The sequence below is a fragment of the Solenopsis invicta genome, chromosome 13 (genome assembly GCF_016802725.1).
Source record: "Solenopsis invicta isolate M01_SB chromosome 13, UNIL_Sinv_3.0, whole genome shotgun sequence".
Taxonomy (NCBI): Eukaryota; Metazoa; Arthropoda; class Insecta; order Hymenoptera; family Formicidae; genus Solenopsis; species Solenopsis invicta.
The window spans coordinates 15,060,021-15,128,482 of NC_052676.1; the positions used below are offsets into that span (position 1 = coordinate 15,060,021).

Sequence of the window (68,462 nt, forward strand, 5' to 3'; positions counted from 1 at the left end):
TTATTACTTGAATTCACATTCCCTTCAAATTAAATTTAAATTGAAGTTTAGAAAATGATATTAAATTAAATTTTCTATTTTAGAAATTTGCATACTATATTAATATCATCAAGATAAATAAATATATTTATTAAAAAAGAAAAAAGAAAAAAAAATATTGCACACATCCGGGAGCGAACCCGGATCTTACGATTGTGAAGCAAGCACCTAACACACGGAGCCGACTGCACTGGTTGCGAGAACACTTACCGGGAAGGCTCATATGGCGCCCCGCGGTATGGCCAATTTTCACAAATTTATTATTTCGAAACTAAGGCCTATTCGATGAAACGCCGGGAGACGTAAACTTTTTTTTCGTCTCCAGAATAACTAAAAAAATTGGGATCAAAATCCCAGGGTCTCTCACCTGGTCCTCCCCTTGTTAGATTTAAATCGATCGTTCGATAAACAGATCGATTGCTTTGTCCGACTTAAACACTGCCATCTCTCAAAATACGGGGCAACTAATTGTCTGCTTTCTTCTGCTGCGATCAGCTGTGGTATGTCGAGATCAGACGTATGTGTGCTCACAAATTTTCTGTCAAAGAAATCTTTTATATTAGACTTCTAAGCCAAATTTCGAAAATTCTACGTTGTTCTGGTGTCTAATCTGCACCTCACTGCACATTCATTTTAGGAAAAGACCGTCAAATATTTGTACAAAGCGAATATTTCCATCCGTTGACAGCTCTGGATGCCATGCTAGATTATAATTAGATAAAAAGGATATAAATTTAAATTTTTGGCATAAAGTGGCGTGCTGTGAAGTACATTAAAATTTATACTTTAATTGTGGAGAAGGATTTTGAAATCTAATAATTTGTTAAGAGAAATCTGAGATAGTTTTAGCAAATTAGAGATAAGCAAAAGAAAACACAGAATTGCGAGAGAGAACAAAAGCACTGTATTTATTAAATACGTTTGCAAGTGTACAAAAGCGTACTGAGATGCGATAGATAGAGGAACTTTCACACTGACCGAAATCAAGTAATTGTCTGCCCGCCGAATAGCGTTAGACTGCCGCGCTCCGGAATGCGAGCAGCGAGGATGAGCGATTTTGGCGGCCGGCAGCGGCGCGCGGAACCTGCTGATTGGCTCCGTTCGAAGCAGATCACGCGAACATGAGCGTATTTGCGTTTGATGTTTTCGTAAAGCAACGCGGCAGACAGGAATGCTCCGAGTCAATATATTCTAAATGATAATGCATGCTGAAATAGATAAAATTCCAATTTTGCTCTGAACATAATTGCAATTAAAAGAAAAGTTTGACAAAAAATTAATCATTTTCTGTCGGTAAAAAAGGACCATGTTAAATATCCCCTTGAGCGTACGATCTAATGATGCGAACTAACACAGAACTCAAAAGATAAACCGATGCGCGCGAATATTACATGCACAAAGAAACGGACTCGGATACACGAGCAACGCAGAGCAATAAACGGTCTCGGATGCACGGGTAATACAGACGAATTTGTATAATACTGGAAAATTAAACGGACGGACTTGTATTATTTACAATATGCTCAGAGGCAGTGATCGGAGTTGCTGCAAGACGGCGAACTTAAGGAACGGTGACACGGGCCGTGATTGGCCCGTGCGACGACCGGTTGCGGTCGCGGAATCGACGGTTCGCGGCGCGGCGGACGGTTCCGCGCTACGCAAGAATAGTCGACTGTGACGGCCTGAGCGGCATCATCCTGCGGGAGTAAACACCCCGCTGGGTACGGTTTACGGGTGAGCCGGACACGAGGAACGATGTCGGCGGGATTGGCCCCGAGAATACCCGGAGACGTGCGGTATAGACGGTTGCAATTGGCTGAGAATGCCCGTCGCGGTAGGCGGATCGGATTGGCCGAGCATACCCGGCCGCGGGAACGACGAGAAGCCGTACGAGAATGTCTGGAACGAGGATACCGTTCTCGAGGAGGTGCTCGAGAACGCCCGAACGGGGAAGCGTCGAGTATGCCCGGCGCTGAAGAGGATCCGGTGTGAGATCGGTAGTTTGGAGCGATCTGATCTCGGCTGCCCACTGCTGGCTTATATAATGGTCCGCGCGGCTGGACGCACCAATCAGCGCGCGTGGCCGGGCCGGCCGGAGTGGAAATGCTTGCCGAATGCGGCGCGTGGCGCGCTGGGCGCGCGTAGTGGCACGTGGTTGCGGCGAGGTTAGGCGGGCGCATGCACGTGCTCGGCTTGCGTACGTTTGGGTACGTTCGGACTGGAGTGGCGGTATGGTGGAGGGGCGTAATGTTACAAATAAATGTTTAATAAATATTTCTATAATAAATTGTACAATGAAATATTAATATTAAATAAATATTAAAAAAACATTTAAAAAATATTGTGTCTTATGTAAGATAACTCGTTCGAGAAAAGTATTCTTTTTCTGGAATGGCGTGACTCCGCCTTTTAACCTAGCTCCGTCCTTCCTGACCTCTCGGCTCGTGCACGCCATGTGCTCTATGGCACAATATAAGAAAGAACAGTAGGTCGACTCGGTGTCGGCACCTTAGATATGATGACTACAAAATCGCCATGTTGCTGGTTGTGCATGGATCCAATAGCGTTTGCGAGCGCAGTGGTTTAACTTAACCTGAGTCGGGTTAATGATGCCATATGCTGGAATCGTCCAATCAAAACTTAATCGCCATATTGCTGGTTGTGCGATTTGATCATGCGCGAAGGACAACTTTCGCCGTGCTTTATGACGGAGTCGACCTACTGTTCTTTCTTATACTGTGTCTATGGCGCCGCTCGGAGCGCCTAGTGACTGCTAAGATTTGGTTTAAGGAGGCGGGCAGGTTTGCACTGATTCGACACTGTGTATGATAGATAACGGTACGATTTTATTAACGGTTACGTACAAGAGATCGGATCGGGTTAATACTATGATTACGGTTTAGTTCGACGGACTCGCGCTCCGGTGTTAGTCGGATGCCGGCTCGATAGAGAGTGTGTTGCTCCACTCCGGTTACATTCCTTCTTTTCCGGAAACGGAGACTCGCACCTGCGCGGTGCTCCAGAGGGAGCGATCGCTTTCTTCCAAATCGCACGTGGTCGGCGCTCCGATTTTCTGAACGATTTCTGCCACTGCTAAGTGGTGCCCTCTCGTTCGCTCAGGGCCGCCTCCTTACAGCTCGACCGTCCTGCATACGCTTAGTCCCTAAGCGCTTTCTTTATTGCGTACGAACAGGTTTATGCGTATATCTCATTCTCCGGTACTTGTTACATTTATAGTATGTGCGATGATGCGCCTTTAGCATAGCGTGAGCCCTTACGACTAATTTTGCACGTATCGACGGTTCGGACGGACACATAATAGGACTATCTTTACACAGGCATGGTCACAATTTTTTTTTTTTTTTGAGGGACTTACATAAAGGCTCGAGTGGATTATTGTTTTGTAAAAATAAAAAATCTATATTATTATATTCACTCTCCGTGTCCGCGGACGCTATTCGCCCGCCGGTGAGGGTACTTTGATCCATCGCTTCAACCGGTCAGATGAGAGGATCGTGTTCAGGGGTCATGAGGTTATATTGAACCCCGGGATGTTGACGACGTACCTGTTATTCCCGAATTCCTTCTCGATTACGTACGGCCCTTTGTATTTGGCCTTCAGTTTACTATTCTCACCGGGTTTTGTCCTATCGTCGCGGATTAGGACGTATTTGCCAACACGATATATCGAGGGCTTGCGTGACCTACTGTCTCGGTACATCTTGTTGTAGTTTCTAAGTTTCTCCGTTGCTTTAAGCTGCGAATTCATGCAGCGATAAATCGCTGGCGACTTGGAAGAAGTGGGGGAAAAGTAACGCCAGCGTCAAGTATCTGTCGCTTTTCTCCTAGTACATATTCATGTGGCGACAAATCGCTAGCGACTAAAAGTACAATAAATATAAAAAAAAGTATTAAAAAAGTATAAAATAAAATAAGTATTATTTTTATTAAAAATAATACTTATTAATCTGTAATTATTAATTAATAATTTACTGAGTTGATTGCAAAAGGCGCAATAGGCGTTTAGTGTCCCCTCTCGATGTGACCCACCTCATCGTGGTGAGAGGGTGAACTCCATCCCCGAATGTCTTCGGGGATGGGGGCCAAGAGGTCACGAGAAGGGCATATGCCTTCAAACTGAAGACAAATGCCCTGCCCAAGGCGCCTCCGGGCGCGGCGGGCACGAGGAGAAGAGGGGCTGGCAATCCCTGTGTCTGGGGACGGTGCCGTTTTCACGGCTCGCGTTCTAGCACGGGGAGAACCAGTCCCTCCGGGAAGGACGGGCCGGCGGTTTTTGGCGCTGCCAATTCCGTCGGGCTGGGCCGTCTCCGGGCCGCCTGGAATTACTCCAGGGCAGGGTCGGAGCGGCGGTGGTGTCCCGGCGCGTGCATCGTGGGAAACTCTCCCCGATGCATCGAACCGGGGCGGCCCTCGGGCCGCTCGGACTTTTCCGAGGCAGGGCCGAGGGCGCGTGCAGACAACGGCGAGGGGCTACTGTGAAGGGACTTGTCCCGGAACGGAACTCCTCGCCGCCCCCCCAAATCGGACGAGACGGGCCGCTGGGACCCCGGCTTACCGGACCCAGCGGGCTGGGCCGTCTCCGGACCGCCCGGAATTACTCCGGGGTCAGGGTCGGAGCGGTGGAGGACGGTCCAGCGCGTTCCTCGTGGGATACCTCCCCGAGGCTACGGGCTGGACTGGCCCCAGGGCCGCTCGGAAGTATTCCGAGGCGGGGCCTGGGGCGGTGTTGGCTGGCCCGGCATTCCGCGACGGCGTCCCTTCCGAAGCGGGTGCCGGGCCGGAGTCTTGTCCCCCCAGGGGATTGTTTTCACCCTGGGAGGACGTGCTGGTCACCACGGCGGTTAGGGTGCGGAAGGGGCGTCGCTTCCGTGGCCCGACCCGTCCGTGGGGCCCCCCGGGTGGCTCCACCCGTGACGGTGCCCCCGCTGTCGGAGGCGGGGGACTCCTGAAAGCCCATACGGGGCGAGCCCTTGATGGCTCCTCTGTATGTGGTGAGTAGGGGGCTGGAGGCCCGTGCCCCGGATGTAACATCCCCGGGGCCTGTGCCATAGGCCGACCCCCCTGGAGTACCGGGGGCACCCGTACCGGTCACGTTTCGGCGGGGTGGGAGATACGCCGGTCGGTCCAGCCGTCACGGGGCGTGGGATAAACCAAATAATGAATCCTACAAAAAATGTAAGCGATGGAAAGAGCGATGTGCCCTCCGGCACTCGTTCAGGAGAAGGGATGGGGAGGACAAAATCTTTGTCCTCTCCACATATAAGCGCCGACCTCGAGGACGTCTCACCCGCTGAGGGGAGAGACGCCTCGGCTTACAGGAAGGGGCCGAGCGCAGGAACCGGGGGACTCGAGCTCTTCAGCTCGAGCGACCCCCTGGTTTCTCTGCACGACATAGGCCGAGACCCAAAGGTCGGAAAGGCCTTGCCCACCCTTGGGGATTTCCTCCCCACTAAGGTGGACAAACCCGCCGGTGCCGCGAGTACGAGGCCTGGCCCTGCCTCGAGCAAAGTGCCAAAGCCCCAGAAGAGTAGGCCAGGCACGAGCTCGTCGGCCAAAGGAGATACACCTGAACCTTCTGGTTCGGAGCACGAGAGGGACGTCTCCCTGCCGCCCCCTCCCGAGCACCGCCCCAACAGCGACCGGGGCCGAAATGGATGTCGATTCGGATGCGGGGTCCATAGGGCTAGGGAAAAAGAGGGCAGCTACCTTTTACCTGTCCTCTTCTTCTGAAGACAACAAAGGCCCAACCAAAAAGGGACGCGGGAGGCCGGCCAAAGACCCCTCCCACGAAGGGCAATTCACTGCTGAGGCCCTTAAGAGAAAGGCCGAGGCAGAGAAGGCCAAACAAGTTAGGAGGGATCACAGGGCTATCCTCAATCCAGACGTGAGGACCACCTCTGAGCGCGCTACGAGGGCGCAGAACGAAGCCCTCGAGCGAGCTGAGGAGCTGGAAGCACAGCCCCTGGCGGCTATCATGTCCAATGGCTTGGGCATAATAGCCAAGTCCGTGGAGCGGTCCGGTAACCTTCAAGGCACCGTCAGGAGGGACCTTTGGGCCGCGTACACGGAACTAACGGCTGGCCTGACCGCCATCGTGGCCCGGCAGGGCGAAAGCGACGAGGCCCGGCTTCGTAGGGAAGAGAGCGCGGCATTATCCAAAGCCAGGGCCAAATGGGCCAAAGAAAGGGCAAAACTGGAGGCTAAGCTCGGCCTATTGAGAGCCCGGGTCGAGCGGCTCCAGAGCCCTTTCCCAGCCCAAACCGGGGAAACCACAGATGTGGAGGTCCAGACGGACCTCGACGAGGAGATCTCATGGACCCTGGAGGGGCCACCCTCCCACATGACAGGCCCAACTGTGGACCTGGGCATGCGAGTGGAGGGGCCCCCCGCCTCGGAGCCCCCTCAATCGATGAGCGGTGCGACCATGCGACCCAAAACAGGGCCGATGGTCGTCTCCGTGGAGACTTTAAAAGAGCCCCTGGTCATAACGGCCAGGGACTTTAAAAAGCCCTACTACCGTCCGCCGCTGCAGGGGATCAGCAAACAGCTGAACCCCCTGTCAAAAGCGGCTGACCGGGTAGCGGCCCCCGCTTCCCGCTCCTCCTTCCTTGCACTTCCCCCCCCCCTCCAGTTCCCTGGAGACAACGGGATGGGCCAAGGTCGGGGAGGGCGGGAGAAAGGAGAAGAAGAGGGCAAAAGCCCTGACCGAGGACGGCCTCAAGGAGGCTCTTTCCAGAGTCCTCCCGGCCGTCCTTGCCGAGATGGGGCTCCTCCCCGCCCCTAGGGTGGCAGAGAGGCCCAGGGCGCCCCCGACTGCGGGCAAGACTGCCAGGCAGTCCGGGGTCGCCCCCCAGAAGGGAGCGGGCAACGCGGTAGCAACGGCCGCGAGGCCCGCTCCGACGCAGAAGGAGGCCACCCCGTCCATACTAGAGTTATGGACGGAGGTGGTATCCAAAAAGTCGAAGAGGAAGGCCGCCAAAGCCGTCGAGGAGGCGGCAAAGACGGCACCAACGACGAAGAGGCCGGCTAGAATCCTCCCAGTCGCGTCCCAAAAAACCCCCCCCAACAATCTTCTTCCTCGAAGAAGAGGAAGAAAAGGGGCGGGCGTGGAGGAGGTCAGGGGGGACCAGGGGTACAAACCCAGGGCGGTGCTGGCTCCCCGGGTCCGGCCAGGTCCACCAAAATAAGGCCGCCGACAACGGCGGCTGTTACGGTGACCTGCGCGGACCCAGCAGCATACGCGCAGGTCCTCAGGACCGCGAGGGAGAGGGTGGATCTCTCCTCCCTCGGGATTGAGGACCTGCGCCCCCGCAGGGCTGTAACTGGCGCCCTAATTCTCGAAGTCAGGGGTGCCGACAACAGTGCCAAGGCCGACGCCCTGGCCGAGGGGATTAGGGCAGCCCTCGGAGAAACCGACGAGATCAAGGTAGCCCGACCGTGCAAGACGGTCGAGCTACGCATAAACGGCCTGGACGACTCGGTCACCTCGAGTGAGGTGGCCGAGACCTTGGGAGCCATAGGAGGATGCTCCCCCCACGACGTCAAGGTGGGGGAGATCCGAATGGCTCCCAACGGGCTAGGCACTTGCTGGGTGCGAATCCCAGCTAAGGCTGGCAAGGCAGCTTTGGCCGCCCCCCGCGTCAGGGTGGGCTGGTCGAGCTGCCGAGTGGCGCTGCTTCCCCCCCGGGGGCTGCAGTGCCACAAGTGCCTGGCCCAAGGCCACGTCCAGGCCAAATGCAGCAGTCGGATCGACAGAACCGGCTGCTGCTATAGGTGTTACTTCCCCCCTAGACTCAATGGGGGGGAGTACGAGGCGGCCCTAGATGTCATGGAGAGCGAGATTATAGCTCGCTCTCCTAGGCCGGTTGTCGTGGGGGGGGACCTCAACGCCCACGCCGTGGCTTGGGGCTCCCCTCGCACAGACCTTAGGGGCCGCCTCGCCCTGGAGTTTGCGGCGGGGTTCGGCCTGGTCCTGTTGAACAGGGGCCGGGTCAGCACCTTCGTGGGGGCAAGGGGGGAGTCCATCGTTGACGTGACGTGGGCTTCCCCCAACGCCCTTAACAGGGTGAAGGGATGGAGAGTGGAGACGGGCTCCCTGGGGGAATTGTCTGACCACAGACTGATCTCCATGGAGCTCGTCTCCCCCCCCGCGGAGGTGCGCGAGTTACGCCGCCGCGAACGTGATGGACGTCGATGGGTCCTGAGTAAGCTCGACCCAGAAGCCCTCGAGGTCAGCCTCCTGGCATCTACCTGGCCGGGAGGAGAGGCTGACCTCGGAGCTGAGGAGGAGGCGGAGCGCTTATGTGAGATAATGTCGCGCGCATGCGACGCCTCCATGCCCCGCAGCCGACCAATGGCGCGCCGCGCCGCCTATTGGTGGTCCGCGGAGCTCGCGGAACTCAGGCGAGCCACCGTGGCCGCTAGGCGGGCGCACACGCGCGCCAGGCGGCGGGGCATGGAGGAAGCGTTGATCAATGCCGCGGCGGTCCTCAGGGATGCCAGAAAGGCCCTGAGGATCGCCGTGGCTCGGGCTAAGGCCGCGACCTGGGAGGAAATGATCTCCGAGCTGGATCGCGACCCGTGGGGCAGGCCTTATCGTATTGTGATGAAAAGGCTTCGCCCATGGGCGCCTCCAGTCTCGGAGACGCTGGACCCCCAGTTGCTCCAAAGTGTGGTGAACACACTGTTCCCCACCCGGGGGAGGGACATCCCGAAAAAATCCGGCCCTCCCCCAGGATGGTCGGAGGAACTGGAAGTGTCCAGGCACGAAATGGTCGCGGCCTTCGCCCGTATCAGAGGCAAGAAGGCGAAGGCGCCCGGGCCGGATGGCATTCACGCCAAGATCTGGGCCCGGGCGTCGCCCATCGTAGGGGAGGTACTTCGTGCCATATACACGAAGTGCCTCCGAGAAGGTACCTTCCCCAGGAGGTGGAAGAGGGCCCGGCTTGTCCTCCTTAAAAAGGAGGGCAGGCCCGCGGAGAGTTCCTCCGCGTACAGGCCCCTCTGTATGCTGGATGATGCGGGCAAGATTTTTGAGCGAATAATCGCTAACCGCATTATCCGGCATATGGCTCGGAATGGTCCTGAGCTGTCCCCCGAACAATACGGGTTCCGAGAGGCGCGATCGACAATTGACGCAATACGTCAAGTCCGGTCCCTCTCGGAGTCCCTGACGGGGGACGGGATGGTGGCGTTGGCGATATCCTTGGATATCGCCAACGCATTCAATAGTCTCCCATGGGGCGAGGTGGTGGCGGCGCTGAGTGAGCATTTTTGCTTGCCGCCCTACCTCGTCGCCATCGTTCGGGACTATTTCCGAGAGAGGGAGCTGGAGTTCCGCGATAAAGACGGACTCCAGCAGCGGAGGGACGTGTCCTGTGGCGTTCCGCAGGGGTCCGTGTTGGGCCCCCTGCTATGGAACGCCGCGTATGACAAAGTGCTCCGCACGGCCCTCCCACCCCGCTGCTATGTCATAGGCTACGCCGACGACACGTTCATAGTAGCGGGGGGACCTCCTGGGGAAGAGCAGTCGCGAGTGGCGACTGGGCTGTGGCCTGTGTCGTCGGTGCCATTAAAGGCCTGGGCCTGAGGGTGGCCCCGGAGAAGACAGAGGCCATCTTCTTTCATGATGGCTCCTCCGGGGTACCGCCCCAGGCCTTCGTCCTGGTGGACAACACCCGTGTTCAGGTAGGTGCAACCCTGAAGTATCTTGGGTTGCACCTGGACGGTCGCTGGGCCTTCGCTGGTCACTTTGACCAGCTGGACCAGCGGTTGGGCAGGAGGGTGGATGCCCTCAACGGGTTGATGCCCAACCTCCGGGGTCCGAGGGTAGGTGCTAGACGCGCGTATGCCCTCGCGGTCATGTCCGGGGCTCTGTATGGAGCCAGGGCAAAAGCCATCCGCCTCGAGGGGGTAGTTACCCCCAGGGCCGCTGCGTTGCTACGGGAGAGGGCCCGTCGGCGGGTGATGAGGGCATGGAAGAGGAGCCTCATCGACAACCCGCCGGCGGCCGGATCTCGGATCTTGGAGGCCGTCCTACCACACCTGGACGAGTGGGTGGGCCGCCCGTTTGGCGGCCTGTCCTACAGGACGACACAGGTGCTCATCGGGCATGGCTGCTTCGGTGAGTACCTGTGCAGGATAAGGAAGGAACCGACGACACGGTGCCATCACTGTGGCGCCGCCCGGGACTCAGCACACGTTGGAAGAGTGTCCAGCGTGGGAAGGGCTGCGCGGAGTCCTGAGGGCCGAAGTGGGAGATGACCTCTCCCTGCCGGCCATCATTGGTCAGATGGTCGGCAGGGAGAGTGCCTGGAAAGCGGTCTCCTCCTTCTGCGAGCAAGTAATGCTGCAGAAGGAGGAGGCCGAGAAGGTGAGAGAGAGGCGGCCGGGGGGACGAATGCCTCCTGGCAGCGCCAACAGTGGCAGGGGCGGCAGGGACGAGAGCCATGACCCAACTTGGCTCCCGCCCCGGCCGCCCAGGCGAAGAAGAACTGCCCCCCGTCCTCCGGGCCCTAGTGGCCCTGCTGTACGGAGGCGGAGGGGCAGAAGAGCCGTGGCGGTCGCCCCCACCCTCCCCACCATCGTGGAGGAGAGGGACGATGGCGACCGCCGCGGAAATGTCGAAAGGGAGCGACCCTCCTCCCCTGCGGCTGCCGGCCCGGCTTTCGGAACGCGCAGCCGCGGGAGGAGGGCCCCCCGTGCTGCCATTGAGCCCGGCGAGGCGGATCTGACCTAACGGTCCGGGGGGGCGATCGCGCGTCACAACGTGCCATCGCTCCCCCGCAAGCGCCTCGCCGGGGTGAGGGGGGAGAGAGGAGGCAATCCTCCCCCCCTCACGTGGGTGAAAACGCCCGCCGCGCCTGACAGGTCAGGGGCGAAGGGGCCCGGGATGTCCGGCCGGGGGGCCGGACTCCCGGGCTTTACCCTCCCGTAAACATTCCAAGGGGAAGAGGCGGGGGAGGGCTGGTGTCCCTCTCCCCCGACCTGAGACCGGCTTGGTCTCACGGCCCTGCCGGGGGAACCCTCATCAGGGTGCCTCCGGCGTGCTGAGTCGGCCTCGACCGACTCGGTCCGGGGGGGCTCCGGAAGTATGCTGCACGCGTTCCTGGAGCCCCCCCAGTCAAGGACCAGGGCAGGACACCCGGAGAGGTTTTAGTGGGTATGTCCCCGTCGACACGTTAGTCGGCAGGGAAGAGCCCCACATAACCACCAGGCCTCCCCCGGGGCCTGGGGTATGCGGTAACGCATTTCCTCTCTGTAAACAAAAAAAAAAAAAGGCGTTTAGTGTCAATAGGCGCAATCAACTCAGTAAATTATTAGTTAATAATTACAGAGTAATAAGTATTATTTTTAATAGAAATTGAAGAGTGAAGAAAAATAAAAGTGACAATACGTTCAAATAAGATGTATTCTGCTGAATGCGCAAATATTTTGGGAACAGCAGTAGCAAGAGCAATTAAAAAGAGACGATTAGTGATTACAACTGCTATAATGTTGGAATTGCAAAAAACACAAGAGAAACGGCATTACAAAAAGAAACAGTATTGGGTAGCTCCATATTTAAAAGACCGTCAAGATCATAGCTTTTTTTACGTATCCGTTCCTAAACTGGTATTTGAAGATTCCATACTGCTCACGATTGTGTCAACTTGTCGCTGAAGTTCAACCAAGTTGAACTTCTGACGATTTGTCGACGGATTCCAACGGATTCGGCACAAGTATGTGTAGAAGGGGAAAATCGAGGTAGAAGGGGAAAGTCGCCAGCGATTTATCGCTGCATGAATTCGCGCCTTTATGGGCAGTTTCGTGTGCTCTGTTCTTTTCGCTTTCGAGATCGGAGTCAATTGACGCCCAGTGCCTGGTGAACTGCGCCAAGGGGTAATCAGAATGATTACGCTAATCATAACCGAATACAATTTTAGATGGGGTGGTTTCGATTCCCGCGTGAAATATGTTGTTAACGAGGTATTGGAGGACCGGCAGTTTGTCGCTCCATTGGTTGGGTTCATCTAACAAGGAAACACAGGGAAGTGTTCGCCTCAGATTAAAACGAGTTTTTAATATGTTGTAGTACAGATAAAAATAAGGGACACGTATTTTTTTATACGTGCCCATACGCACTTTAAGGGGGTGAAACACCCTTTTGAAGAAAATCGGTTTTTTTCTTTCGAAGCGTATGCCGTCGAAACTATAAGAGATAGAAAAAAATGTTTTAAATAAAAGTTGAATGGCTTGAAGAGTAATTTATAACAGCGGAAATAAAATTAAAAAAAAATTTTTTTTAATACTTTTCCCCACCAGTTACCTATTTTTTTTCAAAATTTTTATTTTTTTTATAAGCAAAATGAAGCTTATTTTATTACGAATTCAACGGTATATGATAAAGTTACGATACAACATTCCCATTTTCCAAAAATAATTTTTTCTCTCTATACGCACGGTACGCGCACCCGTCCGCGCGTTCGTGCGCTACGGAAGTGACTCCCTCCGATTTCGACGTGCTTTTAATATGTTGTACAGATTAAAATAAGGGACACGTATTTTTTACACGTGTCCTAATACACTTTTAAGGGTGAAACACCCCTTTGAAGAAAATCGGGTTTTTTCTTTCGAAGCGTGTATCGTCGAAACTATAAGAGATAAAGAAAAATATTTTCAATGAAAGTTGAATGCATGTTTGTCGCATAAGATGACAAAAACATTTCGAGGACAGTCTGTGTCTAATATGAAAACGCAGACATTGAGAAAAACATTTACTACAAAATAAAACGACACTACACTAAAGAATAACAACAATTACGGTGTTGTAAGACATTAATTTCTTGTTTAGAAAATAATATGTAATTAATATAAGTTAAACATTTATTTACTGGTCTACATGATTCGACTAGAATAGTCGTTTTCTTCAACATTTTACAGATAAGGAGACTTGGATTACAAAAAATTATTACTCACACATTCCATATCTTTACTATCTAACGCCAGCTCATCAAATAACAATAAGAGAACTAACATAAAACTAATTAAAAAATTAGTTAAAAATTTCATCTTTTATACTGTATTTATACAATTCAATTAAAGTGTTTATTAAATTCCATTAGTGTAAAAATATGCATAACCACGCTACTGGTGCATGCACTTTGGGTCATTTCCTTACATACGTAATTCTTGAATCTATACATGTCAATACTGCCGAGACGTAAACATTCTATTTCAAGATAGGAATTATAGAGCGCTAACGCGGGCGCTCTGGTGAGTTCGTCCTTTAAGGACTCGAACGACTCAATGCACGAACTGTCGAGTTTGAGCGCAACGTTCTTCTTGAGAAGGTCATACAGTGGTCTTGCTTTTAACGAGAAGTCCTGTATGAATTTTCGAAAATAACTGACTAATCCCAGAAACCGTTGCAATTCGTGCACGTTTCCCGGTATTTTGAACAAACGTATCGCATCTGTGTGTCTTGGACTCAGAGTGATTCCGTCTTGCGAGACGATGTACCCTAGGAATTCTATATTTTTTTTCAAAAACTGACACTTTCTTAAATTCAATTCAAACGTTATGTTTTCAATCTGATCATTATCTCTTTAAGGATTTTCAGATTTTCCCTCACCGATTCGGTGGCGACAAGGATATTGTCCATATAGACGACAATTCTACCCCCCCCCGAACGAGCGGGTCGAGAATCTATAGGATTCTCCTCTGAAATTCGGCCGAGGTTTCCGAGTACCCAAACGGCAGATAGTTATATTCGAATTGCCCATCTGGCGTTGCAAAAGCGAAATACTGTGTATGGTCAGTGTGAACTCTGATTTGGTGAAAGCCGTCTTTCAGGTCTAGTAAGGTGAATACTGTTTTGCCGCATAAACGCGATAAACAATCCTCTATGAGGGGAAAGGGGTATTTCTGTTTCGCAGCTCGGCTATTTAGTCGTCTCAGGTCGACACACAGCCTGAATTTCCCGGTTTTTCTTTTGACCGGAATCACTCTCGCGCAATAAGACGACCTGCTCTGTTTCATTATACCTCACGCCAATAAATCGTCTATTATCTTTCTAATTTCCAGCCGCTCGACGTGCGCAAAGCGGAGCGGCGCGTACGCGTACACCAAATTATCTTTAAGGGAAACTTTTACGCAGTAGTCGTCAACTATCGGCTTGACTGTGGTATTTTCGACATCGACGATTATTTGGATCAATTGTTGTTTCGCCTCGGCATCGTAATCTATTTCAACGTTGTGGATCGCTTGCTCGTTGGTCTCTGACACGGCTTCGCATTCCATTGGCTCGAACAAATTTACCGAATTCGCAATCTTCGACAACATATAACTTTACAGCGAATTTCCTGTCTCCGAGCTTCTGCAGCTTTAGATTAACTGGGGCTACCCCCAGCACCCTGAGGATTTCGTTCAATATACTTTTTAATTTTTTGGTCGGGGACAGCAAACTCGTCTGATACGGTTCGACGTACTCTTTGTACTTAGAGTATTTTATAATTGACACCGGGCTCCCGGTATCGATTAATGCCTCGATATTACAAGTTTGGTCGCAAAGGTTACTCAACTTTACGCATGCTGCTGACAGTTTCAGTTGCGCTTCCTCCCCGATCACTGCCGCTATTACTGCTTCTTCCTCTTCGTCATCTGTTGGCTGCTCCACGGCGGCGGCGGCCACCGCGGTAGCCTTCGGTCGGCTGGGCTGGACTCAGCTCTTCGCCTTGAGCACCAGGCAGTCGAATAGACGGTGATCTTGCTTCTTGCAGTAGAAGCAAGATCACGGCAGCTTCCGGCATTCCTTGTGGGTGTGCCTTTTCTTGGAGCAATTGCGGCATGCATTATTCTTGGGTTTTTGCGTGCCTCCGGCTGCGGGCGGACGTCTCTCCGGCTCCATTGCATCCTCCGCGACGCACCTCATTTTTTTTTAGAAATTGCGCCATGCAGTCGGCCAGCGTAAGGGCGTACGCCCTCACAGCGCTGTGCGTAATACCCCCTAGTAGGAGGTGGATTTTTTCCTTCACTGAGAGCTCCAGACGGCTCATCATCGCCATTTTGACTATGGTATACTCGTCGAATGACTCTCTCGAGTGATTCCACTTCCTTGCCTCCACCTTGCGCAACGCACAGTAGGTGAGGTCGTCTGGCTCAAACATGGTTGAGAGCTCCTATTTGGGGACACTCCACGACTCTATGCCTTCCCCGTCGAGGAAGTCGTACCACTGCTTGCCCAATTTTACTAGTTTACTCGACGCGGCCAGCAGGGTCATACCGTCGGTGGCTGCGTGGATCTCGGTGACTCGATCCATGCGCCGGATCCAGACGGTCACGTTGTCTTCTTTCGATCTCGCGAACTCCGGGATCTGCGTGGCCAGCCACTGAGGCGGGTTGGTCATTGGCAGTTTATCTGTCCTTCCTGTATTGGAGCGGCGCGGGCTATCGGTCGAGGAGCTCGTTGACGCTCCTTCCCGGTCGTTTGCCGGGGGGCGATTCTCCGTGACCGGCTCGATTGCCCTACGCGTAGCTTCCACGCTTCGCTGCAGGCGGGTCGTAACGTCCGCCATAAACTGCTGTTGTTGGCGCAGCATTTGTTGTTGGCGCAGCATTTGTTTTTGGCGCAGCATCTTGTTGCGTCTGCCTCATTTGCGCCATGAGTTGCAAAAGCCCGTCCAAGGACAGTCGCTCCGTGGCGGCCGACTCTCCCGGATTCTCGGCCCTGTCGCCTGCCCCGACACTCGGAGGAGGCAGGCGGTTCCTTTCTCTGTACGAGAGGATTGCTTCAATTAAGGCCGCACGATCCGGAGTGAACGGCAGTCCGCAGGCTATCGCCTCTTTTTGCAGCGTTTCTAGCGCCGCATTTTCTAGCTCCTCGCAATCCATTCTTATTCTCTTGCGGTGGACTCCGCCGCTCTTCCTCCGACTCGGGATCGCGCGCACACCCGCACTCTCGATTCTCCGGCTCGACGTATTCCGGCTTCACGCGTCGCGCCACGCCCGATATCACGCGGCCGGCGCGTGTCGACACGACGAAATTCGCGCGCGCTCGCTCACCGTCGTAACGGTCTTCCGCGGGCCACGCCTTTACGACTCGACGAAACTGTTCAAACTTCCGCGTCAACGAGGAATAGCTCGTTGCCTTTGCGGACGGCACGAAATGTTCAATCAACCCGACTCTCTCTCTCTCTCTCTCTCTCTCTCTCTCTCTCTCTCTACCGGCGCTGGGAGTAATCTCCCTGGGCGTTATCCCACTTCTGACAAACTGTAAGATAACTCGTTCGAGAAAGTTACTCTTTTTCTGGAATGGCGTGACTCCGCCTTTTAACCTAGCTCCGTCCTTCCTGACCTCTCGATTCGTGCACGCTACGTGCTCTATGGCGCCGCTCGGAGCGCCTAATGACTACTAGGATTTGATTTAGGAAGGCGGGTAGGTTTGCACTGACTCGACACTGTGTTTGATAGATAACGGTACGACTTTATTAACTGTTACGTACAAGAGATCGGATCGGGTTAAGACTACGATTACGGCTTAGTTCGACGGACTCTCGCGCTCCGATGTTAGTCGGGCGCCGGCTCGATAGAGAGTGTGTTGCTCCGCTCCGGTTACATTCCTTCTTTTCCGGAAACGGAGACTCGCACCTGCGCGGTGCTCCAGAGAGAGCGATCGCTTTTCTCCAAATCGCATGTGGTCGGTGCTCCGATTTTCCGAACGACTTCTGCCACTGCTAAGTGGTGCCCTCTCGTTCGCTCAGGGCCGCCTCCTTACACCTAATTGGGTAAGTTCTTTTTAGCTGAACTTCTTGCAAGATTTATTTTAGTCTCCTTTCTCAATTGTGAAAAAAAGAAAAAATGAATTGTACATGAAATTTAATTGCAGAGAACAGACCTATATAAAACTCACTAAGGGTGCGTTCCACTTATTGCCCGCATCGCTCACCCACATCGACCGCGGATTTCCTGTTCCACTAAATTGCAAACGTCGCAAGCGTTAACTGTAGTGGAACGGACTGTGGACGATCTAGTAAATATGGATACCGCCGTCGTGATTAATATGTTGCATCGAAGAAATAATTATTCTTCTGAAAATTCATCAAGTTTTGATGAAGATTGGGACATGTTAAGAGAAAAAAGAAAGTCGAAGCTTCGTCCGCAAATTATAAATTACATTGACGTTGTTGGCTGTTATATGGATTATGAATTTAAAAGTCATTTTATGTTAGTGATCATTTATTAAAGTTGCATTTTATTTGCATAATTATTTTAAAAAATGAGTTATTGAAATTGCTTGTTATTTGTAGAACGTCAAAGGCTACATTCAAATACCTCCTTGAAGTTATTCATGAAGATTTAATTAGGAAAGTGAAAGGCTGTCCTACAATTCCTGCGCACCAGCAATTAATGATAGCCTTTTGGAAAATGGCTACTATGGATTCATACAGGTAATGATCTAGTACAAATTCAAGATTTGAATGCATTGAATAAAATTTATTTATTCTGATACTTTATTCAGGATTAATTTATGGAATAGCCGTCAGTCTGTTAGGACCAATTTACTAACAAGAAGTAAGAAGTAAGAACTTCATTATAACCAAGCACAACATGTGCGTTCAGACAAGAAGCCGGAAGAAGAACAAGAGTATGCATGAGCATAAACTATAAACTAAACTCGAGAGGGTCCGACGCGGCGTACGCATGTACTATAGTCATAGACCAAAAGAGAAAAGAAATACATAGATTCGCAGATAACATTAAAAGAAACATTAACAGAATGATAAACTAAAAGAAGTATTTGTAACACTCCCACTTTTTTTTTGTTTATCTACCGGCTTGCCTTTGAATATATTGTGACGTGGCAGTTTTAGCTGCCTCGCCACTCCACCTTCCGCCTAAGCGTCGCGCAAGGAGGCGCGTAAGACCGGGTCGGGCACTCATCGAGAGAGCGAAATCTCCGGCGGGACTGCGGCGCGTATTGGTTTTATTTATTTATTCGCGGCTCATTTCATGTATCCGCGGGCACCTCGACAAACGTCGCCTAAGGACCAGCCGCAGCGAGGAGGATGGGCCGCCGCAGGACAAGGAGAAGGCGATCGTCCAGGGCCGGCGCACGGAAAACCGACGGCGGAGAGAAGGACGAGACTCGACGTGGTGACAGCGATGCGCCACGCAAAAGAGGCTCGCAATTGGCGCAGCCGAGGGACAGGCCAGGGCGGACGAACGGCCAGGAGTAGGGCCGTCGAATGCCGGCTGTCCGCCGAGAATGGTAGCGGCGAAGAATCGTCGCGGGGAAATTCTGTTGCGATCGTCCGCAGGGACGACGAGAACAACGAGGATGTCGGATGCCGACGGGGACCGCACGACACCTGCGGAGACCCGACACTGCGCTGCCGTGACGTCACGGCTAGATAAGGGCGGCCGCTGATAGGCCGCGCCGCTAGGCGCAAGGATATCGCGCACCCTGTAGGAGGGGTAGCGCTCATCGATCGCGCATCGAGCGCGATCCTCTCGGCTTTTGCGTGCGACCCGGCGAACTGAGCGTGTGTGGAAACGAGCGAGCGAGTGCGAGATATCGGTCAGCTATCGGCCTGTCCGCTATCGGAAGGAGTGCCCGGCCTTGGCGAGCGAGTTGAGGACGCCCGAGGACCCGAAGGAGGACCGTGCGGAAGTCGAGGTGACCCTCTACCCTTCGTGTAAAGCCACGAGCTGTCGGTGTCGACCGGCTCGCGTTCTGAGGTGGAGCCATTAGGTTCGTGTGCGAGTGCGTCCGCCGCGTGGCGATTGAACGCACCTTGCTTCTTGGTGTTTGGTCGGCTCTCCACCTCAAGCGTGAGACCTTGTAGAGGCACCCAGCTGTCGGCTGCCGCGTGTACGTTGGCTGTCCCGCCGTAGAAGCACGCGGACGACCGGCTTCCCGGGAAGCCGCAAAGCCCTCGCGCACGTGCGCGAGTCGTGTTACGGCCGTGATCACACGACCGTCCACGTTATCGGTGCGTTGTCGTGTCGCGCGTCTTCACGAGAATTGTGCATTGTGACCGCGACGACGGCATTGCCGTCACCGGGTATCTTGGATCGCATTGCGTTTGTATTAATTGCTGTCCGTTAGCGAACGTTCGCCGAGTATGTTCTCGCCGCGCTGTTCCGAGCGCGCGTGATTGGCGGTCTCGTTCCGCCCGGGACCAACCGCCGTTGTTCGCGCCGCTAGCGTAAGCATTGTAGTATTTAAGAAAATTTTCGCGTTCCGCTTATTCGTTCCGTCAGCTCTCTTTATCTTTTCCGTTCTTTGCTTGCTTCGACTGACAATTTCTTCGTGTTTGGCTCTACTCTGTCTCTGTCATATGCTACAATACATGTTATTTCTGTCTGTTATATCGGCCTGATCTTGCTTGATTTCTCGCCTACCCGTCTCCTCCAGTAAGAGAGCCGCTTCGTCCCTGTCTCCGCTACCCCGCCCCTCTACCGGTTAGAGGAGCTAGCTGGCCGCGTGCGAGCGACGATTTCGTGTTTCGTTCTGAGAAGCTATCGCGTGGTGTGCATCCGCGTCTAGCTTTAAATAGTGTACCCGGCGACGCGACCGGTATAATCGCGTCTGGCGCCCAAATTCGCGATTGGTGGTATCTATTGGTTATATCGTCGCTCACGCGTGTCTCGCGCGTAATTCCAGTGTTTGATCGCGTATTCCGCCGCTGCTCTCCGGCGTGGGATAAAAATACGTGACAATATATAGTGTTGTGCCCGTTTAGCCGAGCTTGAGAAGCTGGCCGAAGAAAGATCTATCGATCAGACAAAAGAAGCGCGGCCAACTTTTGTTCTGTTCTGGACGCGTAGCTGTCAAGCGACATTTGGATAATTCCGCTTCCAGTAAATTCTATATAATTACTTAATTAAAGTCAGTGTTCTTTTGTACAAAAGAGAGAGTGTAGTTATTTTGTGCTGTGTGCTCGCGCGAGTGTTTTTGTGTGCTCGTCTCGTCGAGCATATGTATATATTAATATACAACAATATGTATATATTAATTATTACATATGCTAAGGAACTTAAGGTTATTCAAAAATTTTTCTTTAAATAACTATTTAGTAAGAAAATCAGCCAATTGCTGTTCTGACCTGACATATATTGGTTCAATTATATTTTTTTCAATACACCCACGTGTGTAATGATACTTAATATCAATATGTTTTGTTAATTTATGAAAATCAATATTTTTTGTTAATTTTATCGCACTCTGATTATCTATATATAGCTGTGTAGGTGACAATGCCTCTCCTGTTAGGTTTTTAAGTAAAGTACGCAGCCACACGGTTTCTTGTGCTGCCTCGGAAGCAGCAATGTATTCCGCCTCCTCCGTGGTAGAACGGGCGACACATTTCTGCTGCCTTGAGGACCATGTGATTGGGCCACCTGCTAGAGCACTGATGTACCCGGATATTGACCTGCGAGTATCCTCATTGTTTGCAAAATCTGCATCAGAATACATTCTAAGAATATCTAAATTTCCACTATACGTTATTCCTAATTCCTTGGTTCCATGAAGGTAACACAAAATTCATTTTGCCGCTTGCCAATGTTTCATTCCCGGATTATTTAAGAAACGACTAGTTTGACTTACTGCAAACATTATGTCAGGTCGTGTGACAATTGCAACAAATAATAAACTACCTACTAACTCGCGGTATGGTATTTTCTTCATTTCCTCCTTTTCGTACTCAGCAGTAGGACACTCGTTAATACTCAGTGTTACATGCGCTTCTGCTGGCGTCGCGACTGATTTACATTCATTCATATAAAATTTTTCTAACAATCTCATTATATAATTACTTTGACAAATAGTTGTAGTTCTCGTTTTCCTATCTCTTCTAATTTCCATACCAACAAAACAGTCTGGATTACATCGCGTAATTTTAAACTCGGAATCAAATGCCATTAATATATGATATATTATTATTTCTGCTTTTCTGCATAGAACAAGCCCATCATCAACATAAAGTGCAAGAAATACTATTTCTTTCTCGATTTTTGATCGAAAAACACATTTATCAGCTTCTAATTGACTAAAATTAAAAAACTTTAAAAATCTAGTAAATTTAATATTCCAACAACGTGGCGATTGTTTGAGTCCGTATAGACTTTTGTGTAGTTTGCAAAATAGATTAGGATTTTTGTTAAAACCTTCTGGTTGTTTCATAAAAATTTCTTCAGTCAATTCTCCATGCAAAAAAGCAGTTTTTACATCAAATTGTATGTCCATGTCATATATTGTAGCTAACGCTAATAATACTCGAATGGAATCGTATCTTATTACAGGTGAAAATGTATCATGGAAATCTATACCTTTCTCTTGTAGAAAACCTCTCGCACACAACCGTGCCTTATATCTTTCAATAGAACCATCAAATCTACGCTTGATTTTATATACCCACTTGCAGTCTATTACTTTTTGCCTGTCGCTAACGAAACCAGAGACCAGATCCCGTTGGCTGCAAGAGAGTCCATTTCCTCCTTCATCGCCTGGTGTCAATAATCAGCTTCGCTGCTATTCATCGCTTCATTATACGATCTTGGTTCTTCCGTCACTATGGCTGCACATGCCAATTGACAGCATGCATTGTATCGATCTGGTGGTTGAATCATGTCACGGTTACGTAATTGCCTCGACTGGTCCACCTTCATGTCTGCGGTTCTATCTTCGTGTTTGTCTGCCTTGTCTGGATTATCATGAGAATTTTTGTCATCTTCCTTTTCAGGATTAACATCTGTTTCATTTACAGGTTTTTCATCTTCTATATTCTGGATTGAGAAAGTTGCCTGTTTGCGTTGTTCTAACTGTGGATTATTGCTTCTTTTTTCATTAAAAATGACGTCTCTGGTTATTGTTATTCATAGAGTTCTGCGATCCATTACTCTGTAGTTCGAGCTGTCATCATCATAGCCCACTAGTGTCATTTTTTTTTGACTTGCTTTCGAACTTCGATCTAAATTGTTTTGGAACATGAATATAACATTCAGAACCGAACTTTCTAAGATGTTTCAAAGCGATTTTCTTTCCTGTCCATAACTCGTAAGATATCTGTTTATCTAATTCACGAGAACGTCTGTTCAACAGGTAAATACTTGTATTCACTGCCTCGGTCCACAAACCTGGCTGAAGATTGGCTGCAAGTAGCATACTACGAGCTCTCTCTACTATTGTTCGATTTTCACGTTCAATTCTTCCGTTCTGTTCTGCTGTGTATGAGGCACTATATTTGTGAACAATTCCCTGTTTCTTGCAGTGTTGTTTGAAATGTTCGTTATCGAATTCTAGACCTCTGTCACTTCTGATCCCTTTTAGTGAATTACCAGTATGTTTTTCTATGAGTTTTTGTATTTCACAAAATTTTGAGAAGGCATCACTTTTATGAATCTTGCAATCCGATAGGAAGTACAGTCATCCTTGAACAAAATAAAATAGTAAGCTCCGCTTATTGAAGGATGCGTCATTTTGCCACATAAATCCATATGAATAAATTCTCCAGGCTTTGAGGCTCTTTGTTCTACATTTGTTTTGAAAGATAAACGATGTAGCTTTGCATATTGACACGTTTCACAAAACAATCCTTCAGTAGTCTTAATTTGTACGCCTGGAAGTAGTCCATCGTCGGCCAATTTCTTCATAGTCTGAAAATTTGAATGGCCGAGCCTTTCATGCCATAACATTATAGAGTTTGTAACATACGCATTTACTTCTAGTTTACTCATTGTTTTAAACAACATTTTATAACATTGATTTGATTGCTTAACACCTACAGCTACTAATCTATTACTGTAGATTTCCATTCTATTTTTAAGAAAAATAACTTTTAAATTCTTATTTGTAGCAGCGCCTATAGAAAATAAATTTTTCCTTAACTTCGGTACATATAAGACGTTTTCAATTGTTCGTGGCTCCCACTCGCCGTTGACCAATGCCAAAACGTCAATGGATCCATAATTTTCTACCTTAATGTGAGTGTTATCTCCTATTTGAACTGAAGCAACATCTCCATCGTTGTTTTCTTGAAAAATGATGAACCAGTTTCTTCGAAAAGACATAGTTTTGATGCAGCACTATCTCCTAGCCAGTCTTCTTCGTTGATGACTGCAGTTACATTCTTTTGCTCGACAACGAGTGCTTGATGCTTTTGCTTCTTATTATCATTGAATAATTTCTGTTTAGTCAACATTTTTCGACACTCTGACTTAAAGTGACCCATTTTCTTACAATAATGACACTCTATATTTTTTCTATCAAATGTCTTTTCTTTCTGATTATATCCTTTGTACTTTTTAACTTTTGAATTTTTTTCCATATTCAGAGATGCAAATGCTACTGCCATGTCTTCCGATTCACTCAGGCGTTTTTTTTCTTTTAAGAGTCGTGCCACTAGATTATTGTATGTTTGCTTATTTTCATCATACGAATCCCATGCTGTAATAAAGCCGTTATATTTCATGGGTAGACTTCCAAGCGCTTTTGCAATTTTGTCCACTTCCGTGACCGCTTCTCTTATGTCGTTGAGTGCCTGAGCTAAGGAATCAATCTTACTTAAATGTTGTGCAATCGTATCAGTTTCTGACATTTTATAGTTAAAGAATTGTTGCTTTAGTTGCAGCTTATTCACTACCGACTTTTGTTCATGAATAGATTTTAAACGGGTCCACATTTCAGATACCGTTTTACAACTTACAACCGTCTGTAACTGCTCGTATTCCATCCCAGAGGATATTAGCAACATTCCTTTCGCATTTAGAAGATCCCACGCTGCTTGCGTCGACTCATCCTGCGGACGTGGTGTGGTTTTGGTAATTACATCAATCAGATTCTTCTCTGATCAGAATATTATTTCCATTTGATATTTCCATAATTGGAAATTCTTGCCATCAAATTTTTGAATTTGAAAATGCTTAAAGCCTTCCATCGCGTACTATTTCTGATATACGACGGGATTACCACGTGGTAATATAACCTTACACACTGCGTACAGTCTTCTCGTATATATCTTACTTTTTACTGCCTTGGTTCTGGGCCCATAACCTGATACTTTATTCAGGATTAATTTAGGGAATGGCAGTCAGTCTGTTAGGACCGATTTACTAACAAGAAGTAAGAAGTAAGAATTTTATTATAACCAAGCACATGTGCGTTCAGACAAGAAGCTGGAAGAAGAACAAGAGTACGCATGAGCATAAACTATAAACTAAACTCGAGAGGGTCCGGCGCGGCGTACGCATGTATTATAGTCATAGACCAAAAGAGAAAAGAAATACATAGACTCGCAGATAACATTAAAAGAAACATTAACAGAATGATAAACTAAAAGTAGTATTTGTAACATATTCTATGTTTATAGTAATGTTGAAATCTGCAATATGTTTGATGAATTTAATATTACTTTGTTACAGGTCGATCTGTGATCGGTTTAATGTGAGCAGAGCAACTGCTTTGAGAGTAGTGCGAAGAGTCACTCATGCTGTGTTTAGAAAAGCGGCAAGGTTCATTCAATGTCTAGTGGTGATCGTGTTATCACTATAATGCGGGGATTTAAAGAAGCTAGCGGATTTCCAAGAGTTATTGGAACCATCGATGGTACCTACATCTGTATCGATGCCCCAAAGGAGAATCCTGCAGATTACATTAATGGCAAAGGATCTCACTCAATTCAGTTGCAGGTAGATAACATTTGTCTTGACATGTTAATTGTTAATACTATCAGCCACATTGTAACTTTTCCCTGCTGCAAATTTACTTTAGAACATTATAGAAATGTCTATAGTTCTGAATGTGTTTTTTGAAACAGGTATTGCATATACGGAATGGGGTTCTCCTTATACAACTTTTATAATTTTTAATAAAGTAATACGTATGTTCATTATCTTATTAAAAATTATAAAAGTCGTATAAGAAGAATTCCATTCCGTATATGCAATGCCTATTTCAAAAAACACATTCAGAACTATAGATATTTTTTCTATAGAAAAATATACGGAATGGGGTTCTCCTTATATGACTATTATAATTTTTAATAAGGTAATGAATATACGTATTATCTTATTAAAAATTATAAAAGTCGTATAAGGAAAACCCCATTCCGTATATGCAATACCTGTTTCAAAAAACACATTCAGAACTATAGACATTTTTATAATGTTCTAAAGTAAATTTGCGGCAGGATTTATTTACTATTTACATGTACATTTATTTGTAGTTAATTTGTGATCACAGAACTTTTATCACACATTGCTTCACCGGTTACCCTGGTTCTGTTCACGACCAAAGAATTTTTCGGTACTCTGAAGTGGCAAACTTTTTAACAGTAAAGACAAGTTTCCTGGAGACAGCCACATTTTGGGTGATGCTGCATATGAGCTGCATTAACATTTGCTCACCCTTTTTCGAGACAATGGTCACTTTAATGAGAGACAAAATAATTACAATTATCGACATTCAGCAGCAAGAGTAACAGTGGAGAGGTGCTTACTAAAAGGACGTATGCAAAATTTATTGCACTGCTTACCAATGTTTTGAGTCAACTTAATGGCAGAGTATATTGTAGCATGTTGTGTAATTTACAACATTTGCGGGGAGATGAAATAGATTTAGTCATATTACTTCCACTTGCGGAAGAAAATGTAAGAAATATAATGAAGAAATCAAAATATTGTACATCACTTGAGACAGAATGTTGCGACTTATAAAAGAAATTTAATTATGGATAGTTTAAGAAGATAATCTATAGGTACATATTTTGTATTGGTAATGATATACACAATAAAATATGCTTATCAAAAAGTACTTTCTGATGTTTTTATTCATAAACTCTGATTACAAACATTAACAAACGTAATGTTATCTTAAAATCTAAAATATTTATAAAGTAATATATCTTGTACTTTTATTCCACAGCCGTGAGACTCATTGCAATCACAAAAATAATATTTTTAATAGGCTTACAGTAAATGTTCATAAATAAAAGTAGAATTCAAATTATAATAATACATAAATAGCATACTTAATAATTAATTGGCACATTTATCAAAGTTATGCTAATAAACTGAAAACTATTTTATTACATTTATCAAAGTCTTATGCTAATAAACTGGAAACTATTTAATTTAGATTTTATTTTCTTAATTTATTTACTCTTATTATTTTGAATATTTTGCAAGCACTGTATTTAAAATAAAAATAAAATAGTAAATAAAATTTTAAAGCAAGTTTAAAATAAAAATTAACGAATCATTATATTTTTAGCTTTATCATTGGCACATTTATCACAGTGCAGATGCAATGAATAATGAGAAATACTAAATTATTTATTAACCAGCTTTTCGAGAACTGCAAGAAACTTTTTATTCATTTCCATCCTCTCTTTGTGTCGTTTTGCTTTGGCTTCTTCATATTCTTGTTTTTGTTGCAATCTTTTACCAAGCAGTGTGTTGGCATTCTGTTTGGAACTTGGTAGCTCTATAAAAAAATTAAAAAATAGCATTTGTAAATCCAATAATGTAAATATAAAGTGATCAGAAAATAAAAAAAATAATTCAAGAAAATCCAGACAATACAAAAAAATGAACTTACCAATTGTACACGCACTACTGTCAGATTCAACATCTGCATTCTCTTTTTCGAGCTTTTCTGATAGTCCTGAGGAAGATGCAATCGCCAGAGGGGCACATCATGCTTTTTTTGAAAATATTTCATGATTTTCAAAGAAAGATAAAATGATATATATTACAAGAATCAAGAAAATATTAAAACACATTTACAAATCTATTTTGTTTCTGTATCTCAAAAAATTGCCACGACCTTCTATCGTTGTCTGACTTGTTATTATGGTCTTTAACTGCTTTATACGTTTTCTTCAAACTTTTCAATTTAGCAGCACACATCGGTCCAGTTACGTTATGTCCATTGCATTTGAGTATTTTAGCAATCTCTTCCCATATTTTCTTTTGAGAGTGTTTTCCATTGGTGAATTTTTCCTCGTTTTCTTTATAGGTTTGCAACATCAATAACATACAAGATGTTGTCCACCTGTAGAATCCTGCAAATATGTAATATGCAATGTTACAAATTGTTTTATTCAGATTTTGTAAAACATTGAAGCTGTGACTAATTTATAGAATTTCGGCATACCTCCATCAGATTCAGAGTTGTTAATTCCATCAGGGTTGTTAAGACTACTTTCTTTTTTTGCTGCATTCAGCAACGTCGTTGCAAATACAATATCTAAAATAAGAATAATAAAAAAAGTTAATGTTAGTTAACATTAAAATATAGCCTGTGTCATTAACTTCCTGCTGTAATTCACTTGACACTACAAATGGCTTTAAAGAGTTTTCCTTCTTCTCTTTTAATTGAAAATAAGAAAAAGAACAATTAAACATTTGTAGTATTAATTGGATTAAGGCTGGTTTATGCAGGCAATAACTATTTCCCTGTGAGAAATGATAACGAAATCAATGTCGATTTCGTTATCATTTCTCATTGGGATTAACTTATGCTGGAATCCTTAAAGTTCAATACTAAGATTTCAATGCTTGTTTTTATCGAGACTCGATAAACAGAAGCTTTGAAATCCTCGTATTGAACTTTATCAGAACCAGCACAAGTTAATAATTATTACCTACATAAACCAGTCTTTACAGTAAAAAAAAACAATAATTTTAATACGAGGTGTGTTCAAAAAGTATCGCGAATTTTGTGTTTTTTCAAAAATTATTTATTTATTCATGAATATCTATTTTGTCCCCTTCAAAGTAATCCCCATGAGATATTATACACTTGTGCCAACGGTTTTTCCAATCTTCGAAGCACTTCAAAAAATCATTTTTTTTTATCTTGTTCAGCTCCTCCTTCGATGCCGTCTTTATCTCGTCAAGCGTAGCGTAACGTCGTCCTTTCATGGGCCTCTTCAGTTTAGGGAACAAGAAAAAGTCACAGGGGGCCAGATCTGGGGAATACGGTGGCTGCGGCATCATTAGTGTGTTGTTTTTGGCCAAAAAGTCGCGCACAAGCAACGATGTGTGAGCAGGGGCGTTATCGTGGTGCAAAAGCCAATTTTTGTTCTTCCACAAATCCGGGCGTTTCTGGCGGATTGCTTCGCGCAAATTGCGCATAACTTGCAGGTAATATTCCTTATTGACCGTTCTACCCTGTGGCAAGAACTCATGATGCACCACGCCCCTGCAATCGAAGAAAACTGTCAGCAAAACTTTCACATTCGACCGAACTTGGCGCGCTTTTTTCGGTCTTGGTTCGTGCGGCAGCTTCCATTGAGATGATTGAGCTTTGGTTTCCACGTCATAACCATAAACCCACGATTCGTCACCAGTTATGACCCTCTGGAGCAAATTTGGGTCGTCGCGGACAGAGTCCAACATCTCATTAGCAATGTTCATGCGATGCTGTTTTTGGTCGCAATTGAGCAATTTTGGTACGAATTTCGCGGCGACCCGTCTCATGCCCAAATCATTGATAAAAATCGAATGGCACGAGCCAATCGATATGTTTAGGTCCTCAGCAACTTCTCTAACGGTGATTCGACGATTGGCCAATACCATTTTCTCCACTTCATTAATTTTTTCGTCTGTTGTTGAAGTGCTCGGGCGTCCGGCACGCTCTTCGTCGTTCACATCTTCTCGGCCTTCTGAGAACATTTTGTACCACCGATAAACGTTGCTTCGGTCCAAGGTAGCTTCTCCGTATGCCACAGTCAACATTCGGAATGCATCCGCGCACTTAATTTCGTTTTTCACACAAAATTTGATACAGGTTCTTTGATCCATTTTTTTGAATAGGTAAAAATCGGTCAAAAGACGATCCAAAACACGTGCAAGCAAAGCAGCTGTCAACAATTAAGTGAACATTCAAAATGGCCGAGCTTGGCATAAGTGAGAGACATGAGTACCAACATAACGCCACAAAAAGATCGAAATTCGAATATACGTAACCCGCGAAAATTCAAAATTCGCGATACTTTTTGAACAAACCTCGTAAAAAGGTTAATCTCACAAAAGGTGTTGATTGTTGTAGAATGTTTATAATCAATATGGGGTTATATCACTTACTATTACGAGCACGAGTTGCATCTTCGGGTGATAAAATGAACTTTATTACTTTATCGTTGTCGAAAATCGCAACTTTTTTTGTAGCCATCTCACCACTGCTGCCGAATAAAATTAAAAATAGCGCGAAAATGATTAAACGACCGCACCAACCCATGTACTAACTGCAAGCGTTGTGAGCTCGATGCGGTCGCAATTAATGACGTCATCTATGACGTTTTGGTCGCAAACGTTACGATTACGATCGTTATGTGGAACGCACTTATAGGCGTTGCAAACGTTGTGGATGTTAAGTGGAACGCACCCTAAGCAGATGGAGGTATTAACAAAGAAATCTCATCTGTGTAAAGGTAATGCAAATATCTTTCTATATTAATATATAATCGTTTTTATCAAATTACTTGACACATTTATTTTACCTATGCTTTACTCCGTAACCTTTTTTGCATTATACTTGTGCTACAAAAATCATTTCTGACAATCTCAGCATAAAACTCGTTAAGAAAATTAATAGCAAGAACAATATTAAACTACAAGTATTCCGACGTGCGTTATTTTGTAATATAAGAATGTTGAAAAGCCTTTTCGTCCAACATAAAATCACATGAAGACATTCCTGAAGATATTTGTTTGCCAAAATAGCGACACTTCTTTCAGCAATCGCTTTCATTTCCATTGCACTTCCCATTCATTCGCATTAACATGATACAGAGCATCGTGCAACTTGAAATTTTTGGGTTTCAAATTTGTCAAGTAATGGGGAGATATTCTCCAAATGATTTTTTTTTCCTCGATGATCTTGTAAAACAAAAAAAAATTATTACTGGTTATATATCAAGTCTTCTCTGTATATTTTATGAAAAACTATTTTAGCATATTTCTTACTTGAGAAAAAATTTCGTGTATAACACTTCACTTTATAGTTTCCCTGATAAAGATTTCCCAAACTCGAGAAACTTTCTTAATTAAACCGTCAACAGGATTTAGTTTCTCGATTGAACTGATCCTCGTTTTGTTGGGATTACAACTTAGAATATTACTCATAGCCTGTTGCAAATCAAAATATGTTATATTAAGAATTGTTTTGACGAAAGTCGTATATGTTGTCTGATAGTCTCCTGGAAACACCAAACTGTTTGACAGTCCAACGAATTCTATTTGAAATTTTTGATCGCTGGTAAGTCGTGCGTCAATAATCACAATGTCGTAATTAGAGGTTATTGGATCCGTGCCACTTGAAATATATAGAAAACTCGTGTTATTTTTTACGATTCAAACATTCGTCGGTCGGATTTTATCTATTGTACCTATATTTATGTAGGTCACTTCGTGCTGATTCAAATTAGAAACGTTTACTAAATTGCGGATCTTTGTAACACGACCCGGTATTACATTTACATTCTTATTTCTGTAAATGAGATGCTGCGGTACGTAAGATTTAAACTTATATTTGATATTTTTTTTACAAGACAGAGTAAGATAAGTAGATAATAAATTAATAACATATACCTCTTTGTTTTCACTCTTAGCAGACCACATGTCAACGCATGTTCCAACTACAGACATACAAGAAACAAAACTCTAAATATTTTGGACTTTGTCCGTAATACACTACGGTAGTGGCTTACACTAATTCAGTGATTAGAGTTAGTTGCTCATTTCGAGCCGATTCTCGAAGCGACACTATCCCCCAACTATCGCTCGCCGCTCGACTGTCGAGCTGGCGATCACGCGGCAGGCGCTCTGCATCAGGAGCGTCCCTGAATGAAAAATACGCTAGTAGCGTACCATTCAAGAAGTTTGTCGTAAAAACTTATCTTAGTTTTATTTATCTTACATTATAGTTATTTATATTTTTGCAAAAAATATATTTGTAAATAACGGAAAATTTTCTTTATAAAAATTATGTAAAGAGGAGAATTTTTTACGACAAATTTTTCGAATGGTACTCTACCAGCATATTTTTCACTCAGAGACGCTCCTGATGCAGAGCGCTAGTCGCATGATAATCGGCTCGATAGTCAAGCGGCGAGCGGTAGTGGAGGAACAGTGGGCGACGCTTCAGGAATCGGTTTGAAATGAGCAACTAACTCCGAGCACTAAACTAATTCATCGATCAGAATTTTTTTTAAATCTAAACCCAAATGATACTCTCTCGTAGGGGTTCGCAGTAACTTTGGAAATCCTTATTCATAGATAATAATAGTGCGGTGTAATTGGTAAAGGAATGCCCAGCATCCTGTAGATCGTATAACTGCAAAAAATCTTCCAATATGTTTTCTAAATGGCTCATAAAGGAAACATATAATTGTTTCTTTTCCCTTATACTTTGCTGCATTATTTGTAAATACTTTTTGAGGTTGAATACTTGAACGCCGTATCTCCAAAATAATTTGATCTTTGGTACCAAATTATCTCCTAAGAATATAAATTCAACTCCATTCCATATGGCATTATCTCCATCCTTTCCAATGTAAAGACACTTTTCCAAACCTGAAGTGAAAACTGATCATGAACGTTTTTCACACATTAATATAATTAAAATAAAGAAACGCAAGAAATGTATACTTGTCTAAGAGTTTTACAAATCTCTACATGCACATGTTCATGAGATGTATAATCGAACTACCAGCTTCGACTTTATCTTTATCAATCTTGGTGGTTGCCAATCGCCGATAATCTTTGCCTCATATAGGTTGGTACCCACAGTTTTGTTTAACAGCTCCGTTAGAAAATGCAAGACGGATGCACCACAAATGTTACCTCCTATAATAGCTAAAAAAGAAACGCAAATACAAGATCAAGCTTAAATCTTTTATAAATTGTTAAGCGGCGCATTGAAGCGAATAATTAACTCTTACTGACACATGGTGCCCGTACAAGGGCTAGCTCCTGTTAAAGTAGCAGTACCTCAAGTACCAACAACGTTATATACTGCCTCATAATTTTTATATGTTGCTTGATTGAGCGTTAGTTACAAAGAAGAGTTCACATATTTAATCGATACTTCTATATACGTTAATACATTATCACTTCCTTATCGCTACTGCAGATAAATCAACATTATAGTAATGTGTTTCTATTCTACGCCATTTCACAAATATGTGTTTGTTATTGCGTGTAGCGCATGCACATATACAGAGTGTCACAAAATTCACGAATCAAAATATTGTAGCGAGAAAGTGCCTGAAAAATTAAGAAAAGTAGTAATTTATAGGTGTGTGCGTGTACCTGAGATTTCGGATTCGGATTGGGTTAGGATGATTGATTAATCAAAGGTGTATCAAAAAATTAACAATCTTGTTTGCAAATTAATGATAATAAATTATTTGATAATCTACTTTTTCTTGATGTTTTGTAACATAATTATTTTAGGGTCATTGATAGCCGGTCTCAAATCAACTCTGCTTAACTTATTATATATGCATAAAGGAATCAACTGATTAAATTTATTAATTGCCCACTACAAAACTTAAAACTAATGTTTTAATTTATTTTTCAAATCTTGAATACTTGAATACTTATGCATTATTAATAAAAAAGTATTATCTTTTGCATCCTATAAATAAATTATATAATTTACATAAAATGGATAAGGAAAATAAAATAATACGACCAATTTTATGTTTCGCAGTTGACAATTTATAAAATTAATCGATTGATTTTTTTAATAAGTTCCATTAGTTAATTATTAATGATACTAACTCTTAGGTTCTTCTTAGCTGAACTTCTTGCAAAATTCTTTTCACTGTTTTTCTCTCTATTGTGAAAAAGAGAAAAGATGAATTGTACATGAAATTTCCCACCAAACATAACGTTACATGTAACGTAAATGTTAGTTGTAATTTCCCACTCAACAATATAATTGTTATATAACAAATGTGTTATATAACAGTTACATTGTTGAGTGGGAAATTACAACTAACATTTACGTTACATGTAACGTGGTGTTTGCTGTGTTAGTTGTAGAGAATAGTCCTATATAAAACTCACTAAGCAGATGGAGGTATTAACAAAGAAATCTCATCTGTCTAAAGGTAATGCAAATATCTTTCTATATTGGTACACAATTGTTTTTATCAAATAACTTGACACATTTATTTTACCTATGCTTTACTCCGTAACCTTTTTTGCATTATACATGTGCTACAAAAATCATTTCTGACAATCTCAGCATAAAACTCGTTAAGAAAATTAATAGCAAGAACAATATTAAACTACAAGTATTCCGACGTGCGTAATTTTGTAATATAAGAATGTTGAAAAGCCTTTTTGTCCAACACAAAATCACATGAAGACATTCCTGAAGATATTTGTTTGTCAAAATAGCGACATTTCTTTCAGCAATCGCTTTCATTTCCATTGTACTTCCCATTCATTCGCATTAACATGATACAGAGCATCGTGCAACTTGAAATTTTTGGGTTTCAAATTTGTCAAGTAATGGGGAGATATTCTCCAAATGATTTTCTTTTCCTCGATGATCTTGTAAAACAAAAAAAAAGTTATTACTGGTTATATATCAAGTCTTCTCTGTATATTTTATAAAAAACTATTTTAGCATATTTCCTACTTGAGAAAACATTTCGTGTATAACACTTCACTTTATAGTTTCCCTGATAAAGATGAACGGCCGGAGAACGACCTTGAAGGTGACTTGGTCGAGCTCAAGGTAGGGCTTAAAGTCCGGCGTCTTAAGCTTAAGAACGCTGGACTCTGGAATCCTGAGGACCAGGTTCCTACCATCCCTGGTAGCCCCTACGTTTTCAGCCATGATCTTCCAGCTCCCGGTGCTGAGCCCAGGATTCTGCCTCTCCAGCCGCTCCAGGACCGCGGCCGGTTCATCGGGCGCCCCCGGAATCCAGACCACGGCCCTGTGCTGCCTTTGAAGCACCTCCGGGCCCACCACCTTCAAGGTGAGCGGGGCCCATGGTGGGGGGCGAGATAGGGAGGGCGAGAAGGGGCCCCCTATGAACGAATCGTAAAGTTCGATCGTCCCGGGGTGACCTTTACTCAAATCAACTTGCACCACAGCAAAGGGGCCTCGGTGATTCTGTCGAGGAAACAAGCTGCGGCACACAGCCATTTCACTGATACAAGAGCCTTGGCTTGTATCGGCCTGTACGGCCGGGGCCGTATCAGTGGCGTGGCAGCATGCGGGAGGTTATTTAAGCCTCCAACAGCCGAAAAGCCCAGAGCCTGCGTAGCAGTGAAGGGCGTTGACGCTCGACTAATCCCGCATTTATGTTCCAGAGATGTGGTAGCGGTCGAGCTCGATGTCGCCGATTCCTTGGGAAGCAGGAGGAGGGTGGTGGTGTGCTCCGCGTACTTTCCCCACGACCAGGGGGCCTCATTGCTACTGCAATGTATTTCCGGCTCTTCTACAGGAGGGGCTGGAGTTGGTCGTGGGACCTCTGACAAAGACTTTGAGGGCATGTTTGGCTCTGGGCCATACGCCTAGCGCATGGAAACTAGCGAGAGTGGTATTCATCCCAAAAGCGAGAAGAGTGAGCTACTCCTCTGCTAAAGACTTCAGACCGATAAGTCTGACTTCGTTTCTCCTGAAGACTCTGGAGAAATTGGTCGACGCGTATGGAAGGGACGTTGTCCTCCTGTGGCGCCCCTTGCACTGCGCGCAGCACGCGTACCGCATGGGCTACTCCACGGAGACGGCTCTTCATGCGACTGTGTCGTTTATCGAGGGGCAACTGGAGAGGGGCGGCTATGCGGTGGGCACTTTCTTAGATATAGAGGGTGCTTTCAACAACACCCCGCACAAGGTGGTGTGTGAGGAAGCGTTGCATAGGGGTGTGCCGGAGAAACTCGTGGAGTGGATCCGGAGCATGCTAGGGCGACGAGTTGTAGCTTCGTTGGGAACAACGAGGGTCAGTGGATGGGTGGAGAGGAGAAGCCCCCAGGGCGGGGTACTCTCTCCACTGTTATGGTGCCTGGTGGTGCCTGGTGGGCTGCTTGAGGATCTGAGTAAGAGGGGCTTCTTCGTGCAGGGCTACGCTGACGACGTGGCTCTGCTAGTGCGAGGACCCTTTCTCGGGCCTCTCTTGGAGCTCATGCAGAACGCATTGGGAACAATAGAGCGGTGGTGCAGGGGCACCGGTTTGTCAGTGAATCCGCTGAAAACGGGGCTCGTTGTTTTCACTCGCAAATATAAAGTGGGCACTATAAAGGGGCCCATCTTTGAAGGTGCAAGGCTAACCCCGGCTGAGTCAGTAAAATATCTGGGAGCGATCCTAGATAAGAAGTTGTCCTGGAGGGAGCATCTTGAAAACCGCTGTAAGAGTCTGTGCTCTTACTTCTGGATGTGCAGAAGAATCGTGGGCCAGACGTGGGGACTGAAGCCCAGGATGATCTGTTGGATCTATACTGCAATACTTCGACCCAGGCTTACCTATGCAGCAGTTGTGTGGTGGCCTAGGGCGCGGAAGAAAGCGGCGGTGGTGGCACTCGAGCACATCAGGGCTCTGATTTTAAGAAGGGCCCTGGGTGCAATGCGAACCACGCCGGTGGCAGCCATGGGCATTCTGCTCGGGATTGAACCATTTCACCAGGTGGTGGTGGGGGCGGCGGCGATCACTGCACACCGACTAGCCTGTGAACTGAAGTGGAAGGAGGGGACTACACATACTAGGTTCCCCAGCGGCGTGCTGACCGACTCCATCTTCAGAATGAGGCAGGACAGGATGCCAGCAGTTCGGGCCCTGGACAGGCGCTTTAAAGTGCAGGTCACAGGGCTCGCGGACGAGATTGAACCCGGATCACCGTTTCAGGCCTGGGACGGGGACGTCTGGTTTACAGATGGCTCCAAGATGGGTACGAGCTCCGGCACGGGCATTGTTTGCCGACAGAGGAGGGTGGCGGAAAGCCTGCCCCTGGGTGGGTACGCCACAGTTTTCCAGATAGAGATCGTGGCGATCCTGAGATGTGCCCAACTGGCCCTGGAAGTGAGGGAGACAGGTGGGCGCGTGAGAATATGCTCGGACAGTCAAGCTGCTATCAAGGCACTCGAAGCTCCGATTTACACCTCGCGACTGGTCTGGGACTGCAGAAATGCACTGGAGAAGCTGGCGAAGGACAAAGAAGTTATCGTGACCTGGCTCCCCGGTCACTCGGGGATTGAGGGCAATGAGGAGGCCGATCGGCTCGCCAGGGCCGCAAGAATGAAGGTGTTCGGGCCGGGACCGGTGCTGGGGGTCTCTTTCTGCCTTGGCAGGGAGAGGCTTCGGGTCTGGCTGCGGAACGAGCACCTCGAGTTTTGGAAAAATGAGCTGAGGACCAAATGTCGATAGGCCGGGGCTCTACTGGGGGAAACACCCAGTGAGGGCCTAGTCCGGGACATAAGGTCCTTGAGCAGAAGGGACGCCAGGCTAGTAGCAAATACTGACTGGTCATGGAGCCCTCAATTACCACATGCACAGGTTGGGCCGTTCTGATACGGCCGAGTGTAGGGCCTGTGGGGAGGAAGAGGAGACAAGTCTCCACATTCTTTGTGACTGTCCGGCCTATGCAGGGCTAAGACTAAAACTACTAGGCTCGGCATTTCCCGAGCCAGGGCAGATTAGCAGGCTACCTATGAGGGACCTGAGTCTCTTCTGGAGGGAATCGGGGCTCCCATAGACGGCAAACGACGACGAGAGGGTGACACAATGGACAATAGTCTGCGTGCCGTAGACGGATCTTCGACCCGAGGAGCGCCCCCTCAGTTTTATTATTATTATTATTAACACAGGATATGTATACTTGTCCAAATGTTTAATAAATCTCTACATGTACATGTTTATGGGATGTATAATAGGACCATCAGCTTCGACTTTACCTTTATCAATCTTGGTGGATGCCGATTGTCCGCCGATAATCTTTGCTTCGTACAGATCGATATCCACAGTTCCGTTTAACAGCTTTATTAGAAAGTGCGAGGCTGATACACCATCAATGCCACCTACTATAATCGCTAAAAAAGAAACACAAATACAAGATCAAGCTTAAATCTTTTATAAATTATTAAACGACGCATTGAAGCGGAAAATTAACTCTTACCGACAAGTGAGGCCGTACAAGGACTAACTCCTGTTAAAGTATCAGTATCTTAAGTACCAGTAACGCTATAAGTTGCCGTATAATTTTTATACAATGCTCAATTGAGCGTTAGTTACAAAGAAGAGTTCACATGTTTAATCGATAATTCTAAATACGTTAATTCATTATCATTTCCTTATTGCTACTGCCTATAAGTCAACACTGTAGTAATGTGTTCTTATTCTACTCCATTTCACATGTATGCGTTTGTTATTGTGTGTAGCGCGTCATACATACACAAATATAGAGTGACACAAAATTCACGAATCAAAATATTGTAGCGACAAAGTGTCTGAAAAATTAGGAAAAATAGTAATTTATAGAGGAGTGCGTGTACCCGATATTTCGGGTTCGAGTTTCAGCTCGAGATTACAGATTAGTCAAAAATGTATCAAAAAGTTGATAATCTTTTTTGCAAACAAATAATAATAAATTATTTGATAATCGGTTTTTTCCCGATGTTCCATAACACAATCGTTTGTGTATGAACGATTAGTTATTTAATCTAATGTTTAATAATCAATTACTTAAACACTGAATTATTTATCATTCGATTATTTCTAACATCGCACATCACTCTGGTGATTCTCTAGCGCGTTCTAATCTCCCGCGACTTTGTTGATTGCGCGAATTGCTCTGGTTGTCTTTCTCGCGCACGGACTTAGGAATAGAGGGACGAAGCATAAAGTTCTACTTTGGGTGAGAGGAGGTGTTTTCTCATGTATGTCGTTGGTTCCATTCTCCGTCGTATTGTTTTCAAAAAACTTATACATAGATATATGTCAGTGACATCCCGTTTGCGCAGTGTTAGTACGACAGCTATAAAATTAGGTTATATAGTTGAACCCAGTCGTCTTATTCGTGACCTTTAATTCACTTTTTAAAAATAAGAATGGTAAAATGCATAGTAGCAGTATGTTTTGCGACAATTTCTTTAGGCAAATATAAAAATAAATTTTAGAAAATATTGGAACAAAATTGTTGTAAATATAAGGCGCCAGGAACAGGATGTGATACGCTGAGATAAATAGGACACGAATTCTACAAATTCTTTATACAGGTATCACTCTTTATTCAGTTCACAAGGATCACACGTCTCGACTCGATCACGCTTAGGGCTCAAGAAGAATACGCAAGCAGATTGCACTCTCAGATCTACCGAGGCACACACATGAGAGGCACTCGGCATACGAGCCACCGCAGCTGCCTCTAGAGGCGGGAGCGCATCGCTCGTTCAAAGCCTGGCTTTCGCAATACTCCCTCCTTTTGTGCGAGCAATCCGTGGCACTTCATTATATTCAGTCTTTATCTGAAATATAGCAAGAATTAGTTATCAAGTAAAATTAATCTCTAATTTTATTTAGACTTTATATTCATTATCTTATTTCTTAGATATGCGAATGCTTCTAAAGGTAAAGGTTTTGTCATGATATTTGCCAAATTCTCTTTGGTCTCAATCCATTCGACTTTCACCTTCTCTTGGTCAACACACTGTTTGATAAAGTCTCCATGAGTGTCAGCCATATGTTTTCTGTTTCCAATTTCTTCTCTCTCTCTCAAATTTCTCTGTATTTCCTCTAAGTTGTCATCAAACGTTTTAAGTTTGTGACTTCCATCCTTCTTAGTGCAATCTCCTGCTGCTCTATTGTCACACCAAATTGTTACAGGCAAGAACGTTCTTCCAACAACATATCTGAGTGACTTGTCCAACAAGATTACTTCTTGACAGGCCTCACTCATTGCTAGATATTCTGCTAGAAAGTGTAACATAAGTCTGTTTATAACTTCTCCATGTTATCACATCTCCATACAGTTTGATTATAACCTCCAGTGGATGTAGTCAATGCAATCTCTGAAACTAGCAGCTGTCAATGACTCTAACTCGTCTGTTTTACCTCTAAATGTTAATCCTCGATTCGCAGTTCCTCTAAGATATCTGAAGACTCTTTTTACATCTTGCCAGTTTTTTTCTGTAGGCTCCAACTGTTTTCTTGTTAAATAATTCACTGCAAAAGCTATATTGGGTCGTGTAGCATTAGCCAGATACATTAGGCTTCCTATTGCTTCTCTAAAGGGTACTCTTGTAACTTTTTTTCCAATGTTCTTTTCTTCCAATTTACTTCTTTTGTTTCTGTTGCTCAACCTTCTAGTGACCATAGGAGTACTCTGAGGCTTGCATTCATTCATATGGACCTTTTCAGGTACTCTCTCCGTATATTGCATTTGATGAATATTCATATATCTTTCTTCTTTGTTTCGCTTTATTGTTATTCCCAGAAAATTTTTGGGTTCTCCAAGATTCTTCGTCTCAAAGATTTCACCCAACTTCTTTATGATTTCCTCTAATTTCTTTTGATCGTTGCTTGTAACTAACATGTCATCTACATAAAGTAGTATGATCACTATTGTGATCCTTCTTTCCTCCATGTGAACAAGCATGGTTTGTGTAAATCATTCTCTAATCCAAGTTTCTTGGCTTCTTTTGAAAACCTTTTATTCCATTTTTTCGGACTTATTTTTAATCCGTACAAAGCTCTATTCAGTTTACATACCTTTGTCTTTTTGGTGTTTTTATTTACTTCTATTCCGTCTAGAATTTCCATATATATTTCTTCCTCTATAGTTCTATTCAGGAATGCAGTTTTCACATCCAGTTGGTAGGTGTATAAATTATACTTGTTTATTATTGCCAATATAGATCTGACCAAAGACAATCTTGAAACTGGTGCATATGTCTCTTTCAGATCATACACATTCTTGTCTTTACATCCTCTTATCGCGAGTCTCGCTTTATATCTGGTTGATCCATCTGCTTCTAGTTTTCTCTTAAATACCAATCTTGAATCTATAACATTAGCTCGTTTATTGTCCATCGTCTCTTTTGGTATATAACAAGCCTCCATACTTGATTGATCTGTATAGACTCAAGTTCTTCTATTACAGCATTTTTCTCTTTCACTGCTCGTCATCGCCTCTTCATATATCGAGAGTTCTCTATGTAATGATGCCAAAAGACATAGACTCAGTTCATCTTCAATTTCTATATTCTGTCCAATATTTTTTCCAATAATATGCTTAGTGAGACTCATATCTTCTATTAGTCTCCGCACGTTAGTGTCTTCCTTATCCTCTAGTTTTCTTTTGATTTTGCTTCTAGTCATTGGAGTTTCGCTCTTTTTTTTGTTCGACCTTTTGATTCTGTTCTTCTAACCGAGTGGTTTGTTTTCTTGGTCTTCCTTTTTTCTTTTTCTCAGGAATCTCTAATTTTTGTTTTCCCTTTTTCTCATCTTCTACAAATTCTTTCATCCAATCTGAGTCTTTTTCTTTTTCTATTTGACTGTTTTGATATATATTTTTATATGTTGCCTTTTCATTAAACCAAATGTGTCGGGACTCTGAATTTTCTTGTGCTTGGATGCCAGAGTGTATATCCAGTGTTGGTGTATTCCACCAACACGCCTCTAATTGCTCTCTTATCGAATTTCGACGTGGACTTTGGTACTCTTGCATATCCAATACATCCGAATCTCTTTATTTGTTCAAAATAACAACTTGTTTCTGGTGAAAACTTCAACGGAATCTCATACTCTATAGTTTTGTGTGGAGTTCTGTTGTACGCATGCACAGCAGCGTCAACCGCCAACTCCTAAATACTTTTTGGTAATCCCAAGTCAAACATATATGTTCTCACTTTCTCTTGCAATGTTCTGTTGAATCTTTCTGCAACTCCATTGTGTTTCGGAGTGTACGGTGGTGCAAATATGGCTTCTATCTTTTCTCTTTTCAGCACTTCTCTCATGTACCTCCCGTGAATTCCTTGCCTTGGTCTGACTTCACGTAACACAGCTTTTCTTCTTTTCTTAGTATATTTCTAGCGGATATTAGATATTTCTCTAGAGCCTCTCCCGATTCATCTTTCGTCTTCAAAGAATAGGCTTTCGCCAGTCTGGAATAGTCGTCTATAAAAGTTATTATAAATCTCTTTTGTCTTGGATAGAATGTAGGTTTGATTGGTCCCATTATGTCTATATGTATTACCTATAGTGGTCTTTGAGCTTTATTTCTATTCTCTTTGAACGGCAGTTTTGTCATCTTTGCCATTATACAGACTTCACAATCTAATATGGAATTATCAAATTTGACATTTTCTAATCTCTTTTCTACCTTTTGTAATTGTCTTAAATAATTTAGCGATGCATGACCTAGTCTAACATGCCATAATATTGTCTCATTTATTTTCTCTAATTTCTTCACTTCTTCGATTACTGAACTTTCAAACATTTCTTTTATATTTTCTATTGTTTGTATACCCTCTAACTTAATGACTTGCTCAGATTCAGTATTGCTGTTGTTCACATGAGCTCTCCTTCATTCTCCCTCCCAATCGCAGAGTCAACATTATTTCTCTCATCTAATTCTCCTTCCGAAATTGATAACTCATTATTTTGAATGCTTGCTCGCGATTGTTTAGGAAACTCACAATGTGGAACAATTTTTGCTCTACATTTATACACAACACACTCAGCATTATCTTTGTCCTCTATATTTTTGTTTTTGACTTCGAATTGTATAATTTAATTTGGCTTCTCATATTTTCCTTCAAAAACTGTTTTATTTGTTAATTTATTGTAAACTCTAAGCAGTTTATCATCTAAATAAATACTGAATCCCGCATCAGCCAATTTTCTTAAAGACAATAAGTTTTCAGATACTTCTTGCGTTGCCATAACATTTGTTAATTTAATGACTCTATTTTCTTTCGCATTCGTTATTAATAGAAGATCTCCTTTACCATCTATCAAAATGTCTGCAAGCTCATTTTTATTTGCGCATTTAATGACTATCTTTACATTTTTCAAAATTTGACAAGTTTATACTTTTATTCACAATATGATCTATTGCACCCGAGTCTGCAATAAAGTTAATCAACTCTTTTGCACTATTTCTATCTTTTATTAGTCTAATCATTCATATTTTACCTTCTTTTGATTTTTTTTCTTTTGCTGTGTAACGCTGATACTTTTCCGGTGCGGCGGGAGTATCGGGATATCTTTTGGTGCGTTGGGACATTGTGATCGGTTGCTCGGATGTGCTCGCCGGATGCCAGGGTTTTCGGTAGTAATGAGAACTTCGTGTTGAGTACAATGATACAAACGTAACAATATATTTATCAGATGTAGTTGAAATATACAAGTAATAATAATGCACCGAAGTGCTCGGTTAAACAATAATCGAACCCGCGCAAAGTAACTGAACGACGATTGGTCGGGCCGGACAAAATATAATGCGCTGCGTAAATTAATATTGAAACAAAAGAACGGATTTGGATAACTAAAGAAACTGGCGGACGGACTTGTATTATGCGCTATGCGCTCGGAGGTAATAATCGGAATCGCCGTGAAGCGGCTGACTAAAAGTGCGGTTAAACGGGCCGTGATTGGTCCGCGCGACGGCCGGTCGCAATCGCGGAATCGACACCGCGCGGTGCAGCGGACGATTCCGCGATACGTGAAGGTGGTCGACGTTAGAGACCTAAGTGGTCTCACTCCGCGGGGTGTTGTCACCCCGTGGGAAGTAGGTTTACGGATGGAGCCGGAGAACGGCGTCGAGTATCCCCGACGACGGTGTTGGTCCCGAGAATCCCCGAGAACGGACTTGCGGGACGGGCGGTTCCTATTGGCCGAGAATACCCAGCCGCGGAAACGATGAGTATTCCCATCGCGGACGGAGGATGGGATCGGCCGAGTATTCCCAGCCGTTAGGCGAATATGCCCGTCATGAGATAGTTGGAACAAGAATGCCCGTTCCCGAGGAAATGCTTGAGAATATCCAAGCTAAGAAGCGCTGAGGATACCCGGCACAGGAGCGGAGTAGATGTGAGATCGGTGGCTTGGAGCAATCTGATTTCGGCTGCCCGCTGCCGGCTTATATAGCGGTCCGCGCTGTCGGACGTACCAATCAGCGCGCGCGGTTGGGCCGGCCGGAGTGGGAACGCTTGCCGAACGCGGTGCGCGGCACGCATGGTAGCGCGTGATCGCTGCAAGCTTAACCGAGCGCGTGCACGTGCTCGATCTTACGCGTAGTGTTCGGCGTTTGGACCGGTGCGGCGGAGGGGCGTAACGTTACAAAGTAAGTAACCGAATTATCGGAGCGGCATATAGGCCTCTTCTCTTTCTCTCATCCGGATCTTACGCGATGTAATTGACTACTCTCCTTTTTCTCTTTTCCCTTTTTATATATTTAATCTGTTCTCTCTTAACCCTTTTCGGGTCTGATCAAGCTCTGGTATTGATCCGACTCAAGGGACTTAATCCGTTATTCTGTAAGATTGTAAGATGTAATACGCCGCGGGCCTGATAGTTTATTAATACATGCAAGGCATTGCAGTTCTGTCCTGTTGTTCGGTTGCTAAGCACCCGATCGTCTGTGAGTCGGTCTCTCCGTTTTGAAAGGACTAACACGTACATTTAATCTTTACGATTAAATGCCCGAAAATGTATTTTAAGTAAAGTAATTAAAGAGCCTCACAATTTTCAGAAGTGAGATACTACTAATTTTAAGTTTAAATCGGTGTGATAAAAGTGCCGGTCTCGCGATCAAATTACGATTCTTATGTGACGCGGACGGCATCTATCTCTTTACGGAAATTTAGAAGAAAAAAGAAGTGACGAGATAAACGTGAAATACTCGTGTTAGAGAAGTACAACGAAATGAGTACACTTACGGTAGCAGAACTTAAGGAGAAGTTAAAGAACAGAGATCTTCCGACGGCAGGATTGAAAAATGAATTGGTGAGACGGTTGTTAGATGTGGGAGTCCCGCCGGAAGAACTTTTGGATGTGCATTCTCTGGGCGGAATATCTGACGGGTCCGGATCGCATCTTGAGGCCACATGTGGTGAGGAAGGTATGCACAATTCGCGGGAGATCGATCTATTACGTAAAGAACGGGATCTGGCTCAACGCAAAGCCGAACTGCTGAGAAGAGAAATAGAATTATTACGTATGACGCCAAGAACAGAAACTGAAAACGCATCCGTGAGAGCTACTCCGAAATGTGGCAAGAACTTAAAGATATGGTTGGCGAATTCGATGGAAATAATTTGGATTTAGATTGTTGGGAAAAACAGATAAAGAAGCTGCTCACTTCCTATAATTTAAAAGATCACAAGGCAAAAGCGCTAGTATGCAGCGGTAAGGCGTTGAAATGGTACCACTCAAGAGTCGATTGCGTAGAATTAAATTCAGAAGATCTCTTAAGTGAGTTGAAAAAAATGTACGGATGGCGTTTAGACCAACTGGCCTTACGACACGAATTTGAAGCAAGGACGTGAAAATCAGGAGAAACTTTCGCAGACTGTCTACACGACAAAGTGACGCTTGCGAATTGTGTGCCAGTTGCTGACTCCGAAATTATTAGTTACGTCATTGAAGGAATTCCGAGTCAAGAACTACGTACGCAGGCCAAGGTGCAATGTTACCAGTCGATTAACGCTATGCTGACTGCTTTCGCAAATGTTACAGTGCCTAAGAAAATTTTACAAAAAGAATTTCCTCAACGGCAAAGGGACACGACTACAGAGAAGATTAAGCCACGAAATAAGGAACAACATAAGTCTAAAGAAGCAGAGCCGCAAAGGTGCTACAATTGCAACAAAGTCGGCCACATCGCGACGGAATGTAAAAAGGCGAAGAGGGAACAAGGTTCATGCTACAAGTGCGGAAAATTTGGACATAGAGCTAATCAATGCAGTTGAACAACTGAAAGCATCAATTGGGTGTCTCAGGAGCTTCTAGAGGATGACGACTTCCGGCGTAAGGTGGAACTTCGCGTGAAAAACGAAGATAGTAATTTAAGTATGAATTTTTACGCGTTGATTGACTCGGGAAGTCCTATTTCTTTTATTAAAAATAGTTACGTACCGTGTAAATTTGTAGTAACGGATACAAGTCTCGATCGATTCTGGGGAGTAAATGGTAGTGGGTTAAAAGTAATAGGCTGTTTTAATACGATGTTATTTAATGATAATAAAAAACTTAATGTGAAGTTGTAACGTTACGACTTTTCTCGCGGTCGCGGATTAGCTCGTCGGTGCCAGGGTCGAGAAAAGAAGGAACTCCGATTTGAAAAGAAATTAACAAAAATATTTATTTTAAACAAGTATCTCCCCACACTCCGTAATACAAAATAAAAATGTTATTATAAAGGGACGAAGTTGAAACCTTCGGAACTCGTGTTCCCCGGAACGTTAATTACACGCGGAGAGAACTTAAAACTAAATTATAACGCTCGCGGTGTCAATTGAAATCTTAAGTCTAAATACAAAACGCGGATCTTACAAACTAACGCATGGAAAATATTACAAGAAAACGCGGACTTAATGCTAACGCAACTTAGTTTCTATCGTTCGCCTGAGGAAGGGGTCAAGATACGATTGCTTTGCTAGGAGGGCGTTTGTTCGGATGGAACGCTCGGGACGGAGGATATCCGAGGAAAACCCGGCAAGGAAATTGGAACTCTGGGTAAACGCGTTGTCGCCGACCGAGTGGAATTATTTTAAATTTGCTCTAAAAATAAAACAAAAATTAAATATCAAAATTACAGGACAGGTAAAGAAACGGGTAACCGAGTACGCCCGGTATCAGGAAGCCGAAAAGGGCTGGTTTCAGGAAGCCGAGAACACCCGGCGCAGGAGTGCGGTACGGAATAACCGAATACGCCCGGTATCAGAGGGAGGGGGGCCGTGAACGGCCTATGTCAGGAAGCCAAGAACGCCCGGCACAGGAGTGCGGATAACCGAGAACACCCGGTGTCAGGGGTTTTCAGGAAACCGAGTTATAAGGAAGTCGAGAACACCCAGCCAAGGAGCTCCGAGTACTCCCGGAGTGTCGATACCGGTGATTTGGAACTGAATGGTCGTTCCTTCCTGGTGTGACTCCGTATTTATACCCTCCGGCCGCCCACGCAGTGGGCGGAACCACGTGTTTACCCCACTTTTTGACATACATGTGCTTGCGCGATGCTACGCGTGACGTCACGCAACCGGGCGCGAGAGCGAGCGAGATGGAGAACGGAACCGACATCACGTGGCCGCGCGCACGCGAGTGAGCGAGACGGAGAACAATACTGACGTCACGTGGCTGAGCGTGAGAGCGAAAGAGACGGAACGATATTTTGTAATCGGGCGTGCGAGCGAAAAAGAAATATATTTTACCTGCGTAACGATACTATCGTTACAAAGTTACGAGTTGTTCCGGATGATACAATGAAAGATTCATTGGTGTTGGGGCGCGATTTTATGAAATTAGCCAAATTAACATTAAGCGATAAAGAAAAAATTTAAAGAAATTTTAAAAATAGGGTTAGTTAATAATGACACTAGTATGGTTTTGCAGGACATGAACCTTAATGAAGATTTTGCTCCCGAAATTAAAATGCGAGTGAGAAATTTATTTGAAAAAAATTATGTCAATGTAGTAAGACTTGTGAAACCGGCGGTAGAAAACATAATGGAAATAACGTTACTGAAAAATAAACCGTTTTCTTCTTCACCGCGCAGACTATTGTTTAGTAAAAAAGCTGAGGTAAAAAAAATCATAGATGAATTAATAGTGAAAGGAATTATTAGAGAAAGCACATCGGAATACGCATCACCGATTGTTTTAGTTAAAAAAAAAACGGGGCAACGAGAATGTGCGTTGATTTAAAAATGCTAAATAAAATTACGACACGAGATAATTTTCCCCTTTCTCTGATCGAAGATCAATTAAATTTATTGGCAGGAAAAATATATTTTACTACTTTAGATCTAAAAGATGGATTTTTCCATATTAAAATGCATGAAAACTCAATAAAATATACGCCCTTCGTAACACCTTTAGGACAATATGAATATATACGAATGCCTTTCGGGTTAAAGAGTGCTCCGCTTAAATTCCAACGTTATGTTACGAATATTTTTAAAAAACTAATTGACGCGGGAGAAATTTCGGTATATTTAGATGATTTTCTGATAGCGACAAAAACTATTGAACAGCATTTCATCGTATTAGAAAAAGTTTACAAATTAATGACCACAAATCTTTTAGAATTACGTTTGGATAAATGCCGTTTTTCCTAAACGAAATTAGAATATTTAGGCTATACGGTAATAAGGGAGGGCATTCGATCAATAAATCGAGGACTTGAAGCAATAATTAAGTTCCCTATTCCGCGAAACATCCATGATGTCCAAAGTTTTATAGGTTTATGTTCTTACTTTAGGAAATTTGTTGAGAATTTTTCGATTATTTCCAAATCATTGTATGATCTAACTAAAAAGAACATGGAATTTAAGTTCCACCGAGGTGGAAAAACAAACTTATGAAACGCTAAAAGAACGTTTAATAAATGCACCAATTTTAAATATATGTTCTTCCTGCGATGAAATTGAACTGCATTGCGACGCGAGCGCGGCTGGTTTCGGTGCAATCTTGTTTCAGGAAGAATGATCAAAAACTTCACTCCATTTTCTATTTTTCAAAACGAGCGACGGAAACTGAATCTCGTTATCACAGTTGCGAGTTAGAAACACTCGCGATAATTTATGCACTTCGTCGTTTTTGGCTATATTTGTTGGATGAAATTTAAAATAATTACAGATTGTCGGGCTTTAAGTCTCACATTAAATAAAAAGGAAACCAATCCACGGATTGCACGATAGGCTCTCGAGATGCAAAATTATGATTACACTTTAGAGCACAGATTTGGTACGCGTATGCAACATGTAGATGCGTTAAGTAGACAAATATATGTAATTGAAGACAATAGTTTTGATAGAAATTTAACTTTATGTCAAAGCGATGATCCTACAATTGCAAAGATTCAGGCAGAATTAGAGCGTAGTGAAAGTAAAACTTTTGAAATGAAGAACGGGCTAATTTTTGGGAAACACCAAGGACAAATTTTATTTTATGTACCCACTACATTGAAAACGAGCGTGATATACAAATACCACAATGAGATGGGTCATGTAGGAACAGATAAAACTATACGTAACATTAGAAATAGCTACTGGTTCCCCGAGATGAAGTCGAAGGTCGAAAAATATATTAAAAGTTGAAATGTACTGCTTTTACTCCGATTACAGGAAAAACAGAGGGACAATTACATAATATCCCGAAAGGAGATAAACCATTCTTAACAATATATATTGATCATTTGGCTCTTGTATCCAGATCAAACTCAAATAAAATGCATTATGTTTTTATTATAATCGATGCTTTCACAAAGTACGTGAAATTGTATGCTACTAAAACCACTAATACAACTAAAGTTATTAAATGTCTTAAATCTTATTTTGAGCATTATAGTAGACCATTACGTATCATCTCGGATCGGGGTAGTTGTTTCACGTCCAAAGAATTCGAAGAATATTTAAAAGAACAAAATATACAACAATATTAAAATCACCACCGGTTCGCCTCAAGCTAATGGTCAAGTTGAAAGAACCAATCGCACAATTTTATTAATAATCGCTAAGCTTACGGATGAACGTAAAACTCAATGTACTCATAACGTACTTAAAGAAATAGAATTTGCATGTAATAACACCGTATCTAAAGCCACAAACGAATGTTCGAGTAAACTACTTTTTGGCGTAAGTCAACAAGGCGAAGTGATCGACGAATTACAGGATGCGTTAGAAAGTAAGGGACTTCTTGATTCAACTCGGGATTTAAATAATTTACGCGAACAAGCCGACAAACAAATTCAAAAGAATCAAAATGTTAATAAACGCATTTACGATCGAAGACACGAAACAGCCAGAGCGTATCAAGTGGGTGATAAAGTAATGTTAAAAAACATAGAAAATACGCCCGGAATTTTACCTAAAATGATACCACGGTTTAAAGGACCGTATCGCATAGAACGTGTTCTAAGGAATGATCGTTACATTATAAAAGATATTGAAGGATTTCAATTATCGCAAACACCTTATTGCGGTACTTGGGATGCATCAAACATACGACCCTGGATTAAATATTTACTTTACCCACTTATACGCTCAATTCTTAAATTAAGAATTATAATTTCTTGTTTATTTAACAACACTTGTTAAGTTAATATTACAAATTTAGTGTTACATCACGTTTAAAATTTTAATTTTTAGAAATAATTTATGTGAACCTTTGTTACGTTTTCCTGTAAATAATATAAATTTTAAACTATTTTAATTCCGTGGTTAATCGAGGCGATTAACAGTCAGGCTGGCCGAATTGTAAGATGTAATACGTCGCGGGCCTGATAGTTTATTAATACATACAAGGCATTGTAGTTCTGTCCTGTTGTTCGGTTGCTAGGCACCCGATCGTCTGTGAGTCGGTTTTTCCGTTTTAAAAGAACTAACACGTACATTTAATCTTTACGTTTAAATTCCCAAAAATGTATTTAAAATAAAGTAATTAAAGAGCCTCACAATTCTGCCTTAATCCTTTTTTGGGTCTGATCGAGCTCTGGTGTCGATTCAAGGGATTCCACTTCCTTTTTCCTTTTAATCAACTTGATCATATTTATTTTTGCAATCCGGTTAAAACTCGTTTCCCCTCCCTCACAGGTAGTTCCATGATAATTTGTATCTGTTCTATTTATTTCTTAAGTAGAGAGAAAGAGAGAAACAATGCCTTTGTCCTAGAACGCCGTTGATTTCTTCTACCAAAATCCCGATTCCCCGGTCCAAAGGTTGCCTGAAGATTCTTACTTCCCTCCCCTTGATTTTCCTTCCAAACCAGCAGCTTCATTTTTCCCCCTATCCCCGAAGAAGCAAAGAATTTTGTAAATAGTCTCGATGTAGAAATAGCCGAGATATTTGAGTCATTTCAACCAGAACCATGAACAGTTCTGTACCACACACACACGCGCGCGCACGCACGCGCACCTGCACGCGCACGCGCACGCACAAACACGCACACGCACATGAATGCGCATACGTACACAAACGCGCTCACGCACACGCGCGCGCGCGCGTAAATATTTATAGAGTATAGTTAATAAGTATAGTTAATTTCGATTTAAGTTTTTATAATTCAATGTTTTCTTTATATTAAAATTTTCTTAATTTACCGTAAAACTTTTATTCAATCACTCATATCTATTAGAATAGAAATGTTAAATTTTTCTAATTTATATTACCAATTTATATTACGTCATAAGCAGGTTCAACAGATGGTATAACAGAGTGAAGGGGAAGGGAGTGCTGGAATACTTGAAGAGAGATTGGAAGAAGGAAAAATGGAAAAAGATTGCAAGGTTTAGGTTAGTAGACGATATGAGAGGAGGTAGATTCTGGGCAGAGAAAGAGGAAAAAACGTGTAGGATATGTGGATGGGGAGAGGAAACGTGGGAACACATATGGCAGGAATGCACGGATTGGGGGACGGAAAAGGGATGGCAGGAGATGGTAGAAGAGATTTTAGGTGAGAGGGGCGAGGGAGAGGCTTGGATGAAAAGACTGGAGGAGATGAGGGAGGGAGGAGGTTGGCTTGAAATGAATGGAAGTATGGAAGGAAGGAAGGAAAATGCGGCGGAAACGGAGGTCCAAGGAATGAGTGTAGAATGATGTATGGATGGATGAGTGTGTATTTCGTTCTCTCTTCTCTTTCGTGCGGAATAAAAAGATGCGAGAAGCATAGGTATTTTGTAAACGGAGCGGAGGTCCGCAGTGTACCCCGCAAAGGGAATAAAGCACTACTACTACTACTATTACCTCATAAGCACTGTAATCAATTTATTTTTATTTCTTTTACTATATTATAATAAAATGTAATTTTTACTTTTAATCATTCTTACTTAATTTATTTTAACCGCCTCCGACCCCTCACTCTTAAAAAGGGTAGCACTAGGTCCAATCCCGTATAAAATCAATTTGATTCGCTTACACAAAATAAGGACCAGACAAACGTCCAAGTTCGAGGAAGCGTCATAGAGTCATTGTGACACTGATCTTCAAATCGAGCTCATTTGCTACGTTTGACTCGACGCCCTGTAACATGTGTGTTTGAGATCAATGACTCGTTCCGTTCTACTCTAAGCCTTCCGAATAGTCTTTCGTAACATAAATTAACATTGAGACTCACTCGGTGACTCTGGACGTAATATTTCCAATTCGTCTTTTAGCTGGATTTTTTGTCAAGATGAATTTAATTTCATATTACACTAATTTAGTTAGCTCGTATAACGTTTAACAAGAGAATGAGAAGGCCACACAAACAACATTAAACTCGAAACATCTAAGCTATCCGTGATTAGCGAACACACGTTATTACAAAAGTATTTTTTTGACTGGGAGAATGTCAAGATCCTATCCAATTTAAACCCAATTATTTTAAGAGATTGATATCTAAAATGATACATATCAACGAACAAAAAAATGGACTAAATCAAAAGACGGATACAGAATTGCTAGACAACTATTACAGCACTTTAACAGATTTGTCGACGATTAGAATACCTAAAGTCGAGAATATTATTGTAAACAGTAGAATACTTGGAAAATATAGGCCATGCTCGCTCCGCAGCGTCAGCCTCTCTTGTTACACCGATCAGTAAAGATCGTTATACTCTTAAAAGTTTAGTTACCAGCGTTGAACATGTAACGGCTCTAACGACAAAGTTTTGTAAGTTTTGACATAAAAATTTTTTTCCTTTAATATAAGTTAAAAACGCGCTTAAAGTTTTCACGTTATGTATTATTTTGATTTTTTATTATTTTTTTCTTTCAAAAGTCCTGATGGTCAAATAATGTGCTTGAGCTGTTGTGGCGAAAAGCAAATGGTCGAATGGTTCGATTTATTTCGCGTATAGGAAATGACGAAGCAGAGAAATTGTTAGACCATGAACTATATACCGGATCTTAATCGAATTGTACCGCCACTTGCGTTAAAAACACTGCCGTCGGGAAGGACTTGCGATGAAAACACATAAAAATAAATAAACAAATAAAAATAATTTAAAGAAATAAATAGTAAATAAATAAATAAAGTTGTTTTAATATATTATAAATATGTAAATTAGTAAATAAACAAATAATAAATAATAATAAACAAAATAAAGAAATAGAATATATTTACAAATAATTTATATATTCTAGATTAAATTAAGAAATAAATTTATAATATATATAAATTCTCATCTATAAAATTAATAAAGAAAACAATAAAATAATTTATATTTTGGATTATAGAAATCTGCTTATATCAATGAAGATCTCTTCATGGATTGGCTGGAAAATCATTTTATTCCAAGAAAGAGTCCAAGACAATGTTTATTGATTTTGGATGGCCATGAATCCTATATAAACTCTCCTGATATGCTACAAATGCAGTGGATAATGATATCCATATACTTTGTTTACTTAGCCGTACTACACACTATCTTCAACCACTTGATAGAGCATTTTTTAAACTTCTAAAAACATATTTTCGAGATGCTGCCTGTGAATAGGCTAATGCAAATCCAACAAAAAAAATTAGAAGAATTTATTTTGGTCTCTTGTTAATAAAAGCTTTTTTTCAAGCAGCTACTATTCAGACGAGAATATCAGGCTTTAATTAGAGCAACTGGTATATATCCTTTTTGTCTATTAGCAATACCAGAACATGCATATCTGCAAAGTGCAGTTCAACATGAAGAATCCTCAGAGAGTGATGAAGAGGTATCACTTCCTATAACTACAAATTCATTAAGTACTCATTGTCAGACGTGCATAATGACAGATGAAAGCAGAGTTGAGTAAGTTAATATATCTTTTTAATTGAGTTAAAATTAATGATTTATAAAATTATTTAAATTATGTTAAAATTTACATAAATAAAAAACTGATTAGTTAAAAGTTGCTTTAAAATTAAATTAACTCTAGTTATATTAAAAGTTAATATTTAAAACCATTGTTCATATTATATTAAAAATTTAAAAGTTAGATTATTCAAAACAATTATAATATGGCTCATCTAACAAATTTTTTATCTATTATTTTTAAATTAAGTTTATATGAAATGAAAAAAAACATTATTTTCTACGTAGAAATATATTTTTTGTACATAAATAAAATTTTAATTTAGGAAAAAAATTAATAAATTAAAATTTGTGTTTCAAAAATGACTAGTTAAAAATTAAATCATTTAAAATTAACTAAGTGGTTAAATTTTTAACTTTATTATGTCACTTTATCTTTTTATTTAGATACCTAACTCTGGATGAAAGTCAGGCGTAGCCTGGATCGAGTAACATGAACCAACAATCTCTGCTTTTAACAGAAATACCTACAAAAACATATCAAGTTTCAGTACAACAAATATTAAAAGAGATTTCATCAATACTAAAGACAAACCATGTGACACCTTCATCAAAAAAACAACAAGCTACACTAGTAACAACTCCTGAAATAATTAGCATAAAAAGATAAAAACATGGATCGCAGGAACCAAGTGCAATAAATGAAGTCATTGATTTATCTAAAAAAAAAAAACAAATGCGAATGCATTGAATGTTATGAATCATACAATACAACATTGTCCAAAGTAGATTGGATTCAATGCATAAAGTGTAATAAATGGTTACATGAAACATGCACATTGTATAATGATACATGTAACTTATGTAAAAGAAAAGAATTAAAAAAAGGAAAAACAAAAAAAGAAAAAAGAGTTAGAGATGCAAAAAGTACAGAGAAAAAGAGTGTAAAAAATAAAAAGGAAACCAAAAATGTGAAAAAATGTGTTTAAAATTTAAACTTTCTTTTTTTTATGCTAATTATATAACATATAATATAATAATTATAATGCAATATAATATAATAATTATATATATTGTGATGTGGAGGGTTTTTTCTGCCTTGCCACTTTGTCCCTCCGCCTACGCGAAGCGCCGGAGTCCGCATATGACCGCGCCGGATACAAAGAGAAAGAGCGAAATCTCTGGCGGGACTGAATCGCGCTTATTATTTTGTTGTATTGATTTGCGGCTTACTTTCATGTAAAATCGGGCGCCTCGACAAACGTCGTCGAAGGAGCAGCAGCGACAAAGGACGTCGATAGCAGCGGGACGAGGCGAGAGCGATAGTTCAGGACCGGAGCACGGAAGGCTGCCAACGGAGAGGAGGACGAGGCGAGAAGCGGCGACGAATAAACGTCGCGCAAACGAGGCTCACGCGAGGCTCACGCGAGGCACTAAGGATGGACAAGCTAAAGCGGACGAACGGCCAGGATAAGGGCCGTCGGATGCCGGCTGTCCGCCCGAAATAATAGCGACGGAGGAACGTTGCCTCGAGGGAAAGCTGCTGTTGTTCGCGAGGACGGCGAGAGCGGCGAGGATATCGGATGCCGACGAGGACCGCACGATACTGCGCTACCGTGACGTCACGGCTAGATAAGGGCGGCCGCTGTTAGACCGCACCGCTAGGCGCAAGGATATCGCGCACCCTGTGGGAGGGGTAGCGCCCATCGATCGCGCATCGAGCGCAATCTTCGCGGCTTTTGCGTGCGACCCGGCAACCTGCGTACGTGTCAGGTGTAAGCGAGCGAGCGATATCGGCCTCAGCTATCGGAGTCGGCTATCGGAAGGTGTGCCAGGCCCGGACGAGTCCCCGCAGATCGAAAAACGGAGGAAAGGCGGTGCCGTAATCGAGGTGACCCTCTAAAAGCTGTGTAAAGCCACGAGCTGCTGGTGTCGACTGGCTCGCGCTCTGAGGTGGAGCCATTAGGTTAGTGTGTGAGTGCGTCCGCCGCGTGGCGATTAAACACACCTTTTTCGTGTTTGGCTGGCTCTCCGCCTCAAGCGCGAGACCTTATCGAGGCAGCTGTCGGCTGCCACGGGTGCGTTAGCTGTCCCGCCGCAGAAACTCGCGGACGACTGGCTTCCCGGAAAACCGCAAAGCCCTCGCGCATGTGCGCGAGTCGTGTCACGGCCGTGATCGCACAGCCGCCCGAGTTATTGGTGCGTTGTCGTATAGTGCGTTTTGGGCTAATTTTGTAGCTCGGTCGCGACGACGGCGTTGTCGTCAGCGCGTATCTTTTGTTATGCATCGTTTTGAATTAATTGGCGCATATTAGCGAAAGTTTGGCTATCGTGTTCTCGTTGCACCGGTCAGAACGCGCGCGATTGGCTGTCGTGTTCCGCGCGCGAACAACCACCGTAATCTTCGCTCTTAGCGCAATTGCTGTAGAAGTGAAATTAATTTTAACATCTCGCCTATGTTTCCGTCAGCTGCTTAGCTATTTCAGTTGCTGCTGTTTCTTTTGTCTTCCTTTTTCTGCGTTCGCTTAATTTTTGCTGTATGTTATTTTTGTTATTCCTCGCAATATATTATATTCTGTTCGTTATATCAGCCTCATTTTGTTTAATTTCTTGCCTACCCGTCTCTTTCCGTAAAAGAGCCGCTTCGTCCCTGTCTCCGCTACCCCACCCCTCTACCGGTTAGAGGAGCTAGCTGGCCACGTGTAAGCGACGATTTCGCGTTTTTGTATGACAAGCTATCGCGTGGTGTGAATTTGCGTTTAACGTTGAAGAGTGAACCCGGTGACGCAACCGGTATAATCGCGTCTGGCGCCCAATTTCGCGATTTGGTGTAAGCGTAACTCGGTACTTTCGTCGCTCTCGCGCGTTTTTCGCGTATAATTTTAGCTACCTTGTGTGATCGCGTATTTTGCCGTCGCTCTCCGGCGTAAAGAAAATACGTTACTCTCTCATCTGTCTCTCATTCTCTCCTTCCTTCTCCCCATCCCCCTCAACCAATTCCTCGCTCTCTCTTTCCAACCCCGCCCTTTTTCTCTCCAGCTCTCTCATCTATTTCTCTCCCTTCCCCTCTTACCGCAAAATCCAACTACACACCTCTTGTCAACTCTGCCCTCTCCTTTCCCTCCAACTTCTGCATTCCTCCCACACATGCTCTCATGACTCTATCTTTCCTTCACACAGCTTACATTCTCTCTCCTCCCTCCCTCCCCAATATCGCCCTTCCCTCATCTCATTACTTAATTTAAACCTTGCTATCCTCCTCCACCTACTCTCTCCCCACCCTTTTTTCAAGTACTCTGGTATTCCTTTTCCTTTCATCTCCCTGTACCATCTGTTGTACTTAGAGCTTCCTATTCTCCCTCATCTCTCTTTCTCCTGCTTCTCTCTCTCCTTCCTTTCCATTTCCTCCCACAGTCCTCTTCTCTCCTCCTTTCCTCTCCCCACTCTCCCTATCTCCACTCCTCTTTCTTGGAAAAACCTTTTCCTCTTCTCTTCCCAGCTCGACCAACTTCTTTCCCTTTCCGCCTTCCCTCTTATCTCTGCCAAACATCTTCTCGCCCTCTCTCCTCCCTTCTCTTCCTCTAGCCTTCTCTTGAAACCCCATGCACTTCTTGCTGCCTTACTCCTCAACAGTTCTCTTTACACTTTCTCTCTCACCATATATCCCGGCGTTTTTCCCTCCACCCCTATTACCCACCTCAAGAATCGCTCGTGTAACCTTTCCACCCCCTCTTTCTCCTTTTACCCCTATATTTCTGCCCCATAACTTATCACTGTCCAAACCAACCTGTCAAATAACCATACCCTCCTGCCCCAGTCCTTACCGTATTTCTTCTTCCCTATCTCTCATACCTGCCCCATCACACTTGCTGCTTTTTTTACCCTTTCTCTCACGTGCACCTCCTGCCCTCCATTCGTCTGAAACCTGTATCCCAAGTAAGTAAATTCCCTCACCTCCTCTATCCCCCTCCCTTTCCATTTCCAACATACTTTTTTCTCCTTCCCCCCCCCCCTTTCTTGAACCTCATCACCTTCGTCTTCTCCATGTTTACCTCCAACTCCTTCCTGTCCATATAATTCTCCAACCTCTCCATCATGCTCCTCATTTCTCCTTCTTCCTCCGCTTCATCAACACAATATCGTCTGCGTATAATAACGCATATATCCTGTCCTCCCCCAATACCACTCTTCCCCACTTCACCCTCCTCATTTCATCTTTCAAATTCGCCAACACCATTGAACAACAAAGGGCATCCCTGCTTCACTTCTCTCGCCGTCCAGAAGCTCCCCCTCCATTTCTCCCACTCTCACCTTACATCTCGTTTCCCTCAGCCATTCCCCCACCCTCTCCACCAGGCTTACCCTCACTCCCCTGTCCCTCATCGCACCTACCACTGTATCTCTACCCACCGAATAAAATGCCGCTTTTAAAGTCTACAAACAATGTCACTACTTTTCCCCCTTTTTTCTCCAATTGCCTGTTAATCACGTAGTTCATAACGTATGTTATCCATAGTGCTTTTCCCCTTTCTAAATCCTACCTGTCCCTTTTGCAGCAGCCTCTTCTCCTCCATGTCCTTCCCTAACCTCCCCGCCAACACAGCCGTATATATCTTGTATATCAGTGTCACTCCCCTGTACTTGCTTACCCTTTCTCCCTCTCCTTTCTTCACTATGGAAACTATCACCCCGTCCTTCTATGCCTCCGGCCATCCCTCCCCGCTCCATACTCTATTGCAAAGCCCCCAAACCCAATCTATCATTCTCTCCTCCCCGTACTTTTATACCTCGTTGGGTATCCTATCTATCCCCATCGCTTTACTATCTTTTAGTTCCTTTATCACTCTTACTATCTCCTCTCTTCCAATGTCCTTCTCCTCGCCCGACCTTTCCTCTCCCCTCAACCCCTCCACTACTTTTCTTTCCACCCCGCCCAACAATCCTCTAAAATACTCCTCCCATTCCCGCATCTCTATATCCTTACTCACCTGCTTCATTCTTTTTCTTTCTCTCTTTATCACTTCCCAGACCTGCCCTTCCTGTTTCGCTTCCTCCACTATACTTTCCCACTTCCTATTCTTCTCTTCTTTCTTCCTTTCACATAACTCTTTGTACCCTTTCTTTCTACTCCTATACCTGTCCCCCTTTTCTTCTGTTCTTCTCCAATTCCTCAAATCTCTCCTCACCTCTCTCTTTGCGTCTCTACATTTCGCGTCCCACCATCCAACCTTTCTCTCCCTTCCCTTCTTCCCATCTCTCCCTCTATATCTTTTAATACTTCCCTCATTTTACCCCCCATTGCCTCTAAATCTTCCTCTACTTCCCTCTTTTCTATTTCCACCTCCCCTAGAATCTTTTAAAATCTCTTTCTTTCCTTTTTATTCTATACCCCCCTATTAATTTTATTCCTGTCCCTTTTACCCTTCCTTATCCCTCTTCCACCTTCCTTCATCCAAACTATTAATGGGTGATGATCTGACTCCACATTCTCCCCCACCACCATCTTCCAGATTTCCTCCTTGTTCTCCTTTCTAACCAACACATAATCTATTATCGTCTCTCCTCTTCCTGTGTATGTCCACTCCCCCCTCTCATCCCCCCATTTAGAATAATCTACCCCTTTTCCCCTATAAAGTCTACCAATCTCATCCCTTCTCCGTTCATCTTCCTATCTTTTGATTCCCTGCTCTCATCCTCCCTGTCTCCCTCTTGCCACATACTCCCCCCTCTTACCCCCGTCCTCGCATTGAAATCTTCCTCAATTATTGTCTTTGTACTCCGTCCCTCTTCCTCCATCCATCCCCTCACTTCCCCCAACTTTCCCTCCACGTCTTCGTTTACGTACACTCCCACCATTCTCCACACCTCCTCTTCGCACCTCACCTTTCTTACTATACCCTTCTCTTTCCTCCACTTTCTCCTCCTTCTCTCACTCTGCCAGTTCCTTCCTGATTCCCATCATCATCCCTCTCATCGCTCTTTCTTTTTTATTCCTTCTTTTCGCCTCCTGCATTTTCCATACATACCCTCTCGGCAGTTTACCTTTAACCCACTCCTGCGCCTTTTTTTCCACCCACCTCTCTATGAGCACCATGACATCCCACCTTTCCAAACCTCTCCAAAAATCCTCATCTTTCCTCCTCAGTCCTGCCACGTTCCATCTTAACCCCCTTGCTTTTCCCCTCGCCCTTCTGCACTTTCCTCACTTTCCCTTTTTCCCCCCACCCTCCTTTCTCCATCTCCTTTCCCTTCTCTACTTCTTGCCCTCCTCCTTTCCTTTCCCCGACATCCCTTTTTTTCCCTCCTTGTTCCCCCACTTTCTTCCCCTCCTATCTTTCAGCCCTCTTTCCTCCTCGTCCCAAAACCACCATACACCGTCAATCATTGCCCTGTTCTCTCCTACCCACACCCTTGCCTCTCGTCTTTCCTCTTCTTTCGCCACCTCTCTAATTCTCCACCTCACTTGTCTTTCCTTCCATGTTAAATCCTCCTCTATCCATATACTCTCCTCCCTCAGCCCAACTTTCTTTCACATCACCTCCCTTTTCTCCCCTTCCGTCGTGAAACTCACCACTGCAAACCCCCTTTGCTCCTCTCGCCCTGTTTTTACCTCCCTCACCTCTTCCACCTCTACCTCCGCTCCCACCTTCTCTAGAATATCCCCTACCACTCTTCTCACATCCTTTCCCTCTGTTTTATATCCCTTTATAACCATCCTTTTCTTTCTTTCCTTCCTCCCTTCCCACCTCTCCTCCATCTTCCTCACTCTATCCTCTTATCTCCAACTTCCTTCTTCCCCTTCCCCTCTACCTCTCTCCAGTGTTTCCATCCTTTTCTCCAAATCCCTTCTTTCTTCCCCTCCCTTCTTTAGCTTCAATCCCTCTTCCAATTTCTTTTCCAAATCTTGTACTCCTTTTTCTATTTTTTCTCTGTCCCTCCTCCATTCCTCCTCTCTTCTTTTCATACCCTCTAACTCCCCCATTAACAACCTCATTTTTTCCTCCATCCTCTCCTCCATTTTCTTCCACCTTCCTATCATCTCCTCCATTCATCTCTTTATGAACCCCATCATCACCCACTTACTTCCCTCCGCTCCCCCCGTCGACGATCTCGCCGTCTTTTTACTCCTCTGAAAGATCCCTCCCTCATCCTTTTCTTCTCTTTCCGCCTCTCCCTCCTCCCCTGCCTCTACTTCTCTTTTCCTCTTCCACATCTTCAATACTCCCGTTGTACTCCCACTGCGCCTCCTCGCCCTGCTTTTTATCTCCATCGTCCTCCGTCAGATCCTCGTTCCCCATCCTTCCCTCTCCACACACCTGTAACTCTCTTACCGTTCGCTCTCTCCTTACCTAGGTCGCCTATCTCTACTCCGCCTGCTCTTTGCCTGCGCGTGCGCACCTCGTCGCGCCGCTTGCCGACTCTCTTGCCTGTCCCGTCTCTATACTCACTGTACACTCCGTGCTCGTGCTCGTGCTCACGCGCTTTTTCCTCTCTTTCCCACCCTCCCCTTGTCATCCTTTTTGCTTTACTACTCCTAACATTATTTCTACACTGCTTTCGCTTCCACACACACTCTCTCTCTCCTACACTCCACCCGATCACTTTCCTTCCACTCACTCCACCTTTCCTCCCCACTCACTCTCCTCTCCCCCTTCACTCCCCACAATCGCTCTTCACCTCTAATAAAACCTCTCTATTCACACACATCTGCTCTCGCTGGCTCCGAAAACGGAAGTCCCCCTAATATAATTATTATATATATGTATATATCTTGCAATATTCTATGTTCAATAAATATACAATTTTATAACAAAACATTGTGTTTTTAAATCAAAACACAATTTTGTAAATTTATTTTTTGGCGGGTCTACGTTACCACAATTGTTTCTTTTCAAACCATTATATTATTACATTTTTGTAAATAATATTCCAAATAATATTTTATAACTTTTAAGTTTAGAACCGATTAAATAAGACATTGATAAATGTAATTGTTAAGTTTTCAATTGAAAATATTAATTATTAACATAGTTGTTGTTCAAAATATAAATGGAGGCTTTAATACTGCTTTTTCTTCCAATACTTGTTATAATCAAATTTGTAGACAAATGTTGCAACTACAAAATAAATTATAATATATATAATTATAATATAACATTCTTTATTAAAAAATTTTTTATATAACCAATTGAATTTTTTTTGTACAGAAAAAAACAATTTTACTAAAAAAAGGTTTAGCTTTTTATTTTTATTTTATATAGTAGTTGTATAAAATCGCTTATGCGAGATAAATAAATAGTTATCAAATTACCCATAGTGTTTTTTTCAATCTTACGATTAAAATTATAACAACAAATGTATGTACTTTATTTGGGGAAGTCCCAGTTGCACACAGACTGAATTAAACAGCGAGTTGAATATATCGCGTACTTTTGACTAATACGAGGTGTGTTCAAAAAGTATCGCGAATTTTGTGTTTTTTCAAAAATTATTTATTTATTCATGAATATCTATTTTGTCCCCTTCAAAGTAATCCCCATGAGATATTATACACTTGTGCCAACGGTTTTTCCAATCTTCGAAGCACTTCAAAAAATCATTTCTTTTTATCTTGTTCAGCTCCTCCTTCGATGCCGTCTTTATCTCGTCAAGCGTAGCGTAACGTCGTCCTTTCATGGGCCTCTTCAGTTTAGGGAACAAGAAAGTCACAGGGGGCCAGATCTGGGGAATACGGTGGCTGCGGCATCATTAGTGTGTTGTTTTTGGCCAAAAAGTCGCGCACAAGCAACGATGTGTGAGCAGGGGCGTTATCGTGGTGCAAAAGCCAATTTTTGTTCTTCCACAAATCCGGGCGTTTCTGGCGGATTGCTTCGCGCAAATTGCGCATAACTTGCAGGTAATATTCCTTATTGACCGTTCTACCCTGTGGCAAGAACTCATGATGCACCACGCCCCTGCAATCGAAGAAAACTGTCAGCAAAACTTTCACATTCGACCGAACTTGGCGCGCTTTTTTCGGTCTTGGTTCGTGCGGCAGCTTCCATTGAGATGATTGAGCTTTGGTTTCCACGTCATAACCATAAACCCACGATTCGTCACCAGTTATGACCCTCTGGAGCAAATTTGGGTCGTCGCGGACAGAGTCCAACATCTCATTAGCAATGTTCATGCGATGCTGTTTTTGGTCGCAATTGAGCAATTTTGGTACGAATTTCGCGGCGACCCGTCTCATGCCCAAATCATTGATAAAAATCGAATGGCACGAGCCAATCGATATGTTTAGGTCCTCAGCAACTTCTCTAACGGTGATTCGACGATTGGCCAATACCATTTTCTCCACTTCATTAATTTTTTCGTCTGTTGTTGAAGTGCTCGGGCGTCCGGCACGCTCTTCGTCGTTCACATCTTCTCGGCCTTCTGAGAACATTTTGTACCACCGATAAACGTTGCTTCGGTCCAAGGTAGCTTCTCCGTATGCCACAGTCAACATTCGGAATGCATCCGCGCACTTAATTTCGTTTTTCACACAAAATTTGATACAGGTTCTTTGATCCATTTTTTTGAATAGGTAAAAATCGAAGACGATCCAAAACACGTGCAAGCAAAGCAGCTGTCAACAATTAAGTGAACATTCAAAATGGCCGAGCTTGTCGGCATAAGTGAGAGACATGAGTACCAACATAACGCCACAAAAAGATCGAAATTCGAATATACGTAACCCGCGAAAATTCAAAATTCGCGATACTTTTTGAACACACCTCGTACAATTAGATTCGTGTTAGGTTAGGAATTTGTGTGAGGGGGGGGGGCAAAACCCTTCTCCTTTCCAAGTATTTACTTTCTCAAGTCGCTACATTACGTGAATTACGTCGATATGACAGGTATCCTAACTTCAATAGTCGTTAACTTTAGTGCTTGATATTTTGGTTTGCGGGCCAGTCCGACATTTCTTTTTGCTAGAATCGTTTGTTTTGTGTGAAAACGCGTCGAATGAATCTCATTTCATCAAGATCGGAAGTATTTAACTTGCTGTGTCCGATTAATTCTGTGCGCAACTCGGACTTACTCCTTTATTCAGTATTCTTATAATCGTTTATCATTCTGATACCTTAATAAACCTCATATACACATTTTATAACTTATATATTATTTTATTGGCTTATTTATAAATATTATTTGTCAATTTTTTAGATAGCGTGTATTCCGCCCATAAAAAGTCATATAATCCACTCCATTGGGATATACGGCAAAAATGCAAGGGTTTATAAAAGTTTCTTGTTTAAATATAAGAAAAGAAAAATTTTGTATTTCAAATTTTTTTATAGTAGTAGAAGATATAAAGTTTTTATTGGTATAATTTATTTTCCTTAAATATAATAAATAATACTTAAAAAATTAAGTTTTCCCTACGGCGTATATACCGCAGTTACCGTACATATATTTTTTTTAAATATTGCAGAAAGTATGCGAAAATATCCCTCTGTTCCTATTTTAAATCGAATCTGTACCGAAGAAATAGTCTTACTGACAACAGGTATATGCGTACCAAAAACAAACATTAATAACTGTACCAGTTCTTGGCATAGGGGAAAGTAGGTAAATTTCACGCACCTAAAGGAAATTTATCACAGTAAAGTGATTTTTAAAGTTGAAATCGATAAGAATACAGAAATAGAAACTTTAAACATTTTTGTATCGTTATGTATTGTCAGATTGAACAATTTTTCATTTGGTAATGCAGTTTTCAGCAAAAAGAGGCAAGTGAATAAACAAAAAAATTTCTCGCGCCTTAGGTAACTGTACGCGCGGTTGAATAAATGTACGCGAAAGAAAAATCACAGAAAATGACTGTTATATGGAATGTTTATACACCTTATCTTGAATGTATTGTATTAACAGGCTAACAACAATCCTATTTTTTCACAGGCAGATTTTCTTTTAGCGGATTAAAAGAATCGCCATAACAAGGTTACACAGTAAAAAAATTTGTGTTAAATTTAACACATTTTGTATGTCCCAAACGGTCCACCCAAATTTTTAAGTTAATTTTACACAAGGCAAATATGTTAGTCAATTACATAAATATTATGTAATAAATTAACACAAAAAATGTAACATTATCACATAATTTTGTAAACATATTGAATGTCACGTAGACACATTTATAATATTAAATTTAACTGAAATAGTATGTTGTAGATCTCAGTGACATTTAACATAAGAAATACACAATAAAGATAAAATGTGTCACTTTAACACATTTTACGTGTGTAATCCTTGTAATCACTTTTTACACATCTACATCTGCGTGTAAATGCACATTTTCAAACATAAAGTGTTTAGATTTTCAAGAAACGTATAGGTAAATCAAAAATAATAAAAAAATTTTTTTTTAGAGATATTATTCTTATAGCTTATATCTGTATTCACTATTTCGCATATGAGATTCTTTTATTTTACTAATTACAATTACGCATTGTTTTACAATTTTTAAAAACGCATCGGCACGGCCGGATTTGAACCTAAGATCTTTGGAACAATAACCTAATACGTTAACATTGAGCTAATCATACGCTTGTGATACTGTTAATAAAAAGTTATATTTGAAGTAAAATTGATTTGAATAAGAAGAAACTTGCGTCTTCAATACCGCGCGAATACTATTTCTAGCCCTTTAATTATTTAGTCTTCTCGTTAGATATTTTTAACCCTTAAACACACCGATCCTGTAAAATACGGAAACACATTTTTGGGTCTGGGAGAGACTTTTTCAACTTTGAGAAGCTACATCTTTGATTACAATCAATATTTTTCCACGATTTTTTTTTTTAAACAAAAGTTCAAAATCTCAGGAGTGTAACTGCACAATCGGCATTGCCGAAAAATAATTTATTGTGAAGTTATAAAAGAAAAACCATTAAACAAAAATAAGAAATTGGTCAAAAATTCACTTTTCCTTCAAAAAATCATATTTTCGCAACAAAAAACATTTAAGGACTTTCAAATACGGCGTTTTAAAGCTAAAGAGTCACACTTTCAAAATAAAATTTGGCAAAGTCATTTCTTTTAAAAAGTATAATTATGTAACATGGAGAATATGAGGTATTTTTGGGCATCTATAAATCTACTTTAAAAAAAAGATTATATCTTTGCGACAAAAAATTTTGAAGAACTTTATAATACGGCGTTTTCAAGCTAAAGATTTATACTTAAAAAAAAAAAATTATATCATTGTCATTTTTTTTTTTAAATGTACTTATGTAACAAGGCAAATATGAGGTATTTTTGATTAAATCGTGTCTAAAATTGAAAATTGATGTGTTTCATGATATACTTCGGAAAAACTCTCTTTTCTACAGCATTTTATAGTATTCCAACTTTAGACAAAGTACATGCGAGTAACATTCGCAAACCGACCTGTTTGAACGTATTTTGTCCAGCTTTTTTTATGTAAAATACTCACAAAAAAAGGTTTCACTTACACACTATATGGGTCGCATTGACCCTAACAAAACTTTGCTGCCGTGTCGTTTGAATTCTAGTTGACCAAAGAAGTTGATCAACCATATCAATCGAAAGAGGAGATTTCAAACTTTTCTTGATCCGAACCTTCTATCTCATTCTGTCTTCACATAGCATCAAAGCATCATATGGGGTCTCTCAGACCCACTTACGTGTTTAAACGCGTTTTTCTCAAAACCATGTTTTTCAAGTTGGCGGGCGTGATAACTTGAGAACTAATAAACCGATCAACTTTGGTCAAGTTTTGTTCAATTCGTTATAAATTTCTTTAGGTACTATACCTATCATTTTATTTTTATTGCACTTATTTATAACATTTTTTGATCAATATATGATCAAATTTATATTAAAAATGTAACGCTGGTACTTTCTCGGAGTCGGTTACGGAATTTTAGGTTCAGGATAGGATGCTCGGATGTGCTCGCCGGGTGTCCGGGTTCGTATTCAATGATAACGCCGTGGTTTGGTAGTGAAAACAAAAGAGGTTATATATTTGGCTATGCTTTAGTACAAAAATAAAATGATACAGATCCGATATTGTTATCGGGTAATACTGAACTACTCGAATAGTATTGCGGCACTTAATTGCGCGGTCGTCGGCCCGCGTGACATCAAGAGATCGGTCACAATATATTCGCGGTACACTTAATATCTAAAACACTTAGGAGTACGTATCTTAGGAACTCCGCGATTAGTAGTACGGCACGGGAGTGCTTAATTGCGCGGTCGTCGGCCCGCGTGAAACTAAGAGAACGGTCACGATGTATTCGCGGCGTACTTACTATTTAAACGGAGCGGATTCCAGAAGCTCCGGAACGAACGGACAGGAATTGTGCGCCCAAGCGCTCGGAAGTAATGATCGGAGGGCCGCGAAGCGGCTAACTTATCGTACAGTTAAACGGGCCGTTATTGGCGCGGCGGACGGTCACGATACGCGGAATCGGTAGTACTCGGTGCAGCGAACGGTTCCGCGATACGCGAGCGCGGTCGACGGTAGAGACCTAAGCGGTCTCTCACTGCGGAGTGTTGTCACCCCGTAGGGAACAGGTTTGCGGAATGAGCCTTAGAACGGTGTCGGGCATCCCCGACGGTGGTGCGGGTCTCGAGAATCCCCGAGAACGGAATTGCGGGACGGACGGTTCCTGTTGGCCGAGAATACCCAGCCGCGGAAACGACGAGTATTCCCGTCGCGGACGGAGGATGGGATTGGCCGAGTATTCCCAGCCGTTAGGACCGACGAGTATTCCCGTCGCGAGACAGTTAGAACGAGAATGCCCGTTCCGGGGAAGTGCTTGAGAATGCCCAAGCTAAGGAGCGTCGAGAATACCCGGCGCAGGAGCGGAGTAGGTTTGAGATCGGTGGCTCGGAGTGATCTGATCTCGGCTGCTCGCTGCCGGCTTATATAGCAGTCCGCGCGGTCGTATGTACTAGTCAGCGCGCGTGGTGGGGCCGGCCGGAGTAGGGACGCTTGCCGAGCGCGGCGCGCGGCACGCATGGTAGCGCGTGATCGCGACATGCTTAGCTGAACGCGCGCGCGTGTTTGCTCTTACGCGTTGCGTTCGGCGGCGGAAAGGCGTAACGTTACAAAAATAAAAACATTTTTTTTAAAACGCTACATCTTTTTTAATTTATTATTTTTTCTTTGTTAGGGAGGTATAATACCAGCGGAAAATATCTAACTTTAAGAAAATATTTCGCTTTTTGCTTTCAGATAACCGGGAGGAACATTACAACGCCCGCCAATGGACGGGAAATTTCAGAGAGGGGTCCAGATTATTTATTATATATTGAAATTAAATAATGCAAACTGAAAATAATTAAAATTTTTTGATACCGTAAGAAGGTCTCTTTTTATCCCAAAAAGTTTTATTTGGCTATCATTAATAGTTTTCTACAAAAAAATCTTAAAAATCGCTTATTTTTTGGTCTGTTACACTAGAATCCCCCCTTAAGGGTTAATATAAATTATATAAATAATTAAAACCTGTTGTTGCCCATGACCAGACCAATAAAGATAGTAAAAAAATAACAATTACCGGAAATAGTACCGGAGCATAAAAAAACATTATTGTAAAAAGCACGTTGCAAAAATCGACTTTGCAATTAATTGTTATAAACAAATTGTTAAAAATTGACTGTAGAGGAAAACTGATTGCGCCAATCGATTGGAAGAACAAGAAATTTTTAGCAGAATAAATATAAAAATATATTTTCACCAACAACAACTACTTATTCATTATTTTCAATGTTGAGAAGCTTCATGTGTAATTTCTATAAGTGTGTAATCTTAGTGATGTGTTGTTTTTTTCTAAATTTGTTATTCTACGATTCGTGAATAATTATACACATATTATATGCGTTTGATTTAATATAATACACTTAATAACACGTCTATTTTTATAGTGTATGTCTATTTAACAGATGGCAACTGCTGCAGAAAGAAAATAACACAAATTATTTGTATAGTTTAACATATAAAATGTGTAATTAATGGCACGGAACATATTTTTTCAGTAAAATTAACATTTATAATATCTTAAAATAACATGTACATGATTTCCAATTATTTAAAAAAATTTGTTTTAAAACTACATTATTTTTATGTTATTTATTCATTTACCTATAAATCGTGTTATTTAAACACCAAGAAATGTTGAACATCAATTTAACATAAAATTTTCAAATAACATAATCATATTATGTTAAAAGAATACTTGGATATGTTACAAATTCAACACAAAAGTTTTAACTAGGATTCATTTTAACACAAATACACAAATTTTTTTACTGTGTATAGTCCATTATTTTAACTGAACAAACTGCACTACACTATACTAGTAGCACTATAGTTGTTCTTACGCCTTTCAAGATGGATGCGTACAATTGTCCACTGCAGACTTGATTTGATAAAAAATAGATTACTCAAAGACTATTTAATTAAATTTAATAAA

General features: G+C 43.0%; 2 protein-coding genes across 2 annotated transcripts; one reads left to right on the plus strand and one right to left on the minus strand.

The window, feature by feature from the left end:
• Positions 1 to 5,286: 5,286 nt before the first annotated feature.
• Positions 5,287 to 10,573, plus strand: LOC120359358 (the record flags this gene model as incomplete). Its single annotated transcript, XM_039456502.1, is given in 6 exon segments — positions 5,287 to 5,638; positions 5,742 to 6,637; positions 6,720 to 7,085; positions 7,145 to 7,486; positions 10,108 to 10,253; positions 10,255 to 10,573. Coding segments are annotated over 6 exon segments (2,421 nt in total), but the record flags the coding sequence as incomplete, so codon positions are not given.
• A 14,658-nt stretch (positions 10,574 to 25,231) lies between these two features.
• Positions 25,232 to 32,955, minus strand: LOC105202847. The gene is made up of 8 exons (XM_039456825.1): positions 31,993 to 32,955; positions 31,696 to 31,902; positions 30,013 to 31,620; positions 29,131 to 29,925; positions 27,197 to 27,289; positions 26,827 to 27,104; positions 26,639 to 26,740; positions 25,232 to 26,524 (listed from the first exon to the last, which is right to left on the minus strand). Exons 4-8 carry the CDS (start codon positions 29,282 to 29,284, stop codon positions 26,414 to 26,416), a joined length of 738 nt encoding a protein of 245 aa, XP_039312759.1. The 5' UTR covers positions 29,285 to 29,925; positions 30,013 to 31,620; positions 31,696 to 31,902; positions 31,993 to 32,955; the 3' UTR covers positions 25,232 to 26,413.
• Between the last annotated feature and the right edge of the window lie 35,507 nt (positions 32,956 to 68,462).

Bases quoted from the DNA above. Each gene is read 5' to 3' on its own strand.
- LOC105202847 (XM_039456825.1), bottom strand. From the start codon at position 29,284: ATGGGTTGGTGCGGTCGTTTAATCATTTTCGCGCTATTTTTAATTTTA. The intron at 27,290-29,130 runs GTAAGTGATATA...TTCTTATTTTAG, and splicing joins TGCAACTCGTGCTCGTAATA to ATATTGTATTTGCAACGACG. The intron at 26,525-26,638 runs GTAAGTTCATTT...ATTTTTTTATAG, and splicing joins CAGTAGTGCGTGTACAATTG to AGCTACCAAGTTCCAAACAG.